Raw genomic sequence first — 71,797 nt, 5'->3', positions numbered from 1 at the left:
ACATTATACACAGCGTTATGCAAATTCACATTTGCATCTCAGCATGGTGGATCAGTTGCACTCCCCTCATAGCAAAGGTTTCTTTCCTCGCTCCCAGGACATTCAATCCGGAGTGTGTCTCTGTCATTACTGCACGCTGGGAGAGACTCCTGCCGTCCACATACAGCAGGAGTACATGAGAGAGTGGATGGATGGAAAGCCTTACTGAACAAAATGGCAGCACCATTGTCATCATGCTGCTCCACAGAATGACTGCTGCTCCTCGCTGACGGATGAGTCATCACACTCGTCTCGTTCTCTAATGACAGGGGTTTGGAGTCTGCCAGCCTCCTGAACAAAGCCAACATGTCTGTCTGACAGTGACAAATAGTCCATCTGCATATATACCGCAGCTGTATTTCATGTTGCGGAGCGAAGAGGACGATGGCCAGCTGAATAGTTAAAGGGATTCTTAATAGCTCTATGGTGCTATTTAATTCTGAGAGGATAGCTCATTCATGTTTTATGGTCTTAGTTCTTTAGGACGATGTCCTCCTTTCTTGGCTCTAAAAGTCTCACAAGGATGGGATGTTTTATGTGCCATGATGGCCAAAGAAGTGTCCCCACAATTAAAATGCCTTTCACTTCAATTCTCACCACAGGGAGTGGCTTTAGAGGCATCGAAAAGAAACAACCGTGGTGAAGAAATCCTGGCCAACTCCAGCAGCATAAACACTTAAAAAACTCAAACATGCATGAGGAAATGTTAGCTTAGATCATTCACAATGAATATGTTGATATATTATGAGAAGGGGAAGAAAAGCCAACCTTGATAATGAATAGCTTTGCTTAGCCAATTGTATAAGTTTCCATCGTTTTCTCCATTCATCTAGCTTGGACAAATTGCTCCTATATACCATTTCACAGTTGTAAACATACAATATCTGAATGTGTCCCAGTTTATTTCCTGTTGCAGTGCAAGGAACCTATAAAAGAAGGAAGGGTCATCACGTCATCGTGATCGCATTCTAATTTTATTTCTATTGGAATTAATGAGGCGGGCAAATCCCATTATAACCCTTCATAAGTGTTGTTTCACCTTTGACTGAAAAATGCTTCCACAAAATAAAAAAAAATAAATTAAAGAAAAACATAACTTGATGTTAAAATAAAATTTGTAATCTAAATGTACACATTTGTTTTCCTTGTTATTTGTCTCTAACATAGACTGCATATAAGTGGACGTAGTTAACGTGATGTCACCCATTGGTCAAAACTGCCGTTTTGAAGTCTCAAGTTTGGCAACTGGCCGTCACCATCTTGGTTTATTGCAACCAGAAGTGACACTAGAGGGTGGAGTACAACCGAACGCTGACATTCTTAGGTGACCAAAATGTTACAATTAACATTCATGAACTGAAAACACACTGTGAAAGGATTAAAGTTCTAGGACAAAAACACGGACAACTCCCAGACCGGACAACGCCGTGGTAGCAACCTGTCAATCACAAGGTAGCCACGCCCTAAAGCATCCCCTGCTTTATGGTCTATCTGACTCTAAATGGGACCATAATGTACTAAATGAACATCATGCTGTATTGAATAAGACTTGAAACTAGCGATTGAGACCATAAACTCATGTTTACAATGTATACTGATGTAATAAATCAAGTGAGAAGTAGGCTCATTTTCTCATAGACTTCTATACAATCAGACTTCTTTTTGAAACCAGAGGAGTCGCCCCCTTCTGGATATTAGAAAGAATGCAACTTTATGGCACTTCAGTTACGGCTTCACTTTTCAGACCCTGGAGTTCCCCACTGGTGTCCAAACAGATCATTATAACCAAATCAATTCATTAATGGCTGTGATTATAACTGCCAGGACTCAATGATATGGTGAAGAGGATAATTGCTTGCTAGCGTTAATGGTTTTATCTCCAGAATAATGTAGGACGTCTCAGTAGAGATATTGCTGGCTAACGTAAGCTAAACAAAGTGCAAATGCTAATCTTGTTCATTGACGAACAAAGTAACGAGTACCGGTATCAAGGTCCAGATTTATAGAGGCATAAAAAATTTGGCCATTAGCGCCACCTCCTGACAATAATAGGAAACATTATCGAGAGAGTTGCCTAACGTTAGCCTTCCGGAATATTAATAAATATCATTAACAGTTTAATGGTTTGTTGTTTTTTGACAACAAAAAGATGCTCTATTACAATCAAATATGTTTTTCTTTCAAGCCTACTATAGCACTCCAGTTGCAAGGAAAGCATTCATAAGGAGGACCTCCTGCTCTTTCTTTCCCCTAGACAGCGAGAAAGCAGAGGTTGTTACAACCACAGGGAGATCAAAGTAGTGAAAGCAGTATAGCTGAGAAACCAACGTTGGTCCACAAGGGAGGATTATATGTGTTTGAAATTAAGCTGCCCTGTGGACTGTACCACACAGCTCACCCTCGCTGGCCTAATATCCATTCATTCCACTTGCTGGAAGATTCATTATGAACGGCAATTACCTATAGGCTACAGACCAGCACAACACTGGCATTGGGTCATGCAGTGTTACTGAAACCGTTGTCACAACAGCCTCATTTAGAGATGTCATGAATAATAAAAAATTATAAAAACGGTGGTCTAGTGAAAAGGAGCTCTGTTGTTTTTGGTCATGGAAGAGGAGGCCTCCTTGACTTCACTGGGCCCTGTATCTATTAACAAACTAACAAATAACAGAACACAAGCTTGTTTCAGTTGTGTAGTTTTTTTCAGAATGGTGATCTGTTAAAAGGTCAGAATTACTGGCGATGATTGGATGCCTTTTTCTTCTTGTTATGTTGTTGCATGTCATCTAATTCAGTGGTTGAAGGAGGGGTGAAATTATTCCACTTTTTTTTTTTTTTAACCTTGTGGTCTCTGCATGTTTGCACCTGTTTAACTCACCCCTAGCTATCCTGAACAGATGGTATGTCCCACTTTAGGTCAAGTAGGGTGAAATGAGGAAACACGAAGGAAATGCGTCATCATCGCATCATATCTTTGGGGTGAAACACATGCACAATAAAATCTGGTATACAATCGCCGAAATTGAGCCAATAGCAACACGCGACTACAGCTCCAGTAACACTGTGTATGTGTCATACCCCATACAGTAGCTCAAGACTGTGTCCCAGCCTCTTTCAATAAGCCTTGTTTTAGGTGAGGCTGAGAGAAGGTACAAATGCCACTCACTGGTCTGCAGAAGGAAAAAAACGGTGGCAGCTTTCTGTGGAGCTACTGTATGTGTTTGGTTTGGTTTGTGAGGTTTACCTCAGCTTTAAGGTGTTTTGCTGAACTTTCCCAGAGTTTGTGTTTGCCTGTTTTCCATTATAATTGTTTTGGAATAAAGCTACCCCATTTTCTGCATGGTCTTGAGCCAGCAGTTTTTGCATTACTCATCATGCCTTCCAAACTTTCCCAGTGCCAAACAACATCTCCTGTATTACCCTTTTATGTGTTGAAATGGATGTTTTTTTTTATTATTCTGGGGCTCCAGCCCCGAATGTTTTTTCATAAATCCTGAATCTTTTGGATTTTAAAATAACTTCAGCTTTGTGTCATTTCCCCTCAGTCTCTCTGCATGGACCGGCAAATGAATGGAGCAAAAGTTCTATTAATGGGGAGTAATTCAGAGTATTGAAGACCACATTTACTTGGCATTGTTGGGGATTCTTGATTTGCAATAAAGAGCAGCTCAGATTATTATGGCATGATTCAAATGTAGCAGATTTGTTTAACATTCACTTAGTGAACTCTACTCCTAACCTGGTGTCACGGGAAGGCGTATAAATACCACGAAACTACATGGACATCCCAGGTGCTATGAGTATGCATTTAGCCTTTTTGCGTGTCATTTGTTCGAGCAAGGAAAGCACTTAGTTAGGGTAAGGGGAAACGTCACGGTTGGGCTTAAAATAAGTAAGTAAACTCAGTGAAATGCAGGAAACAACATCACCCAACAACAGAAAACATGTCACAAACATCAATAAAAAACACGTGAGAATTGTCACAAAAAACTGGTCAACAAAGGTCTCAAACACCGGTCTCCTGGTTAAAAGTCCAGTGTTTGTTGAATCCATCCACCATAAGTGATCTTTCTCACTTTTTATGCATTTAAATTGCAGTCAGTACAGGATACATGGCGTACAAATTACATGCGGAAATCAAGAAAGGCGCTAAACACCTTGCGCATTATGGCATTTATACGCCTTTTCGTGCGAACAGGCTGCTACTCCAGCATAACACAAATAGGTTTCAAGATTAGTAATCAAATCCCTACCCTATATATGTTATGTAACTGAAAAAAATAGTAACATCAGACATGTTTCGCCTCTTTTAGGTGGCAGGAGTGTAAATTAGTCATCCTCAACATTTGCTGTGTTATGGTTTCAGAAGGATGAAGACAGTTGGAGAACAATTAGATACAAAAAAGGATGTAGGCTCTACAGGATGATTTTTTTTTTTTCCCTGACAAATATCATGTTTTTCCCAAATGATGTACAGATTTTTAGGCTTTCTATTGTCAAAAGGCTTGAAAAAAAGTGCATATAGCTGCCGTAAACGGGGGGATAAAATCTCCCCGGGTGAGGATGCCCCCCTATAGGCTGAGCCCCGAACCTTTACAACGTCTGGCTCCACACCTGATTGTTACAAAAGTCTTGTTACATTCAACAACATTGTAATGTAATATATACTGTATGAAGCCACACCATAGCAATCCTTGACCCTCTTGCCAAATTCAAACCAAGTCACAATAGATACAAAATAATAAATAATGTAGAAAAAGGCTGAACAATAAAATTAAAGCATAAAAGAGGTACAGTGGAAATTATTTTGAATTCTTTATCATTTCAAATTCTCATTGTAATTTTTCAGATCAAGAATTGGGCACAGGTCGCTGGTGTCTAGGGGCTACAACCTAACATCTGTGAAACCTGTGTTGCATTCATGTAACTATTCTATTCATCTTTATTTCCACAACTGCTTGATCATATATAATTGACATGAGCATTTCACTAAAATGTTGGGTTGATATGTACTAATGTGCAGTTTAGATGCTCCAGATCCTGCATGATTCTCAGCAGCATCTTCCCTCCATTTTTTTGCGCTTTCTAATAAAGTGTGGAAATCTCCCCAGTCTACCGGGGTCAGAGAGGCAGACCTCCTCGTGAATAGCAAACTTGGCTCCAGCGGGGGCATTTCTCCCCTTCCAAAGCCAGAGCAAAAGGGAGCACAATGAGGGGTCAGACACCCCCTGATGGATGTGCTGCATAGGCTGAGTCAGACGGCACAAATACTGCCTCTGTCTTCTTGGAGGATGATGGGAGTTTTACATCCTTGCTGAGAGCATATACTGTACGAGTCCATGGGCATTGCTCACCAACAGAGCGACCTACGCTGGCGCACCAGCAAAGTGACTCGCTGTGTACTGTAGCAGAAAATGTAACCGCAACAGACAACATTCACTTACAGCAATTTTCCAGCAACTGAGCAAGCTAGCAACTGAATGATGGCAGCAGGGAGATGGAGTTTGATACGAGGTCTGGACAGGAAAGTGAAGTGCAAGATAAATTACTGTTTATGTTTTAAACTCACTTTTAGCTACAAGTTAAAATGAATATGTGTATAAGAAATAATACACAAAGCATTCATGCAGATAATCAGCGAAAGCATTAAAGCAAGTGAGGCAACTAAAACCTATAAATATGTGTTTTTAGGCAGTCAACAAATGCAGCTGATATATAGTGTAAAGGCTAAGGAAATGTTCTAGACTTGGGTGTCCTCTGGGATTTCCTAAAACGCCATTAATCACAACATCCCTGGTTCTTTTATTGCATGTCACACACCTCTCTCAACACATTTCCTGTCTGTCTTCACTACCAAATAAAAACAACAATGCAAAAGCGCACATATTGGAAGCTTCAGAAATAGGAGTGATTGAACAGATCCAGGGAATGGTATTAAAGACTACGGATTAGATATAACTAAAGGCATGTTGACAGCTTTGTAGGTGATTAAGTGCTGCTTTTCTGAGGGCAAGTGAAAAGGGCAATCCAGTGGTCTAAATGAGAAAAGATTGGTGTATAAAATAATAAAAAAACAACCTTATGTTATACAGGTAACTGATGTTGTTGTGGTGTTTATTTGCTTGTTGAAAACACTTATTCCCACTATGTATTCTTTCATTCACTACTAAAAAAACTAATGATGCTGATTGCCACTATGCAACTACAATATGTCTTTGCATGAGTCGGGTGTCTGAGTTCATAATCCTGCAGCCAGCCACATAATCAACATTGATTATCTGCTGCCACCTACTGTCTTGAGGCTTTAGTACAGCAGTAATATATTTGAACTGTGAATTCCTGCTGCTGCTGTACAGCATATAAATATTGAAAAGGAAAATAATAATAAGAATTCATATAGTAAAAAAGACAAAAAAAAAACGTATGTTTTATGTTGTTGTGGTTTACATCTAAGATGAAATAAGATATGCCTTTATTAGTCCCACAGTGGGGAACGTTGTAGTGTACAGCAGCAAAGGGGATAGTGCAGAAACAAGAAGCAGCAGTAAAAACAAAAATCAGATACAACACAGTGCAAAAAGCAAAACAAAGTAGACAGGCATATAAATATGAATAATTTAAAAAGAAGGAATATAAAAATAGGACCAATATAAACAAGGGGAATATTAAAAATTGGAACAATATAAACAGTATTGACAATAAACAGGCTATTAACACAATTGCACAGGTGGAAATATGATATTGCACAGTGATTGGAATGACATTTTGAGTAGTATTGACAATCGGTGTACAGTATGGTGCAATTATTGTCAGTTTTTGGTGTGTTAAGTGGTCTACTGGGAGCAGTGCTGGTTGTGAAGCAGCCTGTTGCTGAAGGAGCTCTCCAGTGCTGAGTTGGTGTAGGGTGGGAGTCGTTCCCCATCATGGATGACAGCTTAGCCGTCATCCTCCCCTCTCCCACCACCTCCGCTGGGTCGAGGGGGCATCCCAGGACAGAGCAGGCCTTCCTGATCACTCTGTCTAGTCTCTTCCTGTCCGCAGCCGAGATGCTGCTGCGCCAGCAGACCATGCCATAAAAAAATGGCTGATGTCACCACAGTGTCATAAAAGGTCTTCAGGAGTGCCCGCTGCACTGCAAAATACCTCAGTCTCCTAAGCAGATAGAGTCTGCTCTGGCCTTTCTTGTAGAGTGCAGTTGAATTGACAGTCCAGTCCAGTTTATTGTTCAGGTGAACACCCAGGTATACTTGTAAGATGTCACCATCTCAATGTCCATTCCCTGGATGTTCACCGGTTTCGGGGGGGGGGGGGGGGGGAGTGTGTGCGTCGATGAGGCCGACGATTGCAGAGAGGTGGTCAGAAGTGCAATGGGGAGTGGCTGTGAGGTGAGTGTTGTTGACATGGAGGTGGGGGTGGGGCAGTGTACTGGGGTTGCAGACAAGTGACGTTGCAGCAGTGAGGACTGGGCTGGGGGAGTGGCAGGTGTCTGATCAAATCTATTCAAAAATAAATTCAGGTCATTCACCCACTTTTTGTCCACCACAGCCTGGGAGTCGGGTTCATGCGGTCAGAGATGGTTTTCAGGCCTCTCCTGATGTTATTCTGCTGCAGCTGTTCCTCCGTCTTTCTCCTGTAGCTGTTTTTCCCCTCCCTGATCTTCCTCCTCAGCTCCTTCTGCCCAGCCTTCAGCTCCTCTTTATTCCCTGACTTAAAGGCCCTCTTCTTGTCCTTAAGGAGAGCCTTTATATCAGGATTAATCCAGGATTTATTGTTATAAAAACACCTTACAGTCCTGGTGGGTACGTTGTTCTCCACACAAAAGTTGATGTAGTCTGTGATGCAGTCAGTGAGACTGTCTATGTCCTCCCCATGAGAGTCACAGAGTTCCCCCCACACAGTTGTGTCGAAACAGTCCTTCAGGGCCTCATCAGCCTCGTCAGACCATCTCTTTACTGTGCGGGAGACAGCTGGTTGTCTGTGTACAAGAGGCCTGTACACAGGCAGGAGATGAACCAGGTTGTGGTCAGATTTCCCCAGAGGAGGGAGGGTTGATGAGGTGTATGCCTCCTTGGCATAAAATAAGTCCAGTGTTTTATTGTCTCTGGTGCAGCATGTGACAGTATGAAATGGTGCAGCATGAAATGCACAACTAGATGTGCATTTCATTATTTGTTTGACTTTCAGGAGTTTTATATTGAATTAAATACAACTTTAATAATGCCTATAATGCATATGATATACTCATCTACAAATATCTTCTTCCCTTCTTTAAAATAAAACCCTATAACGTTGAAGGTCAGTCAATGAGAATACTATTTTTTACAAAGAATGTTTTTTTTGTCGAGGGTAACACGTTAAATTTCATAAAATCCATCCTTATTGCAGGGGTTTGGATCATTCTACTACACCATCAATATATCCATGTAAACACAAATATATATATTTTAAGGTCAGTATCTGAAATGAAATCAAAACAACTGGAAGACAAGGCATCTAAAGACAAAGACTGTGTACATGGACTGTAGAATGGGCAAGTATGAGCAAATAAAGAGTCTTATCCAAAAGAACTGGTTCAAACAAAGTATAATAATGTTTGTTTGTTTTTTTTCCTGGCTCAAAATGAGGCGGAGGTGGTACCATCCCAATCATGTACACACACGTGTACGTGTACCGTCCTGGACCGTGTGGACAATGTGAAGTTGTGGTCAAATTGTTACAGGGATAGTCTGTGGTCGTGTCTATAATGTGAATCCCGGATAATAAATGCTCATCTGCAAGTTTCTGTAGAGGTCCCAGTAATATTTCTTCTTCAAATGAACTATAGCATATCACATGACATGGTTAAGCTATGTTTGAGACTGAGAATATGACCACAAATACTACTGATATAATAAATATCTTCTAGTGGCAAAATAGTATTTAAGCAAAGACAGATCTCCTGTTTTTTAAGCATTAAAAATTAATTTAAAACAAAATGTTTTTTAAAGGTCTAATTGATAACATTTTTATGGAGAAAAATATGTAAAAAAAAACAAACAAACAAACAAATATATCCACACACCCTTTAGAAAAGCGCCAAATAATGCGAGAATGCGACTGCTAGTGGCTGAATGTTATCAGTAGCACCTTTAAGTAGGCTCCTCTCACATACTTTTACAAGGCACTACAATAAGACAGCCTATCCTTTTCTAGCCTTTATACTTTATTTTGATTATTTTACTTCCTAATTTTAATTATTTGCCGTTATCAGTAGGCCTATTTAGTGGCAGTCATGTTCTCAGAGCAAGTATTGTATTTGTAATGTAATTTAATATCACACTACAGATGTCAGCCAAAAACAGACGCTCTTTTCTTCCTCTTTGGGAATTTTGGCAGCGCCTTTTCCGTCACGATGCTGATAACTACAGCGCCACCACATCGGCGTAATGCCACAATTGCAGATAAATGACAGAAATCTACCAAGTGGAATACTTCTTAGACAATAGTTTTTTCCATGAAGACAACCGTCAGAGTTCTGTCGACAGCTGGGGGCAGGGTGAAATTTGACGGGGAGGCTGCCGTTTCGCAATTCTCTATGCAGGAAAAACCTGTTTTAATTCTGAAAACTATGCCATTACCAGGTGTTCTAGGACCTGAAAAACTGGCATAACCACACTCGCTTCATTAAGAAACTCACAAATCAACATGCTTGTTTCACTGTTCCTCCCCTCTTATTCTGGTTCTGTAGGCTAGGTTACTGTTCAAACATCTAGGCTACTGTTCGGTGTAAGAAGCATAGGTAAGTCATGGCATCACTCTTGCATTCTTTGCTTTTCTTTGGCTACCTGTGAGTTTTCTTATCGAGTTTCTGGATTTTTCTGCTTAAGTTTCGAACAAAGAAAGGCGTAGAACATATTCCTATCTTTATTAAGCTAGAATGCAGTCTGAATCCTCAGGTAGGCTAGACCTACCCCCTCCTGACAGATTTATAATCTGAAATCTTACAAAAGATAAACGAGCCAAACCCATGGGGCTAATGTATTGGACTATATTGTATTATTGATATACTACATTATAATATCCCTCCATGGTTTGTACCATCCGCTGTCCTCTGACAGGGCATATTGTGCATACCAGGAAATGCAGGGTTATGCAAAAGCCACCTGCGCTGGTGCTTAGTGGGAGGGGTTGGTGCCATGGATGTATAAAGAGCATTGGGAGGGGTGCAAAACCTAAAACAGACAAGACACTTCCTGATAGTTTTTTTCTCCATGCTGGACTAATCAAAGAGCAATCTCCTACAATTTAAGGTATGAAAACCTTTTTTAAAAATGCATCCTATACCCAATCAAGAAACCAAAATGTCTTGTTGTAGGCCAAAATATTTTTTTGGCAGGTTATATTATAAGAACTAAAAATAGATTAGTTACTAGATTAAAAGGAAGAAAGAAATGCAAGGCCTACTGCAGGCTGAAACATCTAGATGAGTGAACTAGTTTAACTAATGAGAGCTCAAACATTGTTTTTGAAAGAATCGGGATTAATATGGATAATCATGGAATGTATTTATTTAAGGAAGCTGTCTCTTTAAATTAAAAAAAAAAAAAAAGTTGTTAGGTGCGCTCAAGGAGATTTCCGGCTGGAGCGTCTACCTTTCAAGTTAAAAGTGAAGAATTTAAAAACAAACTGGTTGTTGTATTTGACGTCAACAACACCGGCATAGTGAACAAAAAAGTATTTCTAATAATTGTTGGCACAATAATGATGACATTATATTGAAATATAACATATATATTGTCTTGTTTTTAACTGTAGAAGCCAAGAGACGGAGTCAGTCAGAAAGTAGTGTAAAAAAAAAAGACAAATGAATAGGCAAAAATGTATCTACAAGCTATGAAATGTGTCCACTCAAAATAATTCCCCTTGCTACTGCTAGACTGCCCCAGATAGCTGCGGAAACTAGGCTACTTTTGCAAATTTATTTGTGGAAAATCTGGTTTTAGCCGGGCTTAGAGTTGTGGAGATGATCTTTTATTCTGAAAAACTAGACCGGAAGTCGTATTGTTCCTGCTGTTTGCGGAAGTCAGTCGTCATGGCTGTATGGAGTTAGCAGAGGTTGTGTAGCTACATGTTAGCTCATGTAAATGCTGCAGGTTTTAACCTCCTCTCCCTGCAATCATGAACAGAGCTCAGCTGAAGCGCTCCAGCATCTTGAGGATGGCTCTATCCGGCTCTGAGACCATGGACCAGGACGGAGAGGAGGAGACCTTCATCCTCCGGGCGGTGAGGATCGGATCCGTGGTGGCGCTCTACTGGTTCGTCTCCATAACGATGGTGTTCCTCAACAACTACCTGCTGGACAACCAGGACCTGGACGCGCCGCTGTTCGTCACCTTCTACCAGTGCGTGGTGACGGTGGTACTCTGCTGGCTGATGCAGCTGCTGTCCAGACTCTGTCCGGGACTCATCGACTTCCCCTCGGTCCGGTTCGACCTGAAGACGTCCCGGGAGGTGCTGCCGCTGTCCATCGTCTTCATCAGCATGATCACCTTCAACAACCTGTGTCTGAAGTACGTCGGAGTGGCTTTCTACACGGTGGGCCGGTCGCTGAGCACCGTGTTCAACGTGCTGCTGTCCTACGTCATCCTGAAACAGACCACGTCGCTGAGAGCCATCCTGTGCTGCGGGATCATACTAGGTAGGGTTATCTTTCTGTCTTTCTTTGTAACGCAGTACTGACTAGTAACGTTATAGCCTAGACAAATAGGTACTTTTGCTTCTGAAAGTATTCTTGACATTTGCTGAAATAGGTTAGTGGTTAAACATAAAATCTGCACTTAGAAGAGACTGTCAGAAATACTATATATATATATATATATATTTCCTCATGCACTTTTTATGTGGACACCCCAAGCATTATTATGATCATTGAACATCTCATTTCAAAACCAACATTTGACATTAATATGGTGTATAACAGCCTCCACTATTCTGGGAAGGCTTTCTACAGTATTTTAGAACCTGGCTGCATTTATTCCCATTCTGGACATTTGCTGAAATAGGTCAGTGGTTAAAAATAGAATCTGCACTTAGTATATAGTATTTCTGAAAGTATCTTCTATGTGTGTATATTAGGGATGACACGGTACCCAGAATCTAGCAGTCGATACCAATACCAGGGAATTTCCACAATTCTCGATACCAAATTCAATACCACGGTAAAAAAACCCAATAAACCCCATGTAATGTGTACATGTGTCTATATCTATCCTCAGATTGCAAGCAGTAGTTTAAATTCACTGACATGGTGACATTTCACTGGGTAGGCCTATAGCCTGCCAGAGTTGGGACCAAGTCATTGTTTTACAATTCACAAGTTAGGTCTCGAGTCCTAAACAAGCCAAATGTAACGTCATTTTAACAGCAAAGTAACTGGATCCAACTGGTGCTCAGTAAAATAACGTTAGTTCTTCATGGTTTTCTCCTGAAACTTGATTGGATGCTGTCAGATTGGTTCAAACAAAGTGGATCTGCGGAGTTAAGTGTAAGATAATCAAATGCAAGTCCCAATAACATTCACTGGAAATAAAGAGTCCAGAGTTCAATAATAAAAAAACACCACTTTTCAGAGATTTAGCAATAAGCAACAAAAGATAGAAATTCAGTTTGTTCAGTTCAGTTCAGTTCAGTTTTTTCCCCCACGAGTGAATCCTCTTCTCAAACATAAAGGATCTCTGCATCTGTGGATCTCGCTGCTGCATTTGGCGCTTGGCGGGTGTTAATTTCGGACCCTGCAGGCATCGTCGGTACCTTCAGTACTGTAGAAAACGAGTACCGTCACGTGTTTAGAATTTTGGCATGGACTTGGTACTGAAGTATCGGTTCTCGTGACATGCCTAGTGTGTGTGTATATATATATATATATATATATGTATATATATATATATATATATATATTGAAGCAGAAAAAATGGGCAAGCTGGGAACCTGGTAAAGGATAATTTTTGCAGCCCTAATTTCAATTCTTGGCTGAAAAGTGGGAAATAAATCTGAGAAACATAACATTTATTTACTTCCATGACTTTGGATGTACTAATAATACAGATATTGAAATATTTCAGTGCTGAAATGCAGCTGACGGCAGCCGTGGTCAAACATGCTTTATTGTGTATTGTGATATCACAGTCCTGCATGTGTCCATGCTTCTCAGGTGGATTCTGGCTCGGTGTGGACCAGGAAGGCATGACGGGGTCCCTTTCCTGGACAGGCGTCTTTTTTGGCGTGTTGGCCAGCGCTTGTGTCTCTCTGAACGCAATCTTCACCAAGAAGGTGATGCCAGCGGTGGACGGAAACATCTGGAAACTGTCCTACTACAACAACGTGAACGCCTGCGTCCTCTTCCTCCCGCTCATTATCGTGTTTGGAGATCTGGGCCGTCTCGCCAGCTTCAACCACATCGCCGATCTCGGATTTTGGGGCATGATGACGCTCGGAGGAGTGTTCGGTTTCGCCATCGGCTACGTCACGGGCCTCCAGATCAAGTTTACCAGTCCGCTCACGCACAACGTCTCGGGGACAGCAAAGGCCTGTGCGCAGACTGTTATTGCGGTGGTGTACCATTCTGACACTAAAAGCCTGCTGTGGTGGACCAGTAACATGCTGGTTCTCAGTGGCTCGTCAGCCTACACGTGGGTCAAGAGTCTAGAAATGAAGAAGGCTCCCCACAGAGAGCCTCAGGACTCAGCCAAGGAGAAGCTGCTGCCAGGGGAGAAAGGTGACATGGGAGTGTAACCGTAGTAACTGGGCTGAGAAACCTTCAGCTTTTATCTATGTGGTGTGAGAATGTAAAATAATGTAACATTTAGGTTATGACTGATTGAAGTGATGCTCACATGGAATCTGTGATTTTGGTTAATAGTCGTGTGGTTTTCTACAGTTTGACTTGAGGCCTAAACGAATTTGTATATATATTTTATTTAAAGCTATTCACATGCATTGGGGCCTTTTTTAGAATTATTTTTAAATGAACTGAGAAATGTAATAATGTGTCTTTTATGGTCCAAAGTGAAGGGAAAAAAATCATGTTTTTATTCATAGGGAGGATATATTTACTCAGATTGAGGGTATCGGCGTCACAGCGAAATGGTAACTTTTTACACCTGTTGTTTTTAAATATGATTCTAAAATTTGTATGTGAAACATACAAGTGTGTGTCACTATGTTAAGAGTTTTATCCTCTGGCTAAGAACATTATCTGCTTTCTAATGTGAACAAAGCCAAGACAGGAGGATCTGTAATATCCTGCAGTTAGGTAACCTAACCTAAGTAATCAAAACCCCTTGTGTCAATGGGACTGACATACAGTAGGCCTTTTGTCTCCAAAGAAAACACTCCTTCTGCATTTGAAACTGTTGCAGTCATAAACTTGTACATCATTTGCTACGGCACGCACTGTTTCTGAGCTGGTCAAATTTTAAATTGTAAACTCAGGCGATGGCGTACGGTCTTGAAAATATATTTGCATTTCAGCAATATGTACTCAAAGGTCACTCACGTGTTTGTACATTTACACGTGTCAGTATCTTTTACGTGTCACAGCAATGTACAATTGCACCATTGAGATGTGTTTGTTTGCACATGTCATCCACTCTTAACTTAAGGTGTGAAATACCAGGTACGCCTTTACCAGCCTGAAAATGCCGTTGTCTGTCTTCAAAACCGGCTTTTTAAAAATGTCTTTGAATCGCTGTAACATTTGAACTTAACAAAAGCAGAGCCAAGGAGCTTATTTAAAAGAAAAAAAAAAATTAAAGATGGTGTACAATTCAACTGTTTTCAAGTTTTCTTATTCATAATAAGGAACATTGTGGGTTCTCTGTTAAACAATGAAATTGGAGGTTATTTATATTTACACGTGGGCTATTTTGGCATTCTTGTCAAATAAATACTTTTATGCATATTTTGTACGTAATACAGATTTTTGTATTGCAATCCAAAGAGCCATTTTACTCATGTGATATACAGTAGATATGTTGCCTAAACCAAACTGTTTTTTTTTGCCTAAACCTAAAGAAGTTGTAGTTCTGTTGCCTAAACCTATAGCAGTGTTTGTGTTCAAAACTTGACAATTTCATTCAGTTTTACGTGTTAGAACGTGTTGCTTTTAAGTTTCACTTTCACTTTTACAACGTAGTAGGTGTAGTAGGCCCCTAATGACCCACATCTATGGTACTTATAGCGACTGATAACGCCTATTTAATGGCCTGATAACCGTCAAATCGGGTGCTTAAGTTGGCAAGTACCTAGCTAAAGTTGTCATACGGAATCAATGCCTTGACTTGCAGTGTCAACGTTACAACTAACTGACTCCATCGATAAGATGTGTTACAGTGAGATGACTCCCTCTATGTGTCACTATTGCCAATGTGGGTTGCTCGGTTATTGTCAACACCGGATGGAGGTGAGGAAGGTTAGTGGATGTTGGAGCAGGGTTGGATGAAAGTCTCTGGGCCCCAAATGGAATATTTCTCTGAGCAACGGGGGGGCTAAAAATAGCTGACAGAACACCATGGGCAATTACATGTACCAAAAGACACTGGTCTCTGATGTCAAGAACTCATTTCAGCAGTGAATGTGGCCTTGTGACACCAATGAAAGTTTTATAACTGTGTCATGATGTGGAATACATAACCTCCCTCTCCCACTCATCCTTCTCTCTCATGTCTGGTTGGGTCAGGTTCAACATGACAGGACGAGGCGAAATCTTCAATAATGATTGACAGTTCAAAGGCTGCAAGTGGCATAAGTAGTCGGTCATGTTTCTTTATACATGTCAGCTCAAAGTGGTGGTCGAAATGCGGTTGTCACTTTGTTGATGCAAGAGTCAATTACCACTGTCACATTTTCAGTTTAAAATCGTGACTACGGTATCCTCTTGCTGTGTGTAGAAACACAGTTACTAGTACACAGTGCTTTATGTTTCTGAAGACCCCTGTTAAATACATTTTTTCATGTAGTTTAATCTTGGTGTGCGTTCCAATACCCACACTACTAAACTATTTAGTATGCCAGAAAAAAGATTTAGTATGTCCCAATATATAGTATGTCAAATGCAGTATGTCAAAAATACCAGGATGTCCTAGTACATCTGGTCATATTTTGCAGTATGAAAGTCAGCATGCTTTTCTGTCTATTCTGACCCACAATACTATGCGCAGCGGATATATAAGGGTCAAAGTTCAAGGCACAATGTTTTGTCGTATGTCCCGATTGTATGCATACTGCATGCAACAGTACGCACTTTGTAAGGGCAACTGCAGTATGTACTAAAAGTAAAAAGTATGCGATTTGGAATGTAGCCTTAGTGTCGTCTTTATCCTTGTGATTAAATGCAACTTAAACCTGCATCCATTGATTTTTGGGGCCACTTGAGGGCAGCTAAACAAGCTGTAAACACCGCCCTGATACAGTTTAATCTTATAAAGTAGATAACGGCTAACACTTTAGCAAACATGTGCTTATATGGAGCAGCACTAGCTTTCGTTGGTAGTCGGGTTTCCGGCAACCAGATGAATCCAAGTCCAATATTCACTTGTCTTCTAGCTCTGTTTTGGTCTCCACCAACTCCTGAGAAAATAATGTCTATCTCCTTAGCTGTTCACCAGTTCTTTAGATCAATTAAAGGAGTTGTTGGAGGTCTATGTACCTGAAACATTTCCCTTATGCAACAAAATATTATTAGTCGAAGTTGGGCATCCACAATTGGTAGTTATTTCTAAATGAATTCCAACTGAAGTGATGGTAATAACCACTGTAAGTATTTACATTGTGCAAGCACCGTTTGCACTAATTACAGCTTTGATTTTCTTTGACACTGTAATTTTCACATATTCTCCCCACTCATCCTGCATGTTTTCTCACATTCCGTCAAGCTGGACAGATTTTCACGCTAGCTGCTAAGCACCAAACAGCATACAGATAAAGATAAAGAAGGCTTCAGTCAACAGTCAAACATCTAGCAAGCTAACGTCCTGATTTTGGTTTTTTTTTGTGAATATTGCATTTTTTGTTGTTCCATGTCTTCTATTTGCATAAATAGGCTAATCTTTGCTAATATATTCGCCATAAACAATCTAAGGTTGTAATATGTCAAGGCTACATCACCATGAAGTTATTATGGAGATCTTCTGCCCTCTAGTGGTCAAAGATCTATGAATGAAGCTTTAAAAGAAAAGTCTAACAGAGAAGACTTTGGTTATTGCTCAAGGTCTGGGGCTCAACAACACACATCTCTGTCCTGTAACAACCATGTATCTCTAAAGGATTAATTTTTCCTTAGCGAATAATAACAGCCCCGCTTTCAGCTTCTTCCAGATAATCTGATATGGTTTATTTATTTAAGAGGTGGAATACATTTTTAAAATCATAAAGGAACACTTAATCCTTCGGAGTTTGAAAAGTCTGTCATTGAATGGACTGGAACCAACATTGCGGCTTGTTTGGAAACTTTCTTCTCTTATATCACGAAAAAAGTTCACTAACATTTGTTTCTGAAAACATTTTATGCGAGAAATAAGCCATGCAGTTGCTAAATCTGTCATTATTTTGGATCGACAACAGTTACTTTAAAAGATTCTCAGGAGTTCTGACTGGCGAATCGCGCCCCTGATTAGCATAAACTAGCTTAGACCTCAACTTATTGCAAATGAGGAGCCGCCAATGTGACGCCCTATCTCTCGAATCGCACCGCCACGCTACCAGAATGCATTGCAAATGACTGGGAAGCGTGGATAGGACGGAGGCTGTGGACATGTGCCAATACTGGATTTAACATTATAGACATGACCACTGACTACTTGTATAACAATTTAGCCACAAATTCAAAGGGTGACCATACGCGGTCCAGCCATGTACTCGATTTTGACAGAGTCTTGTTATCCTATTAGTCATCTGTGTGGAATTGTCATAATTAGCATATTAATTCTTGAGTTATAGCCAAAAATGTGTTTTGTGAGGTCACAGTGACCTTGACCTTTGACCACTAGTTTCTAAACAGTTCATCCCTGAGTCCAAGTGGACATTTGTGCCAAATTTGAAGAAATTCCTTCAAGGTATTTCTAAGATATTGCGTTCTAATGCCTCTGGCAATTGCTATTCGGAGGCATAAAAAGATCAGAGCACATTTGCTGTGGATATTTTTTTAAGTAATTAGCAAGCAAAAATATCCAGAGTCTCTCAATCATCTTGTACATTTCGCAATCCACACTCATCTTTAGTAATATCGGAAAAGATAATGATAATCAGATATCACAAAAAGTAAAGAAAAAGTATTTATAAACAGCAAACAACAGTTAAAGTCATGTAACATTATCAGCCTCAATCTGTCTGCTCACAACCTGCTGTAATGGAAAAGATGAGAGAGGAGATATGAAAGCATGGAAACTCCTAGGTAAAGGCTTAGGTAATGGAAAAGCAACCTTGGGCATGAAATGGGCTGTGACGGTCCTGTCAGCCTCATTGCTTCTGGCAAATCTATGTAGCCTGACATCATAAACTTTTCATAGAGAGGACATCTGTTATCTGTCTTCCAAGACGTTGTGAAATTGTCATGTCCGGCATGACAGCTGGTGTATGATGAAGCATCGGTAAACACATTTGGTTTGGTGCACCTGCAAATATACGTATTTTTTTCACATGACACATGGGAAAAAACATTTTTTTTTTATGTCTAACTTGCAGCCAAAGAGAGATTCCCTTCTGTTCTTTCCTCGAAACCTCCTAGGCAACTGACAGATGGATTTTTTACCCCCCTCTGGACTTCCTTCATCACTCTTCACTGTTTTTCTCATTAGCATGTCTTTATTCCCCTCAAATGCACTTTCCACTTCCTCTGCCAACAAGTATTTTCCCGTTGTTACTATTCAGCACGCAGCACTCATTCTGGACTCCCAACGAGAGCAAACACACAGTTGGAGATCTGAGCCGGACAATTTCAAAGCAAATACAAATGAAAGCAACGTGGAAGGAATGGGTTAAGCCGGATCTCTGTCCATTATGCTGAGATGGGGAGAATTCATCATCCATAGCGACGTCATGTTTTGAACAGACAGGAAAATCTGTAGCTTCTTTCTTGGGACGTCTTTGGAGGTTTATTGCTGCCAGCTTGGCAGCCAACATGCTCACTTTCATCTCCAGGAAAGCGTCCGCTTCAACTCTTCTGGACCCTAAACTCTACTACCTCCTCCTAAATCTCTGTTTTTGTGTAAAAGCTTGGCCACATGGTAAGCAAAAGGCATTTCTTGCAATTTTATTGAATGTTGTTCTTACTCTACACAATATTGGAGAGTCTTTGGATCACGATGGCCCCTTCTGTGTGAAAACTTTGCTAAACTTTTAACAAGAAATAAGCCTGTTGACTTAATTGCTGACTAACTGTGGAGTTATTTCATGACGATGAGTCACTTCTGCTGTTAAGACGAGTCATTCTACAGACTCTATGTGCCTCACTGAAATAAGAAGAACACACAACTTGTATACAGCCCTTTCCCTTGCCAATTAATGTAGGTATTGGACATATTAGTGAGGGTTCAATATCTGGGAGGCTTTTGCATTTCATTTAGCACACAAATCCATAACTATTGAGTGGCGGAATTAAACCTGTGATGGAGACAATTGGCTGTAGCCCCTTGTGAGCTTCATCCTTTCCACTGCTCAGTTGTGTGTTCATTCAAAATGGGGTTTGGGAAAAACAAGCCGGTGGGGGTTTTGGGACGTATTTCAGCCAGTCTCTGCATCCCACAATGCTCAACAAGCTACAGCATTGTGGGTCAAAGTTCACATGGCACTCCGGTGAATAGGGTAACAAATTTAACTAATTTGATTTGCTTACATTAAGACAATTACTTTTTTGTGTTGCAAGTTTTCTTAACATATATGTTTAAATATGCAAATGAGGCATTGTATTATCAAATATGTGCTAATTTTCATACATTTCCAGAACAGAAATCTGAACACTGGATAAAGCCAGGTTCAAAATTATTCTTTCAATTTGTTGACTTTAGAGTCAAATGCTTTTACAGGGAGATTGTTGTATATATCTTTATATCACTCCATAAATAACATTTAAAAAAATAATAATAAATAAATACTGAAATCCATTTTCGACATGCTTTTAGAGATAAGATGTCCTATAAATCAGGCTATGAATGATATATGAATAAACCCCTCTGTAAAAACCTCCAGAATATAGATAGGAATGAAACTGGGAAGTTTGGTGTATGTTTTGGCTCAGACTATGAGTAAAAAACTAATTTGCATATGTTTAAATATACAAATGAGGCATTATCTAATGCCAACGTTTGGTGAATTAAGGAGAAATCTGCGCACGCAAATAGACAAAGTGTAGTAAAATACAAGACATGTTATGAAAGCAAAATAGCCCAAAATCTCAAAACTGACCAGTGCATGAAAACACTGTCTTTGCCTATAGGGTCTCCCCTCAAAGTCTGAGATTTGGTTCATAAACACAGATCAGCTTGAGCTTGGTAGCGTCATCTGCCACATAATCACCTGCCAAGATGGATTTCACAGCTCGGCAGTTTGTCCCGTCATCATGAAATGTTGTACGTAAAATCAGTACATATTTTAAGAAAAATCTAAATGCAACTCCTCCACTGAAATATTTCATATTTGAGTAAGCTAGATTTAAAAAAATTATCCAACTGAAAAAAACAGCCTAGTGTTGCCAACTCTTTTCCAATGAAAGTAGCTAGCAGCACTAGCTCCAAAAGTCTCTAAATCTAGCGAGAAAGTTACCAAGTAGGCAACACCGACAGCCCGTCCCGGCTGGGACGGGCTGTCGGTGGGCCACGTTCATTCCTTTGAAAGTTACTCAGTGGTGCATGATGCCAAAATGGCTCGACTTCCAAGTGGAAAAGTACCCAGATCTTCCGGCGATCTTCCGCATGCATTGGGCCCATAGAGCAGGCGCAGTAGCGTCCACTCAGTCACATGGCTCGGTCACGGGGTCACAGCCGTCATGCTGTTGACACAACTTGCTAACTCCGCCTCCCAGCCCTCGCTCCAGCCTCGGTCTGGTTCTCATTCACATGAATGAAGGAAGGGAAATAACTCTGGATTCGGCTATTAGTGCATTTTACAACTTTTAGAACCTAATGATTTAAATAAGGACTATTAGAGTGTTCATACTGGGAAGTTGATTCACCTCAAAAAACAATTATCCGCTGATTTACAGACGTCTCTTTCCCAATGTAAGTCTATGGGAAAACGTCTTTTTGGGCCCAATGGCATCACGTGACGGACATGGAAGTTGTAGTACTGCCGTTTGGCCACTACGAAAATTGGCATCAACGACCGGCGGTCTTCCTGGGGGCCTGGTACCTTCAAGGTCTCCCTCCAAAGCCACTCCCCCAAAATTATCATTATGAATGTAAAAAACGAACACGGCTATTATTAGCACTCACAGCTGTCAATCTAGCAGCTCGGGGAGTGAAGCGCAATGAGTGTGTGCAGGTAGGGAATCCGGTATCTACTGATTTTTTTCTTTTTTTTGGTCAAAGCATTTCATTTATTGATTGCTGTCGGGATGTAATGGGAACTTCAACAAATATAACAAAAATGTTTTTGAGGCACATCACCAACTCTAGCTGTAATTTTAATGCGACTCTCCTTTGTTTTGGTTCCACCCCTCTGACAGAGGACAACTGCCCGAGCTCTGAGTGGAGCGTCATGTGTCGCCCATGCTGTGAGTACCACCTGATCCAGTGTCGGTGTCCCTCAAAAGGCTCGAAGGTCGGCTACACTGTTCCCTGCTGCCGCAATGCTCTGGATCAGTGTGACCCCTGCATCATTCACCCAGGTACACTCTCACTGTCGCTTATAGATATTCCTTTATCTGCTAAAAGAATCTGCTACATAAAATACTTAAGCTTCTTCCTGCGTTTTTCCTTGTCAGGCTGCAGCCTGTTTGAGAACTGTAAAACCTGCCACAATGGAACATGGAAAGCTAATGACAACTTCTTTGTCAATGGAAAGTATTGTACGGAGTGTCGCCAAGGCTGGAGCGGAGGGGACTGTAAAAGTGAGTTAGATTGCTTTAATGCATGTATTTCTGTAAGGTCGTATCTTGCCTCAGGATTAGCTGAATATTCTGAATCTCATTGCAGACATGAGAGAACATGTAACACACGGAGCATACATTTCACAAATACTCAAATATGCAAATATGAAGAAGTGCTGATGTGTTCTTAAATACCATCTATACAACTCCTTGGCAGAATGCTTGATTTTCTTTTTGGATTATATTACATTTGATTACATACATTAGCGAACATAGTGTTACCTGGCTAGTTAACATATGAAATGATAAAGGACTGACAATATGTGACAGCTTGAAATGACTTTATGTTTTGTCAAGATTTAAAATTGTTGCATACATTTGCAGCATTTGTAAACATTGCTGGGAAGGTTTCTATAATAAGTTAAAGGTACAGTGTGTGGGATTTGGCGGCATCTAGCGGTGAGGTTGCAGATTGCAACCAACTGAAACCTCTCCTGTGTGCCAAGCATGTTGGAGAACTATGGTGGCCGAGGCGAAAAATGCAAACGGCCCTATCTAGAGCCAGTGTTTGGTTTGTCCGTTCTGGGCTACTGTAGAAAACTGGCTCCGAGAAGAGGACCCACTCCCCATGTAGATATAAACGACTCATTCTAAGGTAACAAAAACACACCGATTCTTCTCTTCAGGTGATTATAAACTAAAAAAAACATACTTATTAATATTATATTCCAATTGCTGCCAATAGATCTCCCTAAATACTGCACACTGTTCCTTTAAGAAGTTAAAACAAATACTGTTAATTTGCACATAGAAATTGCCAATGTACTGGACAATACAAGCTACCAGAAAGATCAAAATGCTCTTAAAAATCCAAAAAAACAAACCCTAATAAATGTCTTCTAGGTTAAAGAATTTTGTGTTCAGTCTGAGATTCGTATATCCACCAAACTACACTTTAACTTTGTTCATTTAGCTGAGGATTTGAATGTTTCTGATGTTCTGACACAAAAACGGTCTAAATCCAAATTTAGTGCTACACTAAATGCTACGCACTGTTCCTTTAAGGGCACAAAATCCATGACCTACAAATAAACCTCTTTAGTATCTATTACTATGAAGAAATACACCATTATTTGATGGAACACAGGATTTGAAGCTGTAATCATGACCAACTTTGTGGTCCACAGTTTTCAGACTGCTGCACCCACATTTGTAATACACCATGAGGACACTTGGTGGCGACAACGCTTCTTTGTTTGGTTTCAGCCAAGCTCCAACAAAGTCAACTGCTATTATCTAGTTGTAGTTCATGTTCACTAAAATATTCAGGTATTGATAAGAATTGAAAACATAACTATCAGCATTGTGCTACAGCAGCTGTCATACCCAAATATGTTAAATCAAATGTCCCACGGCAACATGATGCTGTCATAGAGGAAAGCAAAAAAAAGTTTACCTGCTTGCCGGCTCCTGTTATTCACCCTCATGATATTTCTCTATTGTTATTTTTTCATGGCCCGAGGGAAATTGCCACTTCCCATTCTGTTATACTATCAGTTTGACATATAAAAAGGGAAGGCATGGAGCCATTATGCAACTCCTGTTGTCCTACACAACCTGTTTAGAGTCTGAATAGATACGAAGTGGCCAAGCATTCTGATGAAATAGGCTGCCTGATTTGAATACTGCTTTGCTGTGGGGTGTGTACAAAAAGGGTTGTGAAAAAGGGTTCTAAAATATTCTAAAACCTTTAACCATTAAATTCCAACTCAAATCCTAATTTCAACCCTCACCCTGGGGACCCTTTCAGTATAGCGAGGACTGACAGAAATCAATTTGTAGAATTTTCAACATCTTGTTTTGCTTTTTTTGTTTATTCCTTTTGAAGAACACACATGCCAGCGTGACTACCAGCATGATGTTTATAATCATGGTTATTAAAGTGGCTGGTTGGATCCTGTCAACTCGTGATTTTCTTACCCTTGCACAGCGTGTCACATCGCTGATCCTGCTTGCAACAGCAAAAAAAAATGTACCGTGCTACTGCGATAAACACACATTCGATGAGAATGTGAATTATTTGCTAAAGCGAAAGTAATTACAGTTCTCTTGTGGGTAGCATGTGGAGGCGTCATTCAGCGGGCTCAGGGTCACATAGCCATGGAGAGTTATCCAACAAATGCCCGATGTGAATGGACAGTGCAAGTGGAGAGGGACAGCAGCATCGAGCTGAGGTGGGTCACTTTTTTTCAAAGCTTTCATGTGCATGTATGAAAATGTATGAAAATGTCTGAAACCGAAGGATATGGTCAGTCTTTATTTGTAAAGGCACCACAGTTCTTATTGTTATTAAAGGGGATATATAATGCACATTTCCAGGTTTCTACTAGAACATGTTTACATGCTTTAATGTGCAAAAAAGCCCAGTCTGCTCTGATTGGTTTACAAGTAAAATATGGTGCACCTTTGCAAAGGTACAGTAGCTCTCAAGCTGTTGGCGGTATATTCTAATGAGCCTGTGACATAGGAAGGGGAGCCAAACTTGAATAGCTGTTGATCCACATGTTTTCTGATCTAGACAGCCAAAAAAAAAACTGACTGGGTTGTCTTATTTCACAGTTTGTGGGTTGGTAGGCGCTCCAGATACCCAAATGTATGAACACAAGCACTGAAAAAGTTAGTTTTTCATGTTATTTCATGACTCGTCAAATGCCGCCGATTGGGCAGCGCACCTTGGCATCGGAAACTGACGCACCCTTTCGGTGGCACCCTTTACAGTATGTGACGAACCGGGCTTTCAACTAACTCCAATGTAAACCCACCCGTAGCGTCGAAGCAAGTGATGTCGTATTAATAGCGTGAGTCTGTTGGCGGGTTGGAGGGTTGAAAGCGGCTCGTATGAATAGGACAGAGAAGAACACCATTTAAACATAACTTGTGTCTGGTTACGCTGCAGGTTTTCACTGCTCAGTCTGGAGGCTGACCATAACTGTCGGTACGACTACGTCGAGGTGCGCGATGGCGACGATCTGAGCTCCCCTGTGATTGGCCGCTATTGTGGGGATCAGCTGCCTCCTCCGATTGAAAGCTCTGGGAACCTCTTGCACATCCTGTTCAGCTCGGACGGCTACAACAACTTTGACGGCTTTGTTCTGACTTTTCAGGAAAATCCAGGCAGGTACAATCATTGTTAGTAATGTCAATGTTACTTATACACATCAGATAAAATGACAGAAACACTCACCAGATAATGCAATCTCATACTCCCTTGGTGTGTTTTTGCCATATTGTTGGACTGTATTGCATTGTAATGAGTAGTGTTGCTCTTATTTCGTCCCCATGCTCAGCTGATGATGAAGTGGTTTCCTCTGTAAAATCCACATGAAATAGATTAAGAGTGTATCTGTCTGATTTATTCTCGTTTGCAATATACTGTAGGTATTTATGTCAGATCTACATGAATACATGATACAGATGATTGCTACCCTGCTCTCCCTTCCACCTCTTTGATTGCATGCACCATATTATTATTTCCTCCTCTTTCAGTCTGCTGTGAGTGTGCAGCCTTCTATACAGGGCAGCGATGTGAGACGGACAGTCAGCGACAGATTAATCATACTCATCCCCTCTCCATTTGCCCTCTTTGAAGCAAATGATGCATCCCATTTATCCAGTCTTCCTCCTCCTGGACATTAACTCTCGCTGGCTTACCTGAACATGTCATAGTGGTACATGCAATTTAATTTATAATAATATAAATCAAAGAAGGGTTAAGTTATTTTCGCATATAATTAATTATGAATATAATTTGAATTAATTATAAAAATCTCTACAAGATAACATAGAGTGTATGAGTCATAGACTGTATATGTGAAGTGGACATAGTCACCGTGACGTCAATCATTGGTTTATGGACTCCCATTTTGAAGCCTTGAGTTTGGCACTTTGTTTTTTTGCAACCAGAAGTCGAACAAACTGTTAATATAAACTTTGATGAACTGAAAACACACTGAAAGGGTTAAAGTTGTAAGACGAAAATGCGGACAACTCCCAGACCGAACAACGCCTTGGTGGCAACGTGTCAATCACAAGGTAGCCACGCCCTAAAGAATCCCCTGCTTTATGGTCTATTTGACTCTAAATGGGACCATAATTTACTAAATGAACATCATGCTGTATTGAAGAAGACTTGAAACTAGCGATTGAGACCATAAACTCATGTTTACAATGTTTACTGAGGTAATAAATCAAGTGAGAAGTAGGCTCATTTTCTCATAAACTCCAATAGAATTCTAACTTATTTTTGCAACCAGAGGAGTCGCCTCCTGCTGGCTATTAGAAAGAATGCAACTTTAAGGCACTTCCGCATTGGCTTCACTTCTCAGACCAGGAGGTTTCACACTTGTATGAGTACAAATGAGTATTATTGCAGAGGGCACAAAGGTCTCACTGTAGCGTGCTTTTTTACAGATCAGAGATCTTTATCTGCAGCTAGATGAGTATAGAGTGAAGCATGAGTCCAGGGGGGTGGCTGGGGTCAAGTGCTATGATGAGTGCAAAAATGGTTGCGGTGATTGAAAGTAGTACTTTGAGTTTCTGGATGGCAGAGAGCAACTGTTGGCAGCGTTTGTGGATATGAGTATAGTGTAATGATCAAAGTTTACTGTGAAATGTGATTCCAAGATACTTGAAGCTCTCCGCCATCTCAACTGGCTCACTGTAATATAAAAACATACCAAACTAAAAGGAGAGTTTTAGAGAGGCAGGGCAATTGAAAGGGTTCAATTCGTTCCTCCTTCAACCACAATTCCAAAAGGTTAATGTTATTGTGGTGCTCGCCAGTCAAAAACCTTTAACTTGTGGGGTCTCCCAGGGCAGTGTCCTAGGGCCATTATTCCTTTCACTATGTATGTCAATGATTTAAAGCAGCCTGCTCTTTTTTGGCTGAACCGCATTGGGCCAGCCCTACAAACGCAAAAGTCTATCACTGACTGACTGAGTGATGAAGTTACACGATTGATCGGCCGAGTGTTGGAGTTTCCTCATTGGCCGTTGCTCTTTCAAAATGAAAAGGCGGGGAACAGTCCTTTATGCAAATGAGCCCGTACAGCACAACACGTCTGGCTCACGAAACTTGGACCGAGCTGTCAAACTAGGCCATCTAGTTCTAAAATGAAACGAGATTCAGCAGTGGCATATCCCATTTGTCGCTTAAAATGTTTTCAGAAGTAGATTTTGGTGGATTGTTTAGACGGAATAACAGAAAGTTTACGGGCAGGCCGCCATGTTGTTTTCTGTTTGAAATGACGAGCAGAAAACCAGGGACCAATCAGGTGCATTCAACAATAGGGTACGTCACCGCTTGAACAGCCAGTTGAGTGGAGCAGCGCGTCCCCTAGTGTCCTCGCCGGACCTTGTGTACTGCTGGATTTAACATTATAGACATGACCACTGACTAGCTCTCATTTAGGGAAAATGAAGGAGGCAATATCTAGGATTTTAGACAACAACAAACACTCAGGGAATGGGCTTTAGTGTGTGTTTCAATACTATCACCTTCTGGTACAGCATTTCTCCACGACGTGTCAAAACAACACTCATTACCTCCCCACACACATCTTAAGTTTTTCAAAATCACTGAAATAGAAAAAAAAAAATCTAAATTAAGTTATGTCTCATTAAGAGAACTGTAAATAATACACCTCCTAGTTGTTTATCCCATAACTCTTTCAATCCCAACAGGGATTACCATGATTATGCAGCAAGAGGTAACTCAACTAATATTTTTCCCTTTAAAGGAAAAATGATTTTTTTTTTAGCAATACTTTTGAACAGCAAAACAATATCTGAAACAACTGCAGAACGAGAGGATTTTCATACTTTCTGATCAGTTTTGTACCATTTATGTGAATTCAGTAAAAGCTAAACTTTTGTATCTTTATTGAGTTTTGCATTGTGGAGGTTTTTCTTTCATTTATCACCAGTTTCTCCACAGGTTCATCCATCAAGAATCAGGCGTGTGCACTCCCAGAGAAACTGATGAATGGATATTTGCTGCCTGTATACGGAACAAAGGAGGAGCTTGTGTCTGTAAACCACCGGTGCCATTTACCTTTCACACTGATCGGCTCCCAGCAGAGGATCTGTCTGCCTAATAGCACGTGGAGTGGCTCAGCTCCCACATGTGTAAAAGGTACTTTTTTCCACCAGGTAGCTTCTGGTCTTCATTTCTGATGTTTGTACATTATAAAAGCCACCTATTGTGTGAGTTTGTTCCTTGTCTCTCACAAACACAGGCCAAACAAGCCGAGTCCGGTGTCCCCCTCCACCCAAATTGCTCAATGGCTACCACAGACCCGCTCCAGACACAGCTGGAGCTGCAGAGGCCGTTGAGTTTTTCTGTAAAAAGTCCTATATTCTGAGTGGAAACCACCAGAGTACCTGCCTCTCTAATGGATCCTGGAGTAGCAGGCCGCCCAAGTGTGTGAGAGGTAGCTGTTTTCAAAAACACATTAGGGCTGGTAACACACTGTTACACACACAAAGTAGCCTATTTCCCACGTCATTACTGTGTGAGAACGCCACGAAATGTTTCCAACATACAGTCGGTCTTACTATTTGTTTCTCTGACAGCCCAATTTAGCTGGGAATTTACATATCCGGACATAAAAAAAGGAACAATTTAGAAATTAGAACACAATGATGAGTGTATAGTAAACAAGGCCATTTCTTTGTAAAGATTAAGCAGTAATGGTTATGAATTTTTCTGTAAGATGAATGTTTGTCCCTTATCGTTTCTGCATAAAATTGTTTCTATTTACTCTGAATAGCTTACCCTTCTGCTTACAATTATTCATGTTATTGAAATGGAGTTGTTTATGCAATGGAGGCTCAGAAAGTAATCCTTAAGTCGTACACTAATAGCCACCTGCTTGATTTTCTTCTACAGCATGTCGAGAGCCCAAAGTTTCTGACCTTGTGCGACAAAGTGTCGTCCAGCCACATCTGATATCAAGGTAGCCGCTGTGTTGTGTGCATTTACATGATTTTGTCAACTTAAAGCTACTACGTGTAGACTTTTTTTGTCATGCTAGCAGCATTGTTGTTTGTGTTCTGATCCCTTAATTGTTTCACCTTGCGCCATCATTGGGTCAACATTTTGATTCGCCCAATACTAATGACATTCCCATCAGCCTCAGCTGTACTACTTTATGTTTTGTTCTAATTAGCAAATGTTAGCATGCTACTAACACGCTAAATTAAGATGATGAACATGGTAAACAGGCTCAGAATTGGCATGTTAGCATTGTCATTGAGGGCATGTCAGCATGCTGACATTAGCACTTAGTTCACAGCACGATTGTATCTAGAAGGTAACCCCGATTTTAAGAAAACTTGTAAAAACTCTTGTTAGACTCGCTGCCCGACGACCTATCCTAACCTTAAAGGATCAGTGTGTAACAATTATGGGGATCTATTGGCAGAAATGGAATATAATATTAATATAACTATGTTTTCTTTAGTGTAATCACCTGATGATAAGAATTGTTGTGTTTTTGTTACCTTAGAATGAGCCGTTTATATCAACCTAGGGAGCGGGTTCTCTTGACGGAGTCCGCCATGTTGCACCGCCATGTTTCTACAGTAGCCCAGAACGGACAAATCAAACTCTTTTCCTGCTTGGGCCGGAGTCGATAACGATACTCTCTCCTGTCGCCGCCGCTCTCTCTCTCTTGCTTCGCCACTCACTTCCCACATACACGCACACTCTACGCACTGACTCTGCTCCAGATGGCTCTAGAGAGGGCCATTCACGTTTTCACGTCAGCCACCGTAGCTCTCCAACACTCTTGGCGCACGGGAGAGGCTTCAGGTGGTTGTAATCTCCTCACCTCGCCGCTAGATACCGCCAGATCCTACACGCTGGACCTTTAACTATTCCAGTTCAAAACCATCTTGTGAGAGTTTTGCAATGTGCTTGTTACCTTCCAGACACAAACTCAAAGCACTGCTGTGCCAAAGTTCAACCACACAGTTCACTAGTGTAGCTGTAGACTCTCATCTTTATGTGATTATAGCATCTTGCATATTATTCAGATGGAAATAGTTATGTACTATGCAATACAGGTGTGGAAACTTAACAATTGAAATGGGAAATTAGCAATGGAGTTTGCAGGATAAGGAGCTATTAATTAAGACCACTCTTTTTTTTTTCACAGAGAGAATCCAGACCAAAGAATCCACCTCTCATCCAGGTACAGCATGCACGATTTGTTGTCAGCTGGTTTTATTCCCCTTACATCGGACAAACGGTCAAAAGAAGACGACACCGCCTCCGTGGAGCTCCCTCATGGCTTTCACCCAGTCCACACAAGCATTGAGTATCAGTGTGCCTCCCCGCTCTACCGCCACACGGGGAGCTCCCGACGCACCTGTCTGAAGTCTGGCAGGTGGAGTGGACGCCATGTTTCCTGCTCACCAGGTGAGAGCAGCAACTGAATAGACCTAGCTTGTGAAGTGAGACCTGAGTTTCTTTCCAAGAGAAAAAACAATAGATATGTAGCCTATGTTCTACTTTAAAGTGAGACAATGTCACATTTAAAACTAAAAGTGCACTCGAAGAGCGCAGACCTCCGCCAAGGCAGGTTTCATGTACGTCGCTGCCCTGTATTTAGAGCGAGAAGTCTACTAAGGGCAGGTGGAAGGGGTGTCGGATGGGACAAACAAACACAGGACTTTTACTCAGGAGACCGGCGTTCATGTCCCTTGTGAAACCAAAAGTTGATTGATTTTCACTGACAACATTGTGACGTGACAGTGTTCCACTGAGTCACAATAGTTATGTAAATAGCTTAGGTTACATTACAAGTGTACTTATGTTAAGCCAAACCATTACGTTTTTTCAAATCCTAACTAAGTAGTTTTGTTGCCTAAACCTAGCCGCCACTGTTTCACAATGTTAACCACATGTTACAACTTTAATCACGCACAAACATTCAGCGTCATGATACTACGCAAAATATGACAAGTAGGGATGATATCACTACACTACAATTTAAAAATAACCATCAACCTGTAATTCCCACGTGTGGCCACAGTGGCCGCTGTTCAGCAAAAATTACATGGACTCACTTAAAGCAATAGTTTGACATTTTTGGGAAATACACTCATTCTCTTTCTTGCAGAGCGTTAGATGAAACGATTAATACCACTCTCACGTCTGAATTGTAAATATGAAGCTATAGAACCAACAGCCGGCTAACTTAGCTTACCGTAGCCTAAAACTGGAAATGGGAAAGCAGCTAGCCATAAAGCCGTTTCACACAAAGCACAGACTTATGAATGTTTGCACCCCTACAGAACATTCGTGTGGGGGAAAAAATAGTCGGTTGGACCTCAATTTCAGTAGATTTCCGCCTGCGGAAATATATCTTTTTACCAGTGGAATCCTTTGATCGCTGTCATTCTGCATAATAAGTGGCCAGGTGCCTCTGTTTGTAGCCCAGAGGGTGTGTATTTTCGGGGCCTTGGATTAGTCAATGAATGTTTGTTTTCGGGGTAACGGACTGTCAGACAAATGGGCTTTTTTCTGTCCTATGGGACATTTTTTGGACTATTGGTGTTTTGGAATAACAACGGCCCGTCCCCTTCTCAACACCAAATAATGTAGCAAGAAAACTAATTAACAGATTTTCCAGTTTTAAGTGTTTAAGGAATTTACCATGTGAATGAAAAGGTAGAATTATTAACCTACCTTGAATTTGTATTAAAGGCTTTAACCACCTTTTTTACAAGTTTATGAAATTACATTTTTGACACCTCCTCTCTGATTGTTACCTTCCCACAGTTTGCGGCAAATTCGACACTTCCAGTCTATACAACCTCACAGACACACCGTGGCCGTGGCATGCTGCTGTCTATATCCGCTCATCTCCTGATCACACTGCCAGCACCAACAGGCCCCACCGTGGAGGAACCATGTCCATCCAGCAGGGGGCCTCAGAGGAGTCCACATTCTGGTCCCTCGCCTGCAGCGGGGCTCTGCTCAGCCAGCGTGGCGTCCTGGTGGCAGCTCAGTGTGTGGTCGACAAGGACAAGCAGCAGACCCTTCACCCGGCACATGTGAAGGTTGTAGTAGGCATGCAGCACCAGACATCCAAGGACCGGCTGAAGAGCCTGCCCCACCTTAGGGTACGACACAGTCTCCTAGTCAGAAAACAGTTTTTATTTCTATTTCTATTATATTATCTTTACAGTATAGAGCCATATCATTTCTTTGCAAGCATGGCTCTCTAGATTTGTTATCTAGACATCTACTGCATGTCAAAAAACTACGGCTGTCAATTGATTAAAATATTTAATCGCGATTAATTGCAAAATAATCACATATTTTACATCTGTTCAAAATGTACCTTAAAGAGAGATTTGTCAAATATTTAATACTCTTATCAACAGGGGAGTGTGCAAATATGCTGCTTTATGCAAATGTGTGTATATATTTATTACTGGAAATCTATTAACAACACAAAACAATGACAGATATTGTCCAGAAACCCTCACAGGTACTGCATTTAGTATAAAAAATATGCTCAAATCATAAGATGGCAAACTGCAGCCCAACAGACAACAACAGCTGTCAGTGTGTCAATGTGCTGACTTGACTATGACTTGCCCCCAAACTGCATGTGATTATCATAAAGTGGGCATATCTGTAAAGGGGAGACTCGTGGGTACCCATAGAACCCATTTTCATTCACATATCTTGAGGTCAGAGGTCAAGGGACCCCTTTGAAGATGGTCTTGACAGTTTTTTCTCACCTAAACAGTATGACATGGTTGGTACCAATGGATTCTTTATGTTTTCTAGTTTCATATAATGCCAGTATCTTCACTCTAGCTTTAAAACTGAGCCCGCTACAACCTAAAAATCGCGAGTTGCGTTACAGAAATTAGTGGCATTAAAACAAATTTGCCTTAACGCGTTATTATTGCGTTAACGTTGACGGCCCTACAAAAAACATTTCGATGTCAAGGTTAAAACTGGGTTAAATTAGTTGAAAGCCTGAAAGTTTTCTTTGGATTTTAGGTTGCATAGTATATGTTTTCTAACAATTTAAATGGCTATATTTCAATAACTGCAAGTTGAAATAGTCATTTAAATAGTGGTAAACATTGGTTGTATTGATGTCTAAAAAAAAAAAAAACACATTTATCCAACTTTTAACCCAGAAGCCTAAACTTCTTCATTTTTATTATGATCTTTTTTTATTTTCCGGTCATGCAGTGCACAAAAGTTTCCCATGACTACAAAATCCACCAAACAGCAGATGCAGCGGTAATATTAAGCAAGACATCTTGATTAAATAAATATAATCTTCTGGGTAGGTTTTTGTTTGTAAATGGAACAGGAGGAAATCCTTTGGCATTGAGATGTGCACTTAAAGCTTTACCGGGATATTTGATTTGGATTTGAAATCTTTGCGCATCTTGACGCATATTATCTAATCTTGACAAATATTCCAAAACCAACAAAAGTTGGCTCATTCTTAGTGACATCAGGGGTTCTCAGGTATTCTCACTTCCAATATCACTCTCTCTCTGTCTGCCCCAGCAGGTTTCAGACATTTTAGTCCATCCAAACTTCTACTCAGCACCAGACTCCGACGTGGCTGTTCTCAAGCTGAAAGACAAGGCCAGGATCAGTGAGCGTGTGTTGCCAGTGTGTCTACCCAGAGTGCAAGGTGGTGAAGTGACAGCGCAGGAGGCTCACACTGCGAGGTGGATTTTACCCAACGATCACAGGCACCGGAGCCGCGACACTCCCTCCAGCCAGACGAGACTGGTCGAGTTGGTTGATGTTGCTCGGTGTGAAAGAGAGTTTGCTCAAGGAGGAGCACGAACCGCAGTGATCAGTGACAATACACTGTGTGTCATTAGGACGCCGTCCCGTCCTCAAAGCCCTTGTACCAGCGTTAATCCAGGTATCACAACCACGCCAGCTGTGCTGTCATCAACAACTGGTGTCCCGTCGGGTCACGAGGAGACTCCGGGAGCCTCCGGCACACGCTGGCACCTCCTCGGTTTGGAGAGTTTCAGCTATAAAGAAGAGAACTGCCACCAACAGATTTACACAGTTCAGACAAGAATAGCCAACTTCCGAGACTGGATAGAGAAAAACACAAAGTAAATTTCCTCTCTATCTCATGTCAAGCTGATTTCCAGCAACTTAAATCTTAAATGGTCATTTCTTTCCAGTTTTGTACCAGCTGGTGGAAATGGTGGAGATGGAGCGGACAGTGAGAACACATTTGCTGTGATAATTTCGTACCTGCTGTGTCAATATCCAACACAGTCTCATGGCAGTTGGTGAAATAGTCATGAAACTGAACATATTTGATTTGTGTACATAGAAAGAAATTTCCTTTTTTTCCGTTGACGCTCAGCACGACTTTCAACAACGTATGTCCAGCAACACGGGACGCACATGTCAATTTCTGCTCCAGTCTTTTGAAAATAAAACTACTTTGTTATAGGTTTAAGTGTAAGGGTCACTTTCCACTCAGCAGGCTGGTTGGGTTATTTATCTCTGAGCAGAGGCAGCTGTGGAGCCTAATTGTCCCTGATGAGGATCAGGTGGTTGAAGCCTGTATCTACCCCTGGTTTCAGTGCTCAGGTGCTGACTCTGTCTCTTTGTCAAAGGTAGTGAGAGTGCTGTCCTGTTTTTTCCTCTAGCTGTATAGGGGTGTGTGAATCTGCAGAAGTACCACGTGAACCTATCTGTGGGATTTTCTCACCATTTAGCTTCTTCTCAGAGTCTCTTTAAAGTGGGTTAGGTCTGTGTGACCTGCCTTCGCTGGTTCTTTTGTTTCATTTATGTTCTAGTCAGTAGCGGCGTTTTCGTTTTAGTCTTTTCAAGATATATTGGGTGTAGGAAGCCTTCCTTTTAGGCCTGTTTTTATTTGGCGTTTCCCCATTCCCTTTAAATCGCTTGCGATTTTAGTGATTAACCTTCGGGATTAACTTTTTAGATTCCCCTGGTCGGCAATAGCATCCCTCCCCCCCCACCCCCCGTTTCCCCTGACATTAAGAATAAATTGACTTGGTTAGGTTTAGGCAAAAATTCACTGAGTTAGGTCTATGAGAAGATGGTGGTTTGGGTTTAAATAACACTGGAAGTGCTGTAACTTCAGTATGAAAGTTACCAATGAATTTGACTTCTGGTTCCACACGGGACACGAACGCCAGTCTCTTGGGAGAAAGGTCCTGTGTTTTTTGACCCACCCATCAACCCTGACCTCCTCCCTAGGCAGCGTTCGCCGCTCTTTACACTTCATGGTTCACAATTACATAGTTCACATACAAATTGCTTTTGTGCTGAACAAAATGTGAAATTTCTGTCTATGTACATGTTTGTGACTATTTAACACACTTCTGTGTGACTGGGCTGCAATATCATATGATGTGAGAGCTGCTTTCCTGGCACTCTATTTGTATCTCTTATGTGTGCATGTTATTGTTCAGTATTTGGGCCACCTCCACTTCAAACAACTCAACGTGAGCTGGTTGAGATACACACACCCACATACACATGATCTTTGAATGTTACCTTATAACTGTGTGAGGTGTTTTTTTTCCTCAGAATTTTTAAGATAAAGGCTGCTCTTTAAAAAATAAAGAAATCCACCAGATGCCATTTTGAGTCTTTGATGAACTGCACTCCACTCAGCTAGAACAATATGAAATGAAGTCAATGACATTATCACTGGCAAGAAAGAAATCCATAAGTCGGCTTAAATTTACTGTTTATCTTGTCGGCACTGTGTGCTTCTAGCTATCTCCAGATCCAGGCTTAAAACCAAAAGTGAGTTGACATTCAGTCATCAACAGTCCGATTTTTATTGTTTTTATTTTGTCATTTCATTTTTTGTTTCATTCTGTGCTTACGTCCTGATTTTGGTTAGTTTCAGTCCATGTAACTGTACCTTGTAATTTTTATTTTAAATGGAGTTGCTTTTGCTGTCATGAAGTAGTAATATCATATTATATCATATAACATCAGAAAATAAAAATACATTCAAAAGCCAGTTTCATATCCAAAAATTGCTTCAGAGCTGAGTTCATGTCTCCATCCTACACTTCTTAAGACACTTTGGGCAAGTCACTGAATCACTGCCAGCTCCAGTCATCTGACCTCTGACTATCCTGGAGATAAACATTTTCCAAGAAGGATAAGTCATTATCTGCAAAGTAGGGCACGTATGCATGCATACATACATACGTTTATCTCCTGCTAAATTGACATTTTTTTAATTTTTTTATTCAGTTTGATGCAGTTTCAAATTAAAAATAAAACATTTATATATTTTACATGCATTAGTCTGTTTAAAAAGCACTGACATTCAAGCAGCCCATCATTTATAATGCAACTATGGATCATTTCCCTTATCTGCATGCATTGCACGTGCATGGCAGTACACCATGTACAGACTGCATGTTCAATCTGTCACAGTAAATAAACACTAAATGCATAGCACCGGTGTGTCTGCGGCTGCGTTTGCATGTGAGGCCATGCGTTCGTGAGTTTCCCTGTAGACTGTCCAACATGTGCTGTCATTGAGAAACACACTGAGAGGATTTGCTAAACTTAGCCCTTACTCCTGAGACGCAGACGCCCGCTGTGCTCTGCGCGCGGCTTTGCGCAGGACACCTTTTAAGCCCGGCCAATTAAACAATGAGTAGTCTGCCTCTGCAACTTGCAAACTGATTGCATCATAGCAGCTGATCATTGTGTTTCTACTACAAACTAAATGACAGAACACATAAAGAAGAAGTCGAGACTGGAAAATGTGTAACCGTAAACACATTAGCGACTCCGCTGCACATCAAAAAACCATAAGAAGAGATGGGTAAACACATGCAGATGATAGTAATGCATTAAAACATTCTCAACCTTTTATGTTTTTCATTTGAGTTGACATTACGGGCTTGGGCCTTAATGTTTTGCACTAGCAGAGGTCTCACTGATGTCATGATGCTTAAAATGGGGTGAAAGTCTGCTCATCTATTACTCTTTAACTGAGAGAACACCCCACCCACACCTGAGAGGAGGTACTGACCTCTCATCTCAAATCCCCACCCCTCTGTCTGTGCATCACACTGTGCATGTGCAAGGTGTTTGTTTACGTTGCAAGGGGGGAGGTGCAAGGATTTCCATACCTAGAGCAGGAGAGGAGGAATATGCTGCAACACCTGTATGGTTTCTCTCCAAAAACTCTTTAATGCTACTTTAATCTAAGCCACACGAGAAGGAAACTTATATTCACTACAATGAGGAAAGCCCACACATATAACGCAGACTACCACAGGTGAGCACTTTTCATTTTAAGATGCTATAGAGGTGGATAATTATATTATTGTGCGTGCATCTAACTGGAAAACAGGAAATTATAAGCAATAAAAATGTAAAGGAGAACAATTCAGCCTGCGATTTCCCCTCAAGGTGACCCAAGCTTCATCCTCCGTAGTGTCAATCAGCATTTTGATTCTGCTCCTCGTACTTAAGACGGTTGCTAGGTTACACATACACTGTATAATATGCAGCTATTAGGGAGGAGTTGTTGCAATGTAGCTTGTGCTGTGACCCAATTCTAAGAATACCTGATGTAATGGTTGGTGCTGCATTTGGTTGTACTCCTACTACTACTCCTGAGTGAGTGGCTCATTGTAGGTCAACTCAGGATACTGGCAGAACGCCTCGGGTGAAAATCATCAGTGCACAAAGTCTTGAAATAAACTGGCTCGGTCCTTATCCACCTAAAATGCTACAAACACATAAACTGTTAGTGAATTTTAAAGATTAAAGATTTTACATCTCGGGACAGGAACAAGTCAACCCATGCATTTTTAGTGACAGTTTCTTAAAAGCAATGCAAAACTGCTGGCCTTGGGCCACACGCGCATCATTAGAGATACGGCGCTCTGTGAGATTCACTCCCACCACACTCCCCAACTCGAGACAAGGCTGCAAGAGGATGAAGTTTGAAAGAATAGCCCGAAGGGTTACACTGTAAATCCTGAGTGGATGGGTTGCACAACAGACAGTTTCTTCTGTTTTCATGCCTGTTGTTAGGGATTGTGACTACAAACATAATCACAGTGACACAGTATGAATAAAATAATGCATTTCGCACAATTGAATTTGCAGCAGTGCACTCTTACAGAGGGGTTAAATTGTATTTGCAGGTTCAGAGGCTCCAGACAACGTACTGGACACCTGTAGCATTGAAAAGGTTTTTCCTGTCATCCATCATTCATTCATTCACTTCATTGTACTTTTTCTTTGCTACACATTAAGTAGCCTGGCTTCACCAAATGGCGTATGAATGACACGGCAGATCGGAAGTAATTTGGCATGCAATAAAAACGCTGTTCTTTCTTTTGGCGTGTCATCTCACGACATGTAGTCTGTACTGACTGCAATGTAAACACATCCACGTGAATATGCTACACTCAGAGTTAGTGACGTAAAATAAAAAGTGAGAAAGGCTGTTTATGGTGGTCCAATGGGTCCAACAAACACAGGACTTTCAACCAGGAGACAGGTCTTCAAGACCGGGGTTCATATCCCAAAGTGTTGTTGAGTAATTTTTAAGTTATGCTGGTGACGTGTTCTCCGTACTTATGTTATGTTGTTTACGTAGGTATTTTACTTAGTTTACGTACTTATTTCAAGCCCAACCATGATGTTTTTCTGAAACCTAACTTAGTGCTTTTGTTGCCTAAACATAACCGTGACCGTTTCACGGTAACAACGTGGCATTAAATGACATGCAAAAAGCCATTTCACAACGTTAAACCAGACGTGAAGTGACACGAGAAATGCCTAAAATGCATTATCATGACACGTGGAATGTCCTTAAAATGTACTATTTACACGCCTTCCCATGAGATCAGGTTGATATAGTTATATTTTTGAAGGAAAAGGGCCACTCTTATTCATCAGCGGGCTAACTGGAAGCCCTGAGGAGAAATATTGTTCCTTCACTAAATTGTCCCTGTTAAGTATGATGTTCACAAATAACCAAAATCCATTTTAACAATGTAAACAAAAATACATCAAAAACTCAAAATTGCTGAGGGAGATGCGCCCAGAAAAATCTATTAAATCCTTCAATTCCAAACGAAGAGAACGGTTTTCAGCTATGTAAGATGTTTATCATTTTTATGATATGATTTTGTTGACTGAAAATATGAGTGTACATTGTTAGGATTAAATGGTTGTATTACTCATTGGACTTAAAATGTGTGTTTCAAAAAATAATTAGGAAATGTTCACTTGTATAAGTTCATTGAACAGTGCAGACTTGCAGTGATAGCATGCAGCATCTCAGAGGCCCTGTCCTCATTGTGAAGTTGCCAGCTTTCCAAACTTTCCAAACCAGTGGGCAACTCCGGGTCTGAGAAGTGAAGCAAATGCAAAAGTGCCTTAAACTTGCATTCTATCTAACAGCCAGCAGGGGGCGACTCCTCTGGTTGCAAAAAGAAGTCTGATTGTATAGCAGTCTATGAGAAAATTATCCTACTTCTCACTTGATTTATTACCTCAGTAAACATTGTAAACATGAGTTTATGGTCTCAATCGCTAGTTTTAAGTCTTCTTCAATACATCATGATGTTCATTTAGTAAATTATGGTCCCATTTAGAGTCAAATAGACCATAAAGCAGGGTATGCTTTAGGGCGGGGCTATCTTGTGATTGACAGGTCGTTACCACGGAGTTGTCCGGTCTGGGAGTTGTCCGTGTCTTAGAACTTTAATCCTTTCACAGTGTGTTTTCAGTTCATGAAAGTTAACCTTTTTGGTCGCCTAAAAAAGTCTTATTCAGTGTTTGGTTGTTCTTAGCTCCACCCTCTCATGTCACTTCTGGTTGCAAAAAAAACAAGATGGCGACGGACAGAATGCCGAACTCAAGACTTCAAAACAGCAGTCCACAAACCCAATGGGTGACGTCACGATGACTACGTACACTTCTTATATACAGTCTATGTTCCTAACTCTACACAACAGCTACTGTAGGGTAAAACTTGGATGTATTGATGGCTAGCTTACTAGCTAACAACATACAACATGTGAAGAAGCTTTTGGAGCTGTTGAAATATGGATCTCTATTTTTCGGGTCAATGGTAGCTGCTGGTTGCGGCTGCTTCCAGCTAAGCTAGGCTAAAGACTTTCTGGAACAATCTTTTGACAGCACAAGTAAGACAGTAAACAAGCATATCATCCTAGCTGCATGATTCAGCTTTCATTTGCCTTACTCTGTGTAAGGACGGACAAGAGGACTTTGTGAAATGAGTCTGAGTGGAAACGGAATTTCCTTTTCAACTTTGTTCTCAAGTGGAGGGCATGATGGCAGAGCAAGTCAAGAGCTCCTTATCCATCTGAAATGTTTTAATTGTACATTTCCTGCATAAGTAAGAGCAGTTAACTCTCATAATCAGGAGCTGGAGCTGAGCTGTGGCTCACATCCAACTGAAATCCTGCTCTTACAAGACAGATGTAATTAAAATCATCAATGTAACAGGATCATCAGCCGTGCATCATGCCTCCACGATGAAAAACGGCTAGTGAGTGACAACACTCATAGCCTACCCTGATTTGTGCATCCACTGGAATGCACTTTTGCATTTACATTTCATATGATTGTTGAAAGACTTTTTAATCGTATAGTTATTTATATTGATATTTACATTTTAATTTACAGTTGGATCTAAAAGTCTGAGCCAACTACTAAAAGCTTATTTAGCCTATTTAGTGGAAATTCATTACAGTTGAATGTTTACCTTTATCCCTTACGTCTGGCATCATTTGATGCTCTCTTTCAGAGTGTTTGTGATTCATGGACTTATTGACTTATTGATTTATTCATTATTGTAGTATGTTTTTAATTTCCCTTTTCAAAGACGAGTGTAGAAGGAAATGGAAACAGTCCTTGTTCCTCTTTGAACCTCAGAAAGGCCGGACACAGACTCAGTTCAGGATTATTAATCCGCATTCACACAACTTTGGTGAAATTGTAGTTGATTCCAATTTGGTATTTTCGTCTTACAACTTTAACCCTTTCACAGTGTGTTTTAAGTCCAATTTGGTATTTTCATTTTACAACTTTAACCCTTTCACAGTGTGTTTTTAGTTCATGAAAGTCAATTGAAACATTTTGGTCGCCTAAGAATGTCTTGTTGCACTTATCTTCCTCCTCATGTGTCACTTCTGGTTGCAAAAAAACAAGATGGCTACCACTAAAATTCCAAACTCGACGTGGATGCATAAAGAGAACTGGATACAACGTCGGAGGTGGGGCCCCGTTCATTCCTATGAGAGTTTCTCAGTGCGGAATGAAGCAAAAAAAGATCGACTTCTGAGTATAAAATTACTCGGATCATCCGGTGATCTTCCGCATCCATTGGGTCCATAGAGCAAGCAGACTAGCATTTCCTTTAACCCTAACCTAACCCTAACTAAAGGAAAATAACTCTGGATTTGGCGATAATGCATTTTACAACTTTTAGGACCTAATGATTCGTACTGGGAAGTTAATTCACTTCAAAAAAAATTGTCCACTGTTTTACAGTCTCTTTTCCAATGTAAGACTATGGGGAAAAAGTATTTTTGGGCCCAATAGCGTCACATGGCCGACACAGAAGTTGTAATTCCGCTGTTTAGTCACTATGTAAAATGTGCTTCAAAGCCTGGCACACTTCCTGGGGGCTTGAATTTGAGGCTTCAAAAATGCAGTCCACAAACCAATGGGTGACGTCACGGTGACTACATCCACTTCTTATATACAGTGAGAATACCCAGAATTAAAATTATTGGTCATGGTTTTGATTTTTGAGTTCACAGTCTACATATCAGATGAAATAACAATGTCACATGTAACAATACGTCCAGGGAAAATCAGAAGTCAAACAACCAACATAAATCATTACTTCTGCGTCGTCCTATAAAAAAAGAAAAGGAAAAGAAAGAGTTCACGTGGTCTATGAAGAGAAGGGCTTTTTAGGTCTTAATACTAGACATAATTGTTTGCATGAATAATAATTACAGTGTTTTGATGAAGTGGTACACTGAAGGGACCTTTTATGTTTTTGAAATTATGTTCATAATGTTATGACCATCTAACCTGAGATCTCTGTATGTGGGTTGCATTGGGTGCTTGCCACAAAAATGGCTGATTAAACTGGAAACTGCAGTATATCAAAGTCAAATCACATTTGCCTATGAATCACAGAATACTGATGAAAATTGTTATTAAAGCACATAAATGGCAACTTTAAAAAATTGTTAAAGTTTGGTTATATTTTCACTCTCAAAAAATAATATCCATCTATTTTTTAAAAGATGTTTTTCCTCTACAGCAGATTCTAAACCTGTAGTGAAGCATATAATATTGAAGTGATCTGAAAGCATGAAATTGCTAAAAGCGTTGACAGTTTGACACATGGAACCGTCAGAAAAGCCCATTAATCCTCATTGTTTCTGCATGAATTATCAGTATTTTACCAACTGACTGACCCCCGGGTTGTGGTATCCTTAGACTAAATCACTGCACTTAATGGACTTTCCACATCCATGTTATGTAACAGGGTTTAGAGCATGCTGGGAGTTGTGTTCTTTACAACATGTATTTACAGTATGTAGAGGGTGTAAATACCTGTGAGGTTCTATTATTTATCGTTTACATTGATTCATTTATTCAACTGAAGCCAGTATAGCAATACTGAATGAATACTGACGTTCAATTGACTGCTGAAATTGATTGTTCCTGCTGTTTTGATTGTAATTCTGTAGTTTTTACACTGTGATACATTAGTATCTCCCTGCCAGCAACAGAAATAGAGATTTTGGTCAGTGTCTGAATGTGCTTGGAGCCATTTTCCCATTTTCAGTGTCATCAACTTCTTGGCTGATGAGCCCAAAAGATTTTGGCATCAAAATGGTTTTCTTTTTGTAGGTTTTTGATGACAGTGGGATTGTTTAGGATTGCAATATTCCTCATATTAGACCACTGATAATGTGGCTCTGGCTCTTTGGTCGAGGCCTTCGCACAACATGTCTCATTCAGGGTTGTACTTGCCATTTGGCAACATTAAGCTACTAAGAGTTGTCTTATGTCACCCTGAAAATGTACTTATCAGTATAAAATCGCTGATTGTCAGAACTCTTTATATTGAACATATAACAACACCTGAAATACTGATGCATCAGTAGCAAACAATAAAAAATAATAAAGTGGGGAAAAGGGAAAGTCATGCAGGGGACATATCATGCTCATTTCCAGGTTGTATTTTTGTTTTCTACAAGAACATGTTTGTATGTTTTAATGTTCAAATATTCTTTCTCATACTGTCTGTTTACTATACCTGTGAAGACTTTTCCCTGCATTAGGTGTAGCTCTATTGTTGACCGGTTGGAAACAGCAGGGCTTATACACACTGTACAGTGCCAGAAACAGGTTGAGATAACGAAAAGGAGAAAAAGGTGTGAAAATTTGCCATAAATCGGGAGAAAAACAGGCGAATTGTGACCTTGAGGGCAACAAAAAAAGGGAGTCTCCCTGAAAAATCGTAAGGGTTGGGAGTATGCCGCTGTAGCGCCTGTCTCGTTAAGCCTCTGAAAAAGCCTGGTCTGCTCTGATTGGCTTGTAAGAAAAATACGATGCAACTTTGCAAAGGTAGTTCTCAAGCTGTGGGCGATATATTCTAATAAACCTGCATGTGACACAGGAAGGGGAGCCAAATCTGAATGGCTTGTTGAATCATGTTTTCTGATCAAGGTAGCCCACAAGGTCAGTAGGCACTCCAGACACCCAAATGTATGTGAACAAGCACCGAAAAAAGTGTTTTCCATACACACATATGTCCTCTTTAAAGAAAATGACAACGACAAACACATGAAGGCTGTGCTGGCAAAGAGCAGCCTTATTGAAAAGCAGTCCTTTGATAACTCTGAAAGATGTTATTTTGCTTGACATTCTACAATCTATGTCACCGAAAATGAATATCGTATTCAACAAAACCTCTGAGAAACCCAACAAAGGGAGAATATTGAACTTCGCTAAATTGGTGTTTACTGTAGGGCCTCTGTATTTTAAGGTTTTATTGTATTGTAAAGTGTTTTATTTTGTCCATCTCATGTTTCACTCGAGAGTTTTTGTTTTCTCTTGTTTCATTCATTGCATTTTAAAGTAATATCACAAATATTGTCTAACAGAAATACAATAATAACATTATAGTCAAAATAATGCAATTCAATAACAATGACAACAGCAACAATGGCAACAACAGCTGATCCTGAGGTTACATTTTTAGATTTCCTTCTTTACACATGAATGTCGGGCATCTCGCATGACAATCATGTAGGACAGGACATCACAACCGTCATTCAAACTAGACAAAACGGGACTGATGAGACCTAAAACACAAAACCAGTAAAAAACAAAACAGCATTACTGTTTTATTTGTTAGGGTCCTTTACAGGGTTACCAGCGAACAAATGTTTCTGGTTATTAAATTAACAGTTCAGTTACACACATGGACATTTGGGGCTCTGCCTTCCTCATCCTGTGTGTGTGTGTGTGTGTGTGTGTTCAATAGGTGTGTGAAATCATTGATTATGTTGACCCCAGTTCCACTTCTCAATAACCAATCAGAGCGGTCACCTCGGCTATTAGCATATGCAGCCCCGTCTCCTAAAAATGACATTCCCATACCACGAAACTGCACTGTGAATTACGTTTTAAGGGAAACGTATTTTGTTGTGGACTACGTTTGTTTTTGACGTATCACAAACACATTTGTAGAGATAGTCAGCGGAAAATGTTAGCATTGTACGCACCTGCACACCACGGATGCTCTGAATGTTGACGTTTTCGCATTCGGTCAGAGTAAGAGACGAGACAAGCGTCGCGCAGAGCAAGACACGTAGTATATATATCGAGCGACCGTGATTGAAAGTTACGTAGTATAGTTATGAGTAGAACAAGCAAGAAAGTCCTCTAAGGATGGATGGGTCAAACAAACACAGGACTTTGACCCAGGTGACCGCTGTTTGTGTCCTGTGTGAAAGTAAAATCAACGTTCACTTAATTTAATTCACGTCCGTATCTTAAATATTATAAAATGTAGTCATTTTAAACCAAACCATGTTTTTTTTTTTTTTTACTAAACCTAGTTTTGTTGTTGTGTTTTTGTATGTTTCAAGTAGAGCTGCAATGATGAATCGCTTAGTTGTCGACTTTAAAATTAATCGTCAACTATTTTCATAATCGGTTTGAGTAATTTTTCAAAGAATAATAAAGTAAAGAAATCTCTAATACCAGCTATTTAAATCTGAATATTTTCTGGTTTCTTTACTCCTCTATGACAGTAAACTGAATATCTTTGAGTTGTGGACTAAACAAGACATTTGAGGACGTCATCTTGGGCTTTGGGAAACACGGATCAACTTTTTTTTTTTTTTACCATTTTCTGAATATTTATAGACCAAACAATTAATCGATTAATCGAGAAAATAACCAACAGATTAATCAACAATGAAAATAATCGTTAGTTGCAGCCCTAGTTTCAGTTTGGTCATTTTAAACCAAACCATAATGTGTTTTACTAAACTTAACCAAGTAGTTTCATTGCGTTTTTTTTTTGTTTTGATTCAATTAACAAAGACATGTTTAAAACTGTGACCGTAATCCAGGAGAAAATTACATTTCCCTCGAAACGTAATTGAGAATGCAGTGTAATTGTATGGGAACATCATTTTGTAGGAGACAGGGTTGGTGTATGGAGCCCCAGAATTTGCAAAATGTAGTAAAAGGTTATCAGACAAGTAAAAAACACAGAATAAATCAGTATAATAAAAAGTAGATATTATATTCTCTTTGTATTCTCTTTTTGCTTTTCTTACCAACTGGTTTGAGGTTATAAGGAAAGGTATAAAGCTTTGTATCTTTTTAGATTACACTTGTATTTACTTTTATTTTTTACTTATCCCAAATCTTTGTACTACATTTAGTGTGTTTTATGAGCTCCATATAAGTGATTCTCATGAGTCTGATTTATGGTGTTTGGGACTTTGCAGTGCAGAGATGTGTACAATAATAAAGTATAATGAAAAAGTTCAAACAGACGACCGCACACCCAGAATTACAGATCAACTTCTGCTGACTTGTTTCTGTTCATCGGCGTTATTGTTCAACTAAAATGAAAAAAAAGTGATCCACTATTAACATAATCATATAACCAAAAGCACCCAAATGATAAGACCTTTGTGTTATGATTTGCGGAAATATGTTCCACACTTGTGCACTCGAGTGCGTCTGATCCATCTCAGTGTGTATGTGTGCTGGATTAGGATGGCTCAGGACAGATTAGTTAATTATAGACACCTGCTGTCTAAGCGTGGTGTGCGTTGTCAGGTGTTGCAGCATGAGGTCGGCTCGGTGCTGAGGGCAGAAAAGGCGGAGCAAGGTGCGGAATTGCATGGACAAATGCTTTGCCATGTGTTCTTAAGATTGTCTCTTTCCTCCCTGTCCAAGCTCTGAGAGCAGCTCAGCAACACACACTTCATGGATATAAAGTGTGACGTACTCAACACACTTTTTACCCAGCAAAACAGCACTCTGCAGAGATAATATGCCTATTTCCAACAGCAGCTATTTGGTCTTTTAATAGTCGATCACTCTGCAATCAGACAGCTGGCGTTCAATTCTCCTTTGATACTGACCGAGCAATTCTTTGATTCCCACGTCAAGGGATGGAGTAGTGAAATGATCAAGCTGTCATAGCCCCATTTCGACGACTAAATTATACCGTGGATAAGAATCAATAAGGCTTAATGCCTTAAGAGATTGCAAGTCATCATGACTGACCTACAATAAGAGTCCAAATAGGAGCATGAAGCCTGTCAAAATTTTAAAATGGCTCCAACGATGACGTACTCTTTAAAAATTAAGTAATCTTCTTGTCCACATAAAAAAGTCCGAACATAACATTGAAGAACAAATGCTGCCATGGCAACACCATTACGATGACTGCACGTTACACTGTGAAACCAAAAGGAGCCATGGTCACAGGAAGAGTACACTCATATATACGGAGGCCACTCAATGACTCAGTAGCACTAAAGAGCTGCACTGCTGCAAATACCTCAAATCAAATCAAGATTTAGTGATGGCAGAGCAGGCAGCACGGGAAAACATTCAGGGTTATATTATCAAACACACCATTTATAAAATCATGAAAAGTATATATTGCACAGCAATTTGTAAGTCTTTTCGCGTGCATTAACGCCTTTGTTGCTTTTGCCGTGTCATCTCACGTCATGTAGTCCGTACAGACTGTAATGTTAACGCATCCAGGTGAATATGCTACTCTCAGAGCTAGTGATGTAGAAGAAAAAGGTCCAACAAAAACAGGACTTTCAACCAGGAAACTGGTGTTCGAGACCGGTGTTCATGTCCCAAAGTATTGTGGAAGTTATTTTGAAGTTCCGTCAGTGACGTTCGTGATGTGTTTTCCGTACTTATGTTAAGTTAAGTGGATTGGTCAAACAAACACAGAACTCTAAAGCAGGAGACCGGTGTTCGTGTCCCAATGTGTTGTTGAGTTATTTTAAAGAGATGTTAGTGAAGAGTTTCTCGTACTTATGTTACGTTGTTTGCGCACATATTTTACTTAGTTTATGTACTTATTTTAAGCCCAACCATGATGTTTTTTCCTAAACCTAAAGTGTTTTTGCCTAACGCTGTTGCATTAAATGACACGTAAAAAGACATTCACAACGTTAACTCTATGGCACAAAATGACATGAGAAAAGCCTAAACTGCGTTATAATGTCCTTAAAATGTCGGTTGAGTCACCTCAGGCAATCCAATGTTGGTTTAAGTTGTGGAACAGAACTGACTAGCCACTTGCACGCCGAAACCTTCATTAAAACCAGTAAGAAAAATAAAAACGTACCCAAATATAAGCCATAATTGATGTCTGATTAAATGCTCGAAAATGTGTTGCGGTAACAGCTGCAATTTTTTTTAACAACTTTTTTTTTTTTTTTTTTTTCAGTTTTGCTCTCATAATCAACTTTTGTTCTGCTAAATGAGTTCTCCTTGAAGCTTTTGGCTGCTTAATTTGGAAGTCATTGTTTACTGTGAACTTTAATTGAAGACATTAACCCCTTAAATTTGGGCCTTTCTTTTCCGTGGCTCACATAATGAAACATGAACCCATTTAACATCACAAAGAAATCACTTGGTTTGCAAGACGCTCAGTCATGTTTTGAAGACCATTTCATCACTTTAAATTCTCTAAATGGCAGCACAGATGAACAGTATACATTTGATCAGCCATTATAAAGTGTGTTACCGGACTCTGATTAATAACAGGAAAACCACACTGGACTAAAAAAGTTCTCATTGGATGAAAAAACAGCTCTTTGTCATTTCCAGGGTGTCAAATACCGATGCATTGCCACGGCTGTCGGCATTCGATACCGCCGCATAAGGCACCGTGAAAGGGATTTCATCCAGGAGACCGCTGTTTGTGTCCTGTGCGTCACGTTTCAAGTTACAACAGCTGTTCGTTCATTTTAAGCCCAACCATGTAGTTTTTTTCTAAACCTTATGTACTGGTTTTGTTGCCTAATCCTAAAGAAGTGTTTTTGAAACTTGGTTTATTTGGACATCCAAAGTTATGTAAATCATTCTCACTGGAAGGAGAAGTAAACAAATGATACCAAGCAGAAAAAAACAGCAACAGCAACAGCAAGGATTTTCACTTGCTCTCTAATCTTAGCAGGCTGACTCCACCCTTCCAGTCTGGATGACTCCTGTCAGACCTCCAGGATAGTCAGTTCACCTTTACAGTGCGCACCTCCCCGAGGCTTATTGAGGAGGCATCTGGTGATTGTGGATATACATCGAACGCTGAGGAAGAAGTGTTTTTCTCGAGGAGTGAAGAGCCCTTTTCTGAAGGGATAAAAGACTTTTTGGAGGTTCTGACTGGATTTACTAATGCATGAGTCATGACTTAGTTATTTTTTTCACTGACGCGGATGGCTGTGTAGAAGCTCTCCACAAATACAATTTCAATCCAAAGCAACATACAAAACAACTGGTAAGCATCATTAGTAGCCTGTAGTGATGCGATAGTAGTTTGTAAGATGAGTCATCAAAACATCGGTGTTGATGAGGCACCATCAAAATATTGTTCAGCAGCTCCTGTGCAGCTTTCCTGTGAAAGCTCAATGATTCATCAATAATAACTATGGTCTTTTGTGCACAGAAGTAACTGCTATAATGGTCTATCTAGTTTTGCATCTGTAGAAATATCTTGTTGGAGATATATTAATAGAGGAAATATGATGTTTTTCAGATCCGTCTTATTCTGCCCTTTGACCCTTTTGCATCACAACCAGAGATCTTGATAGAGTGCATTTGTGTTGACTTTTAATGATAATTGCAGGAAGTTACCAGCTTGCAGTGAAAAATATAAATATTTCCTTAGTTTGGCATGAAACTGCCTTACATTGCTCATTCATGTACATTTTTTTTTTTTGGTCTTTAATGATTTCTCCAATGCTTTTTGGAGGATCTATCTGTAGAAAAACAAAGACAAATCCGGCCTGAACACTGAAGTTTGGTGTTCAGATCAGTAATCTCCTGCATGATGTCATCAGGCCGGGTGGTGGTGACACCTTGACTTTTCCTGGGACGCCCCTTTTCTGTTGCATAACTCAATCACTTATGTGCTGGAGGTGCTAATTGTATCCTCTTTAAAGAGCTTAAGTCTCATTAATGCTAGAGCACAGTGTATCAGACAGCTGTGATTGACTTGGCAGGTGTTCTATCCTCACTATATATGTTCCTTGCTCCCTTTCACGTCTGGTACAGAAGGTTATTCAACTTTTGAATTATCAAACGTGTTATCGAATGTTGGAAGAAAAGTACATCACGATTCTATAGTGGCTATAATTAAAGATTTGCATTGTGTATTGTACCGAAGGGAAGTACTTTTTTACGGAGGAAACGTTTTCATTTAATCCACCACCTTTTGAAGAAACTTGGGTTATTGTTCTGTTGTGTTTGCTGCCAGCATTAATATTCCAGGTGTAAAAGTCATGAAGGTCGAGTGTGTCCAAATGACACGTGCATTCGCTGTTACATAACTGCACACGTCTGTGCTATGCAGAGGATTTAAAGGCTGCACAGGGGAGAGCTGATCTTTAAGTCAAAGAGGCTTTACGGCAGACCACAACAAACCCCAAGATACTTGTTGCTTCAGGTGATGAGATGATGAAGCAGTACGACGAAGGACGGGATCGTCTGAAATTAACATCTCTAAGCAATGAAAGTCCTGGAAACTGTCAGAAAGCATGAAGCCAAATACCACATACCAAACACATATAAAGTATTTAAAAATACAACAACTTCAACACAGAATATCCCAAATTATCATAAATGACTATACATAGACATCCAGCAGAACAGCAGAACAGCAGCAGAAGCAGAGGGGAGGGATATGAGTAACAGCTGGTGATCTGTTTATTCAAATAGTAAAACTGGAATAATTTGTTTAAAATGCAGATTGTAAACAGGCTCTTTATTGATTCTGTGCTAATTGTTTTGGGAATGTCAATTATGAGAGGCCATCTGCAAACTTTTCACAACTTTGCATGCATTCAGAATGCAGAGTGTATGCAGAAATCATTGGATTTAATCAAGAGTGCATGTGCCCTCATTAATTACTTAATGACACAAGGGAACACTTTTTTTTGTAATAGTAATATTGCATGCATAGTGAATTCAATCACAATTGCAAATTGTTTTATAGCACTGTAACATAATGCTATCTGTTAGGGGCTCCCTTTCTCCCCAGTTTGGAATCATCAATGGTGTTGCCGCCTTGTTGCTGCTAACTCTATTATTGGCCTGGTGATGGTTTTAGACAGACGTTTGTCTCCTCCGGTTCACATGGTCCCACAACCCAACTTTTTTTTGGTATTATGTGTGGGAGGTTCACGTTATCCCCCAAGAGCCAACCCCGACCTGTGCAGGAGCCCTGACCAACCAGTAGGAGTTGATATTGCAGTGACAAGAATGTGATCCCTCACGGCAGTTCGTGCCAAATGTAATCTATTTGATTCGGGTACGTAGACACATTTTTTTTTCGTGACGCTCATCACGACTCTCAACAACGTATTTTTCATGCGTTTTCCTACGAATATCCAGCAACATGTGACGCAGGTGTCAATTTCTGCTCCAGTCTTTTCAAAATAATACTACTTGGTTAGGTTTAGGAATAGATCGACTTGGTTAGGCAACAAAATTACTTTGTTAGGTTTAGGAAAACATCTCGGTTTGGGTTAAAATAACACCAGAAGTGGCTTAACTTAAGTACGGAAGTTACATGACAAAAACTACTCAGTTTAAAAATATTGTGATTTGGCTTAAAATTACTCAGTAAATGCTGTAACTTAAGGAAGATACATGACAAATAAATCAACGTTTACTTCTGGTTTCACACGGGACGTGAACACTGGTCTCCTGGGCGAAAGTCCGGTGTTTTTTTTCATCCAACTGACCTCCTCCCTACGAGGCGTTCGCTGCCCTTTATAATTCACGATTCACAATTACGTGAATTACACACAAATTGATTTTGTGCTGACCATCACGAAAAAAAGGGAAATTTCTGTGTATTTACACAAATCAATACAATAAATTTCGTAACTATTTCACGAACTGCTGTGCGACTGGGCTGAAATGCACAACCAAGCTGGAAGTCCCTAGCATTTTTTAAATTTATGTCTGCGAATTATAAAGGTTGTCTCAGCAACAGGTGGCTGTGCATACAGCTTTCTACTTGTTCCATACTCAGTAACAATGGAACACCTCTACTAAAAGGTACAGCTCTAACTTAGAGCTCCTAGTATAACCCCAATTGTATTGTTAACCTCCTGTGATATTGTTTTTGTCTTCTCTTAGCTGAAAAATCTGCAGGTAATTAATACCAGCTCTTCTTTTACTTCTTTCAGTGCCAACAGAATGCAGAAGCAAGTGGAGGTCAGGATGGGCGAGAGCCACCTGGAGCCCATAGTGGAGAATAATGAGAGTCTATGTAGCAGTTTTTGTGATAAAATCATGAAGAACATGGTTCTCACTCTTACAATCCTGGGTAAGTCTTTTTGGTCCTGCTACTTCCTTCCACAATCCATTCGTTATCTCCTCACGCTCATGGGGAGGAGGGGGGGGTGGGCTGGAGCCTTTCCCAGCATGCATTAGACAAATGGCAGGGTACATTCTGGACAGGTTGTTAGTCCATCACTGCACTAATACACTTAGACACTTAGACAAACACAATCCGCCCGAACATTAGGAAAACATACAAACGTCACTCAGGAAGCCCCCAGTCTTTCAAATCAGGACCTTTTTGCTGAGAGGCAATGCGCTTACCACTGAGCTGCCCTACGTGAAGCCAAAATCTTTTACTAAAATACCATTTGAATATGCAAATGGTTCACAGCTTCTTGTTAAAAGCATTCAAAAGAAAAGGAGTTTAATGATACTCTTTCTCTCCGTCTCTGGGTTCATATTGCAATTAACTTACACTGAAGTGAAGAGCTACTTTAATTTGTCCTTTGAATGTAATATAAACAAGGAAAAGGTTACATCTTGTTATTTTCTTGCATTTTTTTGCTTGTTTTTATTCATTTTATTCTACAGTTGTTGACAGATATACAGTAATTGGGAAAACATTTTGGGTCAAAGTTGTATTTTCTTGGCGTCATTATTCTATTTTATTTGTTCTACACCGTATCACCGTATTTACAGGTAACGCCATGGCACTCAGATGACAGGCTGTGGTGTTAATTTAAGGCTCCTAATGAGCAAAAGTTGAGATCACATAGATGTTGATGTGATCTTATTCAGACACTTTCAGCGTTCAACGCCTAGTATGTCACGGCTCAGAGTCACCTGGCTTTGTGTTTGATTTGTGTTTGATTTGTATCTTTTCTCGTTGGCTCAGGTGTGTTTCTGGGTTCCATCTCTGGAATGCTGCTGCGGCACATATCGCCTCTCCCACCTGATGTCGTTTTGATCATCTCCTTCCCCGGAGAGATCCTAATGAGGATGCTGAAGATGCTTATTTTGCCTCTTGTTGTTTCCAGTCTGGTCACAGGTGGGTGAGGTACTACAGTAGCTGCTGCAAATGTTCTGCTCAATTTGCTGACAACCGTCCTGAAATGAGGTCGCACGGCGCGACTTGTTGCTGGTTGAGTTGCAACAGGAGAGATGAGAGCGTAGGCGTGTTTTTTTTCAGAAACTTTGTGTACAAACACGACTTGTGTGAAGGACCGGGGGCATAATTCTTTTGCACAGGTATATACATGTTTTTGTTTTTCCATATTTAAAAACTATGTTTTTAGTGAAAACATAAACATCATAATAGTTCAAAAGATAAAACTAGGACTACAAAATCAGCTCAGTCGACAGGAAAAAATTTGGCATTGTACGTTTCTGCAAACCATGGATGCGTTAAATGACGAAGTTTTTTGCAATCAGTCAGAGCAATTGACGTAGCACAACAAGCGACGCGCAGAGCAAGTGATGTGGTATATCAAGCGACCATGATTGAAAGTTATGTGGTATAATAATACAGTGCTGCAGGAAAGAGTCCTAAAACACGGAAATGAGTTACCATTTTTACACTTCTGGTTCTTTCGTCTCAAAGTCAATGGGTTTTGGGGGTTTTTGGTAAGTTGCCTGAAATAAGATCTGTGGTTAAGACAAGCTGAAGAGATTTTAGCGTTTTGTTCTATGATATAAAATAAATCTGTAAATACCCCACTCGTGGAATTTTTAAGCTTTTATGTGTCTAAAAAAGACGGTTGCTAACAAGTGGCTAAATGAGACTACTAAACGTCATTACGCCGACTCATCCATCTTTACAGCCTCGTTGTGTATACCCGCGCTCATTCAACCGTAGTGTAGTGGTGTAACTTATAACGTTAGCTTTTTACTTATGCCGATTGCATTCACACTTCCAAAATCATAAGGCTGGTGTTCTGCTGTGGAGATTATCTTGCTGAACAAAACATGTACGTTTTATAAACGTGTGTTTGCCACAGAGCTAATTTTCTGCAGTAATCCAAAATCCAATGCAAAATTCCCATTGGCTTTTTGTCGAGGGAACCAGAGCGATTCTAACACCGCTCTATGAACATACCGAGCAAGAAAGTCCTCTAAGGGAGGACGGGACGACTGGTGGATGGGTCAAACAAACACAGGACACCCAGGAGACCGATGTTTGTGTCCCGTTTGAAACCAAAAGTAAACATTGACTTTACACCAGTTAAGTAATGTTGCGGATGAAAGTCATCTAAGGGCGATGTTATTTAATTTTGCTATTTATGTTGTTACGGTTATTACGTTACATTGTTACGTTATTACGTTAACATTTTAATACAAACCATGATCTTTTTTCTAACCTCAACCAAGTACATTTGTTGCCTAAACCTAACCAATCATTTCACAATGTTAACAATGTGGCAGTGTGCGTTTCTGCATGCGTGATACGAGGCTGATATGAAACATATTTGTGAGATGTATTTTTGGCTCAGAAACGTCGCCATTCAACGTATCTGGTGGTTTGCAGGAATGTACAACGCCAACATTTTTTTATGGCAACTGAGGTATGTATGCTGTGTTGGCAAGATTCTCATTTAAATACACATCTATGCAAATTAAAGAGCATATGGTTGTCCTTCATTGGAATGTAGGAAAATTGTGTTTATCCTTTTTATTATGTTCTCCAGCTGTGTTCATGTGCATTTAGATTTTTTAACAAACATGATTTATGTTGTTATATGGTTTATGTCTGACATTCCTGTGGTCATAATGCCACATGTCAAATCACTCATAACATAATAACAACCTAATAGTCAGGAAAAACTGTAAATCCACACATACAATTAACTTGCTTGATTAAAAAGTAGAGGCCTCGGCCACCTTTTAGCTGTCAAGCATAAACTGTGAATATACAACATTATAACCTGAGATAATACAAAATCATAATCATTTACCAGCGTCCAGCTATGCAATTGATAATATGATGATGATGAGATGCATATGTGATATTCAAAATATTGTCTAAAGTACAGTGTGCACACAACTTCGAGCAAGCCTTCCTCACCAAACTCAGTTACCCTCAGTAAACAATTCATGTGTCGTTATGTGCTGCTCCAGAAGTCATCATAAAGTCGATAAAGGGCTGTCACGCCGGATAATTAAACCCTGAATTCAAAAGACATGTCATATTGTCTAGCTGCGCATGAGTGTGTAATTAAAGTGCGTGTGTAGACGTGTTCTTCTTATGTACTCTGGCAGAATTTTTCTCAGTTTCTCACTGAGTCGTCGCGTTTTGGAAGCAAATCATGTGAAATTTTCGGCGTGCAGAATTAGTTTTTCCAATATATTAGCACAATAATGTCCTCACAGTTAGAATAGTCACAATCACAACAGTCTAAATGAAGTAAGCCTTGTGTGTGGAGGTTTCACTGTTCAAATGCTGCAAGCTGGTCTGACTGGAAGGACTATTAGCACCTGTTCGGTGAGGGCAGCTGATCAACTTAAAGGTTATGTTTTAATCAGAGTTAATTCATAACTAGAAGAGGTCAGATTTACTATATAAAAATTAGGGCTGTCAAAGTTAACGCGATAATAATGCGTTAACGCAAATTAATTTTAACGCCACTAACGCATTAACACAGCTTTTTGGTTGTAGCGGGCTCAGTTTTAAAGCTAGAGTGAACATACTGACATCATATGAAACTAGAAAAAACCTAAGGAATCCATTGGATAGGCTAAAGAACGCTCCAAGGGGTCCCTTGACCTCTGACCTCAAGATATGTGAATGAAAATGGGTTCTATGGGTACCCTGGAGTCTCCCCTTTACAGACAGGCCCACTTTATGATAATCACATGCAGTTTGGTGCAAGTCAGCACTGACACACTGACAGCTGTTGTTGCCTTGTTATGATTTGAGCATATTTTGTTTTTGCTAAATGCAGTACCTGTGAGGGTTTCTGGACAATACTTGTCATTGTTTTGTGTTGTTAATTGATTTCCAATAATAAAAAATGTACATACATTTGTATAAGGCAAGCATATTTGCCCACTCCCATGTTGATAAGAGTATTAAATACTTGACAAATCTCCCTTTAAGGTATATTTTGAACAGATAAAAAATGTGTAATTAATTTGCGAATAATCATGATTAACTATGGACGATCATGCGATTAATCGCGATTAAATATTTTAATAGATTGACAGCCCTAATAAAAATGCATAGATTTCAAATCTATCAACTCTAAGAAAATCTAACATTACTACCTGTTAAAGAGAGAAAATGTATCTTTTTAATATTGGACACTTTTCCTGTGAAACATACTACGCCAACAGGACTAGCCGGTTTGGATGCCAAATCCAGCGGTCGTTTAGGCACCAGGGCCATGGTGTACTACATGTCGACGACGGTGATCGCAGCCGTCCTGGGAGTGATCCTGGTGCTGGTCATTCATCCCGGTAACCCCAAGCTGAAGGCTAATCTCGGACAGGGAAAGAAGAACGACGACGTGTCCAGCATGGACGCTCTCTTCGATCTCATCCGAAATCTTGTCCCAGAGAACTTGGTGCAGGCCTGCTTTCAGCAGGTAGGAGGCTCACAGAAAGATTTCACCCACCACCATAACGTCTGATTCATATGTCAGTTGCTCCAACTGTTTGTTCTTTCCTTTGCTTCTTGTCCAGATCCAAACAGTATCCACCAAAGTACAATTGCCCACTAACAGAACCAAAGCACCTCCTCAGTTCACAGTTAAGAGGTCGCTTCAATTCAAGGGTGGGATGAACGTCTTGGGTAAGTGAAAAGTCTGAAAACACACCCACTGTAGAACTGAAAAGTTGTTGAAGAAAAACAAAAGTTATTTTTTTCACTTTAAATTACATAATAACTAGATAACACTCAAATAACACATTCCTCAACCAAAATAACAAAACCTCTTTGGTGGATGTAACAAGCGGCAAACACAGTAACACTTAATTTTACAGGTCCGCAGATTTCCTGGTAATTGGGTGATAATTAGCAAGTAACCTATTTGAAATTTCTGTGGAATTTCTGCCAAATTACCCCAATAATACCCTAAAAAATGATGGAAAATTACTTTATTATAAACATGATTGAATAATGATATGCTAAAATAGCATATAATGGTTAAAATAGGGCCCTTAGGCTTGAGAAGCAGCTGCGCGCTGCTCTTCATCAGAGGTGGAAAACCAAAACTAATAGAAGATACTTCTGATCAGGCACAAATCTCCCCATTGTGTGACTTATTGTCTACACAAATGTAACCTGGTAGCTAATGTCACGATTCAGGGAGTTTTTTAAGAAATTTCAAATAAGTTATTTGCCGATTATTATCTATTTAACAGCAAACATAGAAATAAAGCCAATTAACTTTGTATTATTTTCCTGGAAATGCATTAAATAAATTACCAGCTATTTATTACTGCTTAATGGGACATAATAATAAAAGTCCAGAGTCAAGTCCCAAGTCAGGACAGCTAAACAAAGTAATTTTCGATATATTTTGAGGTAAATATTGGGGTAATTTGGCAGTAATTCAAAAGAAGACCTATACAATGACGTGTTACCGCAAACACATTAGAGACGGGCAACATATTGATATATCGATATCGTGAGATGAGACTTGATATCGTCTTAGATTTTGGATATCATCATATGGCATAAGTGTTGTCTTTTCCTGTTTTTTAAAGGCTGCATTATATTAAAATTATGTAATTTTTCTGAACTAACCAGACTGTTATAGCTGTTTTATTATTTGACTTTTACCCACTTTATCATGGTATCCACATTACTGATGATTATTTATCAAAAATCTCATTGTGTAAATATTTTGTAAAAGCACCAATGGTCAACCCTACAACATTGTCACAATATCGTTATCGAGGTATTTGGTCAAAAATATTGTGATATTTGATTTTATCCATATCGCCCAGCCCTAAAACACATACCCGAAAAAAAATGTATATCTCCATGGCTTTCGATGAGTAATTAGCATTCATTCCAAGTTATTTCTTTTCTATAACACCGGTTTATCCAATAATAATTCAACATTACTGTATTCTTACAGGTTTGATTGGATTCTTTGTTGCTTTTGGAGTCATTATGGGGAAAATGGGAGAAAAGGCCAAGCTGATGTTGGAGTTTTTCAACGTCCTGAATGAGATTGTTATGAGGCTTGTTGGCGCAATTATGTGGTAAGTGCTGTCCACTACAGAGCCCCTCAATATATTCAAAATACTAATAATATACCTGCAGATAACATATGACAAAGTAATCCTAATGGAAAACATCCCGTGTCTATCTTCAGGTATTCCCCTTTTGGTATTTGCTGCCTCATCTGTGGAAAGATCATCTCCATCGCGGACTTGGAGGTGGTTGCGAGGCAGCTGGGGATGTACATGGTCACTGTGATAGTGGGTCTCATCATCCACGGAGGCATCTTCCTTCCGCTGATATATTTTGTGATAGTAAAAGAAAACCCCTACAAGTTCTTCATGGGAATATTCCAAGCTTGGGTCACGGCACTCGGAACAGCGTCCAGGTATGAGGGATTTCTGTCTTTGTTCCTGTTTTACATTCTAGGATTCAGGCTGTTTGACCCTAGTGAGCTCAGTGTGACTGTCTCTAATTCAGGTTTCCTCTCCAGTGTGCTGCTTGTTGTTATGAATACTCAGATTTTCCTTTTCCTCCATGGCCATATGATAAATACCAAATGTAACCTTTATTTCAAATGGTAACTATGAAGTAGTCTTGCCTCTGTGGGGGATAACGTTCCTGTACTCTATGTTTTATTAATGACAGTTGCACTCTTTCCCCTCCTGAGGTGAGCTCAGTTCTCTCAAGTTTTGGCCTGCTCACTGCCCCGCCATCTGCAAGAAACACTTATTAATTATCAGACAAAAACAACTGCTGAGCCAAAACTGCTGTTTTCTCCATGAGATTCACTCTCAAAGTGAATTCCAACTAGAATAACTTTTTTGTTTCTTTGGGTGAAATGAAACTCATGAAAGTGCCTTCGCCTATATTAGTCTATTTTATGTAACAAATTAACAATGAATAAATTACCATAGTTCAGAGTGGATTTATGTCAGTATGAATAGAAGAATAGTGTAATTAAGTTTAAAAACTATCGCAACATCAAGTGTGACCCAGTCAGATTAATTCTCAACAGACAGTCTGTAATTTGTTGTAGAGCTCTTTGTTTCTGCAAGTTTTTCGTGCCAAATTGGGTGCAGAGTTTGCCAACTGAACTCTGTTGTTCGTGACTATCATAACAAAGCATTTCTTCTTGTTTTATTTGCCGCAGTGCTGGTACCCTGCCCGTCACATTCCGATGCTTAGAGGAAAACCTGGGCATCGACAAGAGGGTGACGCGCTTTGTCCTCCCGGTTGGCGCCACCATCAACATGGACGGCACGGCGCTTTATGAAGCTGTGGCGGCCATCTTCATCGCTCAGATGAACGGGATCAACCTCGACTGGGGCCAGATTGTTACTGTCAGGTGAGAATGTGGCTACAGATACAGATATCCAACCTGATCTTATGGGAAGGCGTATCAATGATTAGGCAACAAAACCACCAACACGTTTTCATCCCAACTCCTTACATACTGACGCTTTGTCAGACCCCTCGGCGTCACTTTTCGGTCGCAGTAAACACATGCTAAATGTTGTGAATTAAACAAAAACACTTAAATTAATACTTTCATCCTGGATGAAAGCCTTGTGTTTGTTGGACCCACCCACTTCCCATCACGCCCGTCGGTGTCGGTATTTGACGTCCTGGGAATGAGAACGGGCTGAAACCACTTAGTAAGGTTAAGGAAAAACATCATGGTTGGTCATAAAATAAGTTTGTAAATTAAGTAAAATCTGTACGTAAACAACGTAACATAAGTACGGAAAAACACGTCACAAACAACCCTAACTTAACTCCAAAATAACTCAACAATACTTTGGGACATGGACACTGAGCATAGCATATTCAACATTTAACATGGCAGTAAATTAGCCAAATTCTCCCTTAGATCTGCCGGAGCCAAAGAATGAAGATCATATATTAAATTATAGCCCTACTGGTGAAACGTTTGTACATTAAAATGTTTTTAAATACAGTAAACCTCATGGATATTTCTGTTTATTTCACATAACTTAAAGAAAACTACAGTTTTGGAGTTATACTTGGATATCTTTCTCAAAATCAATTTAGATAAAGATAGTTGTCTTGATTATCATTAGACACTGTAGACTCTTAGTTTAATTGATTAGTCATTTCAAATACTGAATTTGTCATAATGCCATTTTTATTAGAAACATAGTGACTGCATGTTAAAAGTGTTTAGTGTCAGTACCATGTTGGTGCCTTGTACAGCCTGTGGTTTGTCCTCCTGCTGGGAATTGATTTTTTGCTTCCTATTTAGTATGACAGCTACCCTGGCCAGTGTTGGGGCAGCCAGTATCCCCAGTGCTGGACTGGTGACCATGCTTCTGATCCTCACGGCAGTGGGGCTGCCCACTCAGGACATCAGCCTCCTGGTCGCTGTCGACTGGCTGCTGTAAGTTCAACATCAACACAGATACTTGTATTGAAAGCACAGAGACACATTCCAACACCATGCAAGGGTTTCTTATCTTCAATGCAAGTTCATCACATAATGGTGACTACACCAGTGCTAAATCTTTTAGAATTTACTTCTGTGCTATTTTTTATGTTTTAGTTTAAAATCAAAATTTTAGATTGTTTATGTCCCCCCCCCCACCCCCCAAAAAAAAATCCCTGTAAGAATAAGACCAAATTAATATTTTTTTCCTTCAGAATGTGCCGTACGAAATTTGAGAAATTGAGAAACATATCGTGCTTTAAAGCATAACTCTGCCCACCATATTGTCTTAAATTTTCCCAAGAATCCATTGGAGCAGTAAATCTCACTTATTTCACTGTAAGGCTGCGAACAGCTTGCTTGCCTGGTTAAACAGTATCAGCTTCCTTTACGTTGCTTTACAGTTTTAATTAGGTGAATGGCATTAAAAATCAACCCAACAGCACGTCTTCTTTAACATATTAGCATCCTTTCACTTTTTAATGAGGTATATGTATTTAATTTTCTATCACGGGATACGTTGAACGTCAACATTTCTAAAACCCCCCCAAAAAAAGGTTTTATAAACACGTTTCATGTCAGTGTCGTATCGCACTTGCAGAAACACAATGACACAGGGTTAACGTTGTCAAATGATCGGTTAAGTTTAAGAAACAAAAGTACTTGGTTAAGGTTCTAAAAAACTTCATGGGTTGTGTTAAAATAATAACGTAACAACGTAGCGTAACAACGTAGCGTAACAACGTAGCGTAACAACGTAGCGTAACAACGTAACTAGCGTAAATAAACAACAACCACCCTTAACGGACTTTCTTGCGTAACGTTACGTAACAAGCGTACCAGTGTTACGTAACAAATGCAAAGTAAAGGTTTACTTTTGGTTTCACCCCCGGTAACAAAGAGCGGCCTCCTGGGTGAAAGTCTTTTGTTTATTTGACCCATACACCACCAATCCTATCCACCCTCGGTAGATTTTCTCTCTTGATATACTCGTTATGATACCACGTAACTTTCAATAATGGTCGCTCTGGCCAAACGCAAAAAATGTCCACATTCAACGTATCCATGTTTTGCAGAAACCACCATAGTAGCCAAAGTAGCATCAAAACATATGCGTGACTTTAATTTGAATGTACAGGTTTTTGCTGGTGTGTCTCATCACAAAGTGAACAGTGAGCATGTTTTACCGGTCTCTAACATGTTTTGAGGATGTAAAACAACTCATAGAACTCATGCTTTGATAACTTTTCTGTAGACGAAGAGTTTTCCTCTCTATATGCCCACTCATTCACTTGCTGGCATATCTGTGCTGAAGCATAACTAACAACATAACTTAAAATCCAAATTAAAAACAAAAAGACACTTTTTCTTGCTCTGTGTTGTTCTCTTTTTTCTTTCATTCATTATTTCCCTGTATCTTTCACACCATTTTCCTCTTCAACATGCAGAGATCGTTTCCGTACCTCAGTTAATGTGGTTGGGGACTCCTACGGCGCAGGTATCGTGTACCACCTTTCCAAGCACGAGCTCGACTCCTTCGACCAACAGGGCCGGATGGAGGACTTTGAGATGGCAAAGACTCAATCCTTCTATGAAAATAACAGCAACCAGAATGTATACGCTCACCACCACAACAACTCAGTCTTGATAGACGACTGCAAGGTACATTTCACGTTAACGGACATAGAGACTTGTATGTAGAGAATCCTCCCCAGCTCTGTGTCTGTGTTCGTCTTTCTTTTCCTCTCTGTGTTTGTGCTTTGTTTCTATGTGACCTCTTATATCAGTGTATTTGTGTCTTTGTGAATAGTAAATGTCATATTTTCATTGAAGAAACTGGTTTTAAAAAAGGGGTGAAAAAGCTAAATAAATATTTCTATATTTATTTATTCACCTGTTACTCATATGAAAAAGCAGTTTTTGTGGTACCAGCTTCAACAAAAGCAAAGTTTATTCTTTTTTTTATTAGATTTTTGATTTTTATCATCTTCAAAACTTTTGTTTTACTCTAATGAAATCCAATTGAAAGTGTTTAATGTTAAGCATCAACCATTCCTAATGCATTGTCTTATATTTATATTTGACTTGTATTTTGTTGTGACATGTTTTGATTTTATTAAGAAAATGTTTTTTTTTGTCTACATGATTGGACATGTATTTGTGGCAGCCCTGACCAAATTACAGTTTTCAATCATTGGCTATCTTTTGAAAAAGTTTTTGTAGCCAGTGGTGGTATACATAAAGACTGCTGTTTCATCCAAAGTGATGCATACATTCATGAAATGCCTATCAAAGTTATATTTTTTTAGAGAATTTCACTCATACAGTAGAATTTTGTTGATATTTCATTGTCTGTATGATGCAACTTTGGCATGCTGATGCCAAAGTTGCAAATTCTGATTATTTTGATGACTGAGTATTGTAATTCGGTTGGGCAGAGAATCCATAAAATACATGGCCAACTCTGAAAAACTATACATATCTTTGTTTTCGTATAATCTTGTAACCACATTGACATGTAAACGGCATCACTGTATCATTGTATCAGTGTATGAGATGACATGTATTTCAATGTCAGCCCGATAAGGTCAATGGCCTGAATGTAATGACACAATGGCTTCTCTGCTTCCAACCGTTGACGGTTTGTAAATGATGGTGCCTTGGCCCGATAGTTAGATGTTCTTGATAATTGCTTACAGGTCACCAAAAATGGCAAGACTGCAGGGTTCTCTCTTGTTGAGGAGGGACCATGGAAATGCGAGTAAAGCAGATCCAGATGCTGCTGCGCCTTACCCTGAGTTCCAACAGCTTTTACTTTCTGCCGACACAACTCTAAAAAAATCAGCAAAAAAAACAAAAAAACATCACATAGAAAAGAAGGGGCAAAGAAAAGTGAATGTTAGCAACTGTACCACAAGAACAAACAGTCGGCCAGTCTTTTTTCTTTCAGTTACCCATCCGGGTAGCTACTGGAACAAACTTCAAATGACTCACCAACTTGTATTAGATCTTGCATTTGCACTAACTAGACACAAACTAATGCGCTGGTGCATTTCATACACTTTGTACAGAATACATCATTCGGTTGACTACACTCAGGGCCTTACTTGGTGCTGCTGCAAGCTTTCTGTCAACGAAAAGAGTTTTTCAACCTTGTGCAACATCTTATTTTTCTTTTGTAATGAAGCATTTTATTTGTAGCTTAAAGGGCAGAATGATATGTGGATGATGGACCTTGCCAGTTACATTTAATACAAGGACCAAGTAAGAGAAAATATCAAAGTTGGTGTACATGACTCAGAACAATTGTTACAGATCAGCCACCTTACTGAATGGTTGTTACTATCAATGTGTGTTTGTGTATTCTGAGACGTCTTCTCATGAAATTTCCATAAACACTGGACCAAAGGTTCAAAATAATGCAAACCGGGTTCATGAAAACAGAACGTGAACTGAATGAAATGGTGCTTCGTGTGGCATTATGATGTAAGTGATGGTTAAACACTGCGTTACCTTTGACTGTTTGACTTATGGGATTACACCGTGATGTCACACACATGGCCAAGCCTAAGAAGCAAAGCTTAGGGCTTAAGACCATAAGAGCAAGAGGGTGTGACCTCTAAATTTGGCAACAAACAGTACAGGATGTGTTGCAGGGAGCTGTAAAGCTACAAATAGAGTATGTGAAGGGAGCCCTCACAGTTATTTATTACTTTTTGTATATATGTTCTGTATGAGTGACGCACTGAATTTCTGTTTGTAGTCAAAAAGTATGCCTGTGTACTGGGATTTCTGTGTGTTCATGTGTGTTTCTGAGAGCAAGAGGAAGATTAACAAGGAAAGAAAATTCAATAATATAAAAGAAACAGGGGTGGCGTCTCTCAATCTCTCAGCAGGCCAGTGCATTGCTCTGTGTTTTATTTCAAACTGTTTATTTCTTTGCTACTTGACAACCTTGCCTTGACGATGTCAACTGCAGAGTGCAGTCAGTGTGATGACTAACACATTTCTGGATACAAGTTACCACCATTAATTTCAATAGAATACTGGGACTCGCATTTTAGTCGTAAAAGTAAAGTGTCTCCACCTCCCAGCTTTACTACACTCAGCGAGGAAGGCTGGGCTTTCCTCCCGAGATATCACTTAGATTCTGCAGCATGTAGTTTTTACACAGCAGATTTAAATGTAAATAACAAGCTTGTAATTACGTGTAGAGTTAATTAGCCGCAGTCACGTCTGTTTAGCAAGTGCAGGCTAAATTCTGCCTCCAGCACTCGCATACATCTGAAGCCGTAAGAACAAGGTCATTGGATGTTGGCTGAATGTGTACATGTTCTTGAGTTCAACTCCGTGTAGCAACTCTGTTTAAAAAAAAAAAAAGACAAGGTGAAAACGGGATTTATTTATTTCTCCTTTCGTATAAGCGACAGCTTATATAATGTTTAAAGTGCCTCCTTGCACTTTGTGTATATACTGTCTTTAGATAAAGTGTATAAATCAAATGTATAGAATTTGACATTTTATGTCATCTATCAGGACTGTTTTTGCTATGCTAAAAGTTTCTATAACTATATATATGCAACAATGTTAGTACAATATTAATTTTCCTTTTATGGGCCATTAGCTGTGCCAGTAGGTTGTTAACTTAGGCTTATTTACTTACAAACAATGCATTCAATTTATCTGTTTTTAAAAGAAACTACTGAGCTCCAAGTGTTTTCAGCTCTTTAATGAGTGAATGTTGATTATGAGCATGTTAAGGGTAACTTCAGTATTTTTCAACCTGGACCCTATTTTCATGATTTTGTGTCTAAGTGACTAATAGTGACAACAATTTCTGAAACTGGTCCAGTATTGAGGGATAAACCAAGCCGCGAAACAAGCTGTGAGGGCAAGTGAGCAGTGTCAATGTGCTATTACATTCACTAAAATGCTTGTTTTTACTACTGACAGACTCAGATTGTTATTATATGTGTCTCACAACATTATGGAAAGGACCCTACAGAGCAATAAAGTATTTTTCTTACCTTTCACTTGATCTGGTCTGTTTGTTATTATGTACAAGTCTCACTCAAGAAAAGGTATCGTTGTGAAATCTGAATTTCCGTATACTCTGGCTCAAATAAATAATCATCAAATTCAAAGACCTCATCCACATTGTTGAAATCATCTTAATATTCAGCGATGACATTGAAAATATTTACAGTGAACTACGCTTTCTCTACTCCAACACGACAAACTTGCGTTTCCACCATGGATGTATTCCACTATTCCACCGTTATCTTCCGGCAACACGTCACCTCACGATATTTCAGAACGAAACTTCTTGAGCGAGACTCTATCCATAATGTCAGACACTTAAAATAACAAGCAGAGCCTGTTGTGGCAAAAACAAGCACTTTTAGTGGATGTAAATTACCACGCCAGCTTGCCCCAATAGGATTACATTGCAGCACGTGAGCAGCTGCCCTCTACAGCGCTCTCCCTCAAAACAGGACCAATTTCAGAAGTTGTTATTTGTTGAATCACGATTAGTCAATTAGACACAAAAACATGGCAAAATAGAGTCCAGATTGAATAATACCGAAGTTACCCTTTAAGGTACTCGGGGCATGGAACATTGGTGAAGATGCAGCTATGTCTACATGCTGTGACACCTCTGCAAGCCATCCAGTGTTTGGCTCACTTTCCTCCAAAATGGAAGAGAGTCTTTCTGATTAATATCAACATACCATGAGTCATGTCGAAAACCCTATTTTCTATTTATTAATTTATCACATCACTTTCCCATCTATTGCATTTGTTATTGGGCCTTGATCTAAATGAGATCACTAGTCGGCTGGCATAGTGTAGCGAGTGTTTTCTATGAACATGTGAAATTGTGCAATCTTTAGGCAATAATAAAAACATATATTTTCTATCTTTCTTTTTGATTATATGCACATATTGGTCCAAGAATGTATTCCACATTCCCCTTGTGTCAGACGTTCATTGTGATGCAAAACGTCTTTTGGACTTTGACCGGCTAAATGCAAGCAGGATTGAATGCACTCCTACTAAATAACAGACCACAAGCTATATTTGTCAGGCGAATGGACTGAACGTGTGTAAATGTTTTAATACTTGTGTGTAAATACTAAATTGAAATAAATAAATGTTTATTGATGAGCTGCCGTTGTGTTCATTTCTCAGATGAGGGCGGGTGTGAGAAGCGATAAGTGCATGTTACAACCGCTGCAGTGCTGTGTAGGTTGTCAAGAGAAGCTAATGAATTACTGGGCTGAGCACTGTTCAATACTCAGAGCTTCTTTAATGAATGTTGTGGAAACAACAGAACTGCTTAATATAAGTTACAATCCACAATACAGTCATCAATAATGTTATTAAAAAGAGATTTAAAATAATATTACAACGATATTTTTCACCAGACTGGACACAGAATCAATTTTTCTCTTCTAACTGTGAGTAAAAAAACATTTAATTATTTACAAAAAAAAACAGGAAATAAAACACTGTAAAGACTTTGTTTGAAATAAAAGAGATGTTTGTGCATCGTACCCGACCAGTTTTGTATTTAACAGTTAATACAATAGTTGATATGGCAATAAATGTATCAACCGAAATATTGCTGAAGTTTCAAAGTAAAGAGAAAGTCAGCAGGAAAAGCCAGACCATGATTGTGGTTCAGACTGGGCTCAGAGCTGTGAAAGTCCACAGAAACCTTTTGCTCAACTGCCCCGACAGTTTTGTTCCTCTGATCAAATCCATCTGCTTCAAACGCACTCGTGTGGTTCTGTGATGAGTCTCAAGCCTCCAGAGGGTCTGTTTCTGAACCTCAGTGTGATGAATATTTCTCTGGGAGCTCGTCCAGAGGGATGACTGTGTACTCTGACGCCTTTCCATTCTCTTTGGGATTGTCTTTGTGCAGGAATGTCTCCATCTCTAGCCCCCTCTGCTGGTTTGAGTCGTTAGTTTTGGTCTCTTGCTGGGATGCCTTGCTTGGTCCATTCCACCTGCGCAAAAAGGAACAGTGAGAATTTAATTCTAAGCTCACAATAGTAATAATTACAAAATATATATATATATATATTCTTTTTTTGTTTGTCTGATTTTAAAGTCTTACTTGTCTCTGGTAGCGATGGCAACGAAGAGCATTACAAGTGCTGCAATACCAACAACAAAACCAACGATAACGATCCAACCTGGAGAAATGGGAAAGGTCGGAGTTAATCAGATGGACTGTCTTAATCATGCAGAGAAGAGAAATCTGGTTTATTATGTGTATTTTTGTTCTGGACTCACTTGGTGTTTTGTGTTCTTTGTTCTGGGATCCCGGTTGAATCGGAGGATCTTCCACTTTGCTTTCTGCAGAACAGAGAACAGAAAAAACATAGGCTTAAAATCGTTCAAAGGCAATCAATAATAATTATGATAGCGATTGTAGGCAGAACTATTGTAGACAGGTATAGGATATTTACCAGCAAGACTAAGACGTTTTGTCTTTGCAATTATTTCAATGATCTCCATTCCTGATCCTAATTCTGATCCTTCGCCTGATCCTGATGCAGTGCTAGTTTCTGTCGTGGAGGTTGATGATGCAGTGCTAGTTTCTGTCATGGAGGTTGATGATGCAGTGCTAGTTTCTGTCGTGGAGGCTGATGATGCAGCGCTAGTTTCTGTCATGGAGATTGATGATGCAGTGCTAGCTTCTGTGTTGGAGCTCGAGGTCATACTGGAGGTTGTAGTCGAGTCCGTCTGTCCATCTCCAGACCCTGAATCCGAACTCTGGGTGCTCAGGAAGTGAAAGATGGAGACAGCAGGGTCAGTGGTTTGAGATACCGGGATGCGGTCTGGGGTGACGCTTGACTGGGCTTCGTTTGCCACTGATGAAGTGGTAAAGCTAGCATGATGGCTTTGGGTGGTGGTCGAATCTGAACTGGAGTCATCAGTGTGCCCTGGCACCACTGTGGAGGTAGAGCTCGGAGCATCTGAAACACTCTGAGTTGTGGTTGAAAACTGGAGGGACACAGAGGTCGTGGATACGTCGTTGGTCTCCCCTATATAGCCCTCAACCGCGTCGCTCACTGTGGAGTCAGAGGACGGCTGCTGGGATGCTTGAACGGTCGTGTCTCCTTTGGGTGATTCGGTTGTGAGTGAAGGGAGGGAAAAGTGGTCGACGAGGAACCCCTCCGTCACGGCCTGCCTCATGACCTCATCCTCAGCTTTGGTGGGGATCTGGGTCACAGCTAGGACAAGGAAAGACAGAAAAATCCACAGGTCACATTGGAGTGTTTACATACCAGCCCTGACATGAGCGGAAAGGAAAGTTACCAAGTCTCTCTGATGTGTTACAAAATCACCACGCACGGCTTAAGAGTTTCGCCCCAAAGTCTTGTATAAACTTGTGTTGCGTTCTTCTTTGATGAGGTGTGGTGAGGGACGGTAATGATTAACCTGGGTGACTAATCGTCTATAAGAGAGCTAACAAAAGAGAGGCAGTCTCATCAAAGCATCAGTTTAGCAAGACAAACCGCACTTTTGACACACCCAGTACAAGGGTAAACCATGACTGTTCTTTTTCTTTGTTTTAGTTGGATGGAAGCCATTGTCAAGGTTTTTTTTTTTTGCCATTAGGGAGGCGGAAGCAAGGCCAAATAAGGCAATGTACTGTATAATTAATGCAACTATTCATTGTTTTTTGCTCATTTAAAGTGCTCTTCAGGGTCCAAAGAGGAAAAATAATCCAGTATTTAATTAGAAAAAGGAAAGATAGTAAAAAATTAATAATTTTTTTGTGGCAGAATATTTGTTTTTGTTCTTTATGCCCCATTAATCAATGAATGACCCCTCCGATTTATGTTGTGACCTCTTGGAGGGGCCTGACTCCCCCTAGGTTGGGAACCTCTGGCCTAACCTATATAAAGTTGTTAACAGCTTTACCTCGGCCAACTACAACCGTAAAATACACAGTGATACAACAGTATTAACAATCTAACGCATAATACTATCAGTTCCAGGAATCATTTAATATATAACATATATATATATATATATATAATAATACTTCTGAAATTTTACTTTAATTTTAAACACTTGACTTGTAATACTTCTAATACCTTATTTTTACATTGTGTTATTGGTACTGTCACTTAAGTAAATTACCCAAGTACTTCTCCCACATCTGGCCATAATAAGCAACAATCTATTTCCTTGAAATATCTCAATAAAATAATAATAATATATATATATTTTTTTTAAAAAGTAAATAAAAATAAATAACTAAAAAAGGCCTAAGAATCAAATGCTCCACTGTCCATTTCTGCCCGGTCATGTTCAGCTCCGGTGTTCCCTATGAAGTTACCCGTTTGCCCAAACTTGTGTAACAGCTCTTTGCTGATCTTTGGTTTCACATTACTCCAGACATACGCATTAATGCGCCTCCTGGAGCAGCTCGGAACATTTCACAAAGATCTCTGTGTGTAATCTGGAGGTGCCAGTGAAACCTGCACACCGACAATGAAATACTACTCTGGAATTTCTAATGAAAGAGGTAGAGCTGAAACATAAAGAGCATCTTAGGGAAGGGAGGGGAGTGCTGACTCGGGGTAAGAATAAGGACACCATGAGAATTATTGAAATTTCAGAGGTCTGTATAGAAGAATTATTGTGTTTGTCAGACTGCAAAACCCATGACTATTTACTACCTGAGTCCTCAGGTGAACGAATCTTAACGAATTTTATTTATGACCACCAAGGATATAAAAAAATCGACCTGGATTTGGATCTTAATTGTACAGTTTAATCCTATAAAACAAAATTGCGTGGCTTATAAAATCACACAGCTAAAGCTAGACACTCTAAAATAGAAAGTGTTTCAGAGACATACACTGTGAAAAAACAGTTTAAATAAGAAAAAAAGACTTTCACTTACTATTAACAGGTGTTGAGTGGACAACAGCAAGAAGTCCAAGAATAACCGCAAAAAGAAGATTCCTCATCTTCATGCCAGAAACTTGTGACGCAGCCATGGTCTGAAGTTGACTTGTTAGAGAGCCGGAACTATTTGGCAAGCTGAACTGATAATGAAGCAGATGAATCGTGCGCATGTCTTTTATACACATGCAGCGGTAGGTGTTACTTCAGTTCAACAATGGCTGGTGACACACAAACACACACAGGAGGGCTGGCACACCTGTGAACACACCTTTTTCCTCACACACTTTCCCACGCTTTCTTTCCCTCTCTTCCTCAGGCAAAACAAACAAACACTCATGAAAAAAAACAATCCAGTTGTTCGGGAAGTTAATTCAGTTTTCGGGTACTTTTTTACTGGAAGAGAATGAAAAACAGAAAGCATCAGTTACTTAAGAAATATGTCTGAATGATCACAGTTACCCCTTCAGTTCAACATAATACAAAATAAAATGACAACAAACACCGTTGATGACCCTAAATCTTACGTTTACTGCACCATAATGTTTATAGACGCCATAAAACAATCCATGGCAGACAGATACTAACAAAAATCACCCAATACAACACCACCAGCACCAGAAAAGCTACATTTCTTTTCTTCTACTGTTCCTTAGAAACTCTGCCTCGTGGTTGTATGCGTCCGCCAACGAGTCAAGTTGCAGTTTATATCCATGTCCGTCCAAAATATTATCACTACATCATTTATCCTATCAGACATTTGTGTGAAATTGTTCTAATTAGCATAGGAATTATTGAGTTATGGACAAAAACATGTTTTGTGAGGTCACAGTGACCTTTGACCACTAAATTCTAATCAGTTCATTCTTAAGATAAGATAAGATAAGATAAGATAAGATAAGATATTCCTTTATTAGTCCCGCAGTGGGGAAATTTGCAAACAAAACTTGAGTGGACGTTTGAGCCAAATGTGAT

The 71,797-nt window shown here is 39.8% G+C and overlaps 4 protein-coding genes across 6 annotated transcripts; 3 read left to right on the top strand and 1 right to left on the bottom strand.

Moving 5' to 3' along the window:
- The first annotated feature begins 10,194 nt into the window (after positions 1–10,194).
- On the top strand, positions 10,195–14,978 carry slc35c1 (solute carrier family 35 member C1). 2 transcript variants are annotated; one of them, XM_037755972.1, is made up of 3 exons: positions 10,195–10,331; positions 11,208–11,719; positions 13,232–14,978. In XM_037755972.1, exons 2-3 carry the CDS (start codon positions 11,239–11,241, stop codon positions 13,810–13,812), a joined length of 1,062 nt encoding a protein of 353 aa, XP_037611900.1. In that variant the 5' UTR covers positions 10,195–10,331; positions 11,208–11,238; the 3' UTR covers positions 13,813–14,978. The 2 variants fall into 2 exon arrangements, with proteins under 2 accessions (XP_037611900.1, XP_037611891.1); XM_037755963.1 differs by lacking the exon at positions 10,195–10,331 and having other exon boundaries at positions 11,105–11,719.
- A 3,937-nt stretch (positions 14,979–18,915) lies between these two features.
- On the top strand, positions 18,916–36,174 carry LOC119500141 (inactive serine protease PAMR1-like). The gene is made up of 11 exons (XM_037789652.1): positions 18,916–19,301; positions 21,737–21,898; positions 21,995–22,120; positions 24,219–24,333; positions 25,056–25,267; positions 28,095–28,292; positions 28,396–28,590; positions 29,049–29,115; positions 30,319–30,581; positions 31,947–32,290; positions 33,714–36,174. Exons 1-11 carry the CDS (start codon positions 19,196–19,198, stop codon positions 34,284–34,286), a joined length of 2,361 nt encoding a protein of 786 aa, XP_037645580.1. The 5' UTR covers positions 18,916–19,195; the 3' UTR covers positions 34,287–36,174.
- Positions 36,175–37,272: 1,098 nt separating this feature from the next.
- slc1a2a (solute carrier family 1 member 2a) lies at positions 37,273–64,213 on the top strand. 2 transcript variants are annotated; one of them, XM_037747957.1, is made up of 11 exons: positions 37,273–37,464; positions 52,181–52,320; positions 53,173–53,325; positions 56,607–56,857; positions 56,955–57,063; positions 58,358–58,484; positions 58,598–58,831; positions 59,597–59,791; positions 60,710–60,844; positions 62,338–62,551; positions 63,589–64,212. In XM_037747957.1, the coding sequence occupies exons 1-11, from the start codon at positions 37,427–37,429 to the stop codon at positions 63,652–63,654; spliced, it is 1,662 nt and encodes a 553-aa protein (XP_037603885.1). In that variant the 5' UTR covers positions 37,273–37,426; the 3' UTR covers positions 63,655–64,212. The 2 variants fall into 2 exon arrangements, with proteins under 2 accessions (XP_037603885.1, XP_037603891.1); XM_037747963.1 differs by lacking the exon at positions 37,273–37,464 and adding an exon at positions 49,001–49,263 and having other exon boundaries at positions 63,589–64,213.
- A 2,961-nt stretch (positions 64,214–67,174) lies between these two features.
- LOC119475366 (A-agglutinin anchorage subunit-like) lies at positions 67,175–70,965 on the bottom strand. Its single transcript, XM_037747976.1, has 5 exons — positions 70,821–70,965; positions 68,368–69,135; positions 68,192–68,254; positions 68,013–68,091; positions 67,175–67,902 (listed from the first exon to the last, which is right to left on the bottom strand). The coding sequence occupies exons 1-5, from the start codon at positions 70,915–70,917 to the stop codon at positions 67,725–67,727; spliced, it is 1,185 nt and encodes a 394-aa protein (XP_037603904.1). The 5' UTR covers positions 70,918–70,965; the 3' UTR covers positions 67,175–67,724.
- Between the last annotated feature and the right edge of the window lie 832 nt (positions 70,966–71,797).

Source organism: Sebastes umbrosus, chromosome 2, assembly GCF_015220745.1.
Source record: "Sebastes umbrosus isolate fSebUmb1 chromosome 2, fSebUmb1.pri, whole genome shotgun sequence".
NCBI lineage: Eukaryota > Metazoa > Chordata > Actinopteri > Perciformes > Sebastidae > Sebastes > Sebastes umbrosus.
The sequence above is the reverse complement of the archived record's forward strand: the minus strand, read 5'-3'. Positions and strand labels throughout refer to the sequence as shown.

Bases quoted from the DNA above. Each gene is read 5' to 3' on its own strand.
- LOC119475366 (XM_037747976.1), bottom strand. From the start codon at position 70,917: ATGGCTGCGTCACAAGTTTCTGGCATGAAGATGAGGAATCTTCTTTTT. The intron at 69,136-70,820 runs GTAAGTGAAAGT...TCCTTGTCCTAG, and splicing joins CCACTCAACACCTGTTAATA to CTGTGACCCAGATCCCCACC. The intron at 68,092-68,191 runs GTGAGTCCAGAA...CCATTTCTCCAG, and splicing joins CAAAGAACACAAAACACCAA to GTTGGATCGTTATCGTTGGT.
- slc1a2a (XM_037747957.1), top strand. From the start codon at position 37,427: ATGAGGAAAGCCCACACATATAACGCAGACTACCACAG. The intron at 59,792-60,709 runs GTGAGAATGTGG...CTTCCTATTTAG, and splicing joins GGCCAGATTGTTACTGTCAG to TATGACAGCTACCCTGGCCA. The intron at 60,845-62,337 runs GTAAGTTCAACA...TTCAACATGCAG, and splicing joins GTCGCTGTCGACTGGCTGCT to AGATCGTTTCCGTACCTCAG.
- LOC119500141 (XM_037789652.1), top strand. From the start codon at position 19,196: ATGCTCACTTTCATCTCCAGGAAAGCGTCCGCTTCAACTCTTCTGGAC. The intron at 19,302-21,736 runs GTAAGCAAAAGG...CCCCTCTGACAG, and splicing joins TGTAAAAGCTTGGCCACATG to AGGACAACTGCCCGAGCTCT. The intron at 25,268-28,094 runs ATCCAGGCAGGT...GTTTCTCCACAG, and splicing joins TGTTCTGACTTTTCAGGAAA to GTTCATCCATCAAGAATCAG.
- slc35c1 (XM_037755963.1), top strand. From the start codon at position 11,200: ATGAACAGAGCTCAGCTGAAGCGCTCCAGCATCTTGAGGATGGCTCTA. The intron at 11,720-13,231 runs GTAGGGTTATCT...CATGCTTCTCAG, and splicing joins GTGCTGCGGGATCATACTAG to GTGGATTCTGGCTCGGTGTG.